A 72,089-nucleotide genomic window follows, 5' to 3' on the forward strand; every position below is an offset into this window, starting at 1 on the left:
TGTTGTTGTTAAATTCTAACTTTAAACAATGGTGATCTGATTAAATACAGGGGATTATTCCTTTTTTTGTATCTTTTAAGGTTTGCTTTGTAACGGACTATGTTAAGCAGGAGGTTATGGGGGCTGTTCTTATTTAAACTGCCACATCAATAGTCACATTGAAATTAGCAATATAAATCACAATAGTGAGATTTGTGGGGTAGAGTCCAAATTAGCAAAGAGAAAGAACTTATGAATAAAAATGGTTATATTAGACAAAATAGAAATTCATCACACTATGATTTATGCTGCAATCTCAATATCAGAGAGAGATATTGAAGGGTGCATAGACAGCCACAATTAAGTAAAAATAAGGGACTAGTAATTATCAGAGAAGAAATAAATCAGAACAAAACACAGAAAGTTGTTCCTCTATTTTAATAGAAGATGGGGAAGCATAATACAAAACACTTATGATCATTGCAATCGTGAGCAGAGCTGCTGTGATCCTTGTAACAGGACTTTGGAATAAAGAAGGATCAGAAGGATCCAGTAATAGGAAGTGTACTACTTAAAAAGAATGGTGCCAATTTTACATCTAAGAATGGGAGGCAGATAATAGAGGAATTATTATAATAATCATATACATACATGATATATAATAGAGAATTATTATAATAATCATATACATACATGAAATTTATAAATGAATTTGGTAAAATATGTTCATTTTAAATGCCATAAAATTTGCAATCATCTTCCATGAAAGACAGAAGAAAAATCCAAGACACACACAATTTTGGCAAGAGAGATTACCACAAGACATCATACAGATGTTAGAAGTGTTATTTATAATACTGTGAAGACTTTACAAGAATAAATTTGATAACTTAAATGAATTATACAAATGCATTGTTAATACATCTGCTTTGGAGAGATACATAAAAAATTAAATCACCATTTAAACATTAATAAAATGATACATTTCCTTATGATTGTATAGACAGTTAAATGTCAGCAACAATTTTATACAATCTCTTGTAGAAAATAATAAAATTGGAAATGGAAACATTTCTCATTCCATTTTATGACGGTAGCATTACTTTACTATTGAAAATGTGACAGAAAGCAGTATAGTAAAAAACAAAGTATCCACAAAACCATAATAACAAAAAAGTCTCAATGGATGTCTTTAACATGATATGAACAAACATGATTCACCAACACAGAAGCAGAATTATGTACCATAACAATTAGATTTATTGTGAGAATACAATGCTAATGCTCACCATTAAAAAGAGTGAATCTATATAAGCTGCAATATTAAACCAAGGAAGAAAAATTATTGTCACAGCTGTTAAGAAAAGTTTTGACAAAATGTGATGCCTGCTCATAATAATTTCCAGAAACTCAATAAAAGAGAACTTTCTTAACTTGATGAACAAAATTGATAAGAATCCCACAACTGATGTTATATTTACAGAAAAATGAGTCAAACAAGCAAAACTGATGTTGGAATCTAATTTTGCATAGTACTGGAAATCTTCACTTGTGCAGTTAAATAAGGAAAAGAATTCATAACATTCTAGTATAAATAGACAAATTAGCTAAACTGTTATATTTCTTGATTGTCAACTTGATGGGATTTAGAATTGCTATGGAAATAAACCTCCCTCCTTGCATGTTTATGGGAGACTTTCTAGACTGGGCTAAGTGTAATGGGAAGACCTGTTCTAACTGTAGGAGACACCATTCAATGGGCTGAAGTTGTGACTGAATCAACAAGAGAAAGGCAACTTACACTAGCATTCATTTCCCTCCCTATTTCCTGTCTATAGATACAATGTGACCACCTACATTGAGCTACTGCTACCCTGCCTCTTCTGTCATAATGGACTGTGTCCTGAAGTAATGATCCAAATAAACCAGTCCTGCCTTAAACTGTTCTTGGCATGTATTCTGTTACAATAATTATAAAAGAAACTAATACTCTTTTTCTTTTAGCTGAAAACAGAATAATGTCACGTTTCCTAGAATCCACATAAACATCTTTCTAAAATCAACATATAAATTCAGTGGGATCCCAAAATGATAAATTAAAATTCTGTTGAGTATGTAATATATTAGCAATGGAAACCAAATAGAACAATATTTGGAAACCAAATAAAACAATACTTATCATGATTCTAAAGTGAAATTAAAACTTAGGTCTAATTCACTAGTCATATAACCTAAAGATGTTGACAAAACAAAAAAATACATAAATTTAAAAGTATACAATGTTTACAAATTAAAAGATTCAATATAGTAAAAATATAATTGCCTACCAATATGATGTACATACTAAGTACAAGTTATATAAATACCATAGCAAGATAATCAGAAAGATTAATGAAGGAAAATAAAATATGTAGATAGAATTATTTGTACTACTGAAATAATTTTGATATCTACAATGTGAAAAAAGTCACTCTATCAAATTTTAAGACAACTATTGCTCCAACAGTCAAGACTATGTAGTATTGGAACAGTGATGAACTTTATGTGTCAATGCAACATTGTAGAGTTTAAAAACGATCCAACTGATCTTTGACAAACAAAGCTAAAAGATGGTTCAAGGATTGTCATTTCAAAAACAAATGCTAGAGGAATGGGATACCTAAAGTAAATAGATGAAACCTCAAGCAAACAAAACATATCTAAACTCCATATGCTTAAACTGTAGCATTGCTGTGAATATAAATACAAAGTTATAAAATTTTCAGAAAAAAATATTAAGAGAAAACATTCAGGATATAGGAATTTTTGAAGTAATTTTTGTCATGATGTCAAAAGAATGTTTTATAAAATAAAAAAATAAGTTTATCAACAACAAACAAATTCTTTCATCTCTCAAAAAACTGGAGGATGTTGAACAGAAAACCTAGTGACTGGAAGAAAATGCTAGAAAATCATTCATATAGGAAAAATTATATAGGAAGGATGCCCGAAAATCAACAGTTGGGAGGGAGATAGTTCAATTAGCAAAGGGCTTTGTCTGCAATAAGAAGGAGCTAAGTTTGTACTATAGGATTTATAAAGAATGACTCTGAAGTTGAGAGTGCTTTTTGCTCATACAGAGGATCTGGGATTTATTCCCATCACCCCCATTGTGCTTTTCATATTTGTATGTAAGCCCAGTTCAACAGGAAGCAACTTCTTCTACTGGTCTCTGGGGACACCTGAATGCACATACTACACATAAACTAATACAAACACATATGCATGCATGTATACACACATACCAGTGATAATAATAAGATAATAATTTTTTTAAATATAAAGGGGAATTAAAATATTTTTATACAAATGAAAACAAACATAGATAACTGTGGTATCCTACAATGACTAAGTTTCCATTTGGAGTACATTCTGTTTTAAAAAGTCATTTGAATTCAAGCTTGCCTGCCCTGCTTGCTCCAGTATCCTTGAGAGCTGTAAGACTGAAAAAGCATGGGATAAAACCGGACTCTCTGAACATGGCCAGCAATAAGGGTTGATGAGAAGCAAAGGACAATGGCACGGGGTTTTGATTCTACTTCATGTTCTGGATTTGTGGGAGCCTAGCCTGTTTGGATGTTCACCTTCCTAGATATGGACAGAGGGGGGAGGACCTTGCACTTTCCACAGGGGAGGGAACCCTGACTGCTCTTTGGACTGGAGAGGGAGGAGGAGAGGAGTGGGGGAGGGGGAGAAGGGTGGGAGGAGGGGGAGGGAAATGGGAGGCTGGGAGGAGGCTGAAACTTTTTTTTTCCTTTTCTCAATAAAATAATAAAAAAAGAAAGAAGAAAAAAAAGACCACAAGAAAGAGTATTTTGCTCATGAAAAGAACATAGTGTCTAGTAGAATGTATATAGATGATATCAAACTTTAGGCATATGAGATCAAAATTGAAACTTGTGAACAGCAAGTGCATGATAGACAGGAAACTGCTTTCTCAGGGAGAGGAATAGTCTTGTGGTTGGATACTGACTGATTGTCTATGCTGTGCTTTATCCTGTTTCTATAAATAAGTATGGTCTGAAATAAACTCAGGGCTGGATGATATTTACCAACAGACCTCCCATATCTATCCTGAGTTTTCAGTTTCAGTTTCTTTCAGTCTGCTATTTCCTCAACTTTCATCCCCCTTTTTGATATCCCAGCTAACTTGATTGGAGCAGATAACAAGGTATGAAATGTAATAAAAATATTCAGAAGTAAGTTTATAGGGATAATACATCTATCAAAAGAGAAGGAAAAGTTAATGGAAAAGGAAAAATCATATGTCTATATAACAAAGTATTTTTTAAGTGTAAACAAAACTAATGCTCTTTTGGCTAGACTTGGTAATCTCCAATGTTCCCCCCACTTCATCAATTCGTAACACCTTTTCTAATATTATATCACACCAACCAACTAAATGTATCCATTTAATATTGCTTTTGTGTACATGTTTAAAGGTGGACAGTGTGGGGTAGATAACATATTTGGGGTCTCATCCCTGGAGAATATGGTTTTTACCTTCCTCAGCAACCCTCAATAGAAAGAGTGGAAATGATCTAAACATAGTGTTAAAAATGTATGAAACTTTCAAAAATCAAGAAAAATGGAAAATGATAAAGAGAACTAAAACACATAATAATATCACAATAAACAGGGCACATTAAATAAATATAGAGGATTATAAGGTGCTATTATGAAAAATTCAGCTTCATAAAATGGCATGAGCTAGAAGAAATGCACGCAAACTATTTTTTATACATAACATGCCAAAACAGAATTATGTTGGGATAGAAAATGTGAATAAAAAGCAATGAATAAGGAGATTGAACTCCTAATAAAAAAGCCCCACCAAAGAAAATCTTGAGTGATAAAAATCTATCTTAATTTAAAAAGACTTCATATTAAATTCGAGCTCTGCCTCAAAATTTGAAAGAGGTGGAGTACTATCATTTTAAGTGGCCAATATACCCTAATAGTAAAGTCAAACAATGACATTAAAACTTAGGAAATCTGCAGGCTAAGATTTCTTATGAACACAGATAAAACTATTAATAGAATGCTATCAAGCAAAATTCAACAAAACATTAAAAATACTTGTGACGATTCCTATGTGTTGGGCAGTAGTGGGGAGGGGAGATAGAGGTCCCACCTCTAACTAAGAGTAATGGCAGCTGATGGCTGTTGAGGGAGGGGGAGTCAGTTGTTTTCAGGACTATGATCTGTTTGGGTTGTTCATGCCACAGTGACTGTCCTTGTACTCATATGTGTAGGGCAGTGCTAATTGAATGCTGAGGTTTATTAAACAACAACATTAAAAAGGAGGACATGAGTTTGGGAGAGAATGTAGTAGAGCAAGTTGATAGGTGCAGGGAGAGGGGATCTATAATCAAAATTCTTTGCAGACATATATGAACTTCTCAAAAATAGGTAAAGTAAAATTTAAAAATATTATTCATGATGATCAGGGGAATTGCCTGAGCTACAAGAGATTATTCAACACAATGAAAATAAATAAATGTGCTACATTAACAGAATGAAGATAAAACATGCATGATCATATCAAGATATGAAGAAAAAACCTTCGGCAAAATTTGACATTCTGCTTTTTTGTTATTATATGTCTGTAATATAATTTGAATTTTGTTAATGTAATCCTTCTACCATTGCTCTTTTTACTTAGGATTGATTGGTTATTCAGGGTCCTCTGTGGTTTCACATGAATTTTCATCTTTTGCTGCTATAACTTCTGTGAAGGGTGTCATGGGTATTTTTATTGGGATTGCATTGAATCTGTAAATTGCTTTGGGTTAGATGGTCATTTTCACAATATTATTTCTACTAATTCATGAGCAAATCCTTTTCTTGTATTATTTTTTTCATATTCTATGAAAGAGTGTTTTTAGTTCCTCTACTTCATCTTCAAATTCTGATACTATTGTCTTCTCTTTGATCTGATATTCTGATATGGCTTTCCTCCTGAGTTTTTTGAATTCCTTTAATTTTTTTCTTCAGTATTTATGTCTCCTTACACAATTCAGTTTTAAAATCCTGAATTTTCTTTGTTTTGTTCAGTAGTATGCTTCTTATGAAAGTGCAGAATTTGGTGCATGTATGTTTAACATTGCTATGTCTCCTCAGTCTATTAATCTTTGAACAGGTGATGTATCTTTTATCTCTTCTGATTCACTTTAGTTTGAAGTCAATTTTTGTCAGATATTAGGTCCCATTTTCTTGGGATAGTTTACTCCACCTTTTCCCTCTTAGGTGTTGCCCGTCTTTGAAGAAATGATGAGATTTTTGGTAGAGATGGATTTCATTTTATGATCCCTTCAACTAACCACATGTTTTGATTAGGGAGTGAAAACATTAGTTTTCAAAGTTAATTTTGAAATGTGTGTGTGTGTGTGTGTGTGTGTTTCTTGTTGTTTGTGTTCTTAGTTTTAACTAGTGCTTTCACAGTTATAGCATTATTTTCTTTCTGTACGCTCTCGGCTATACTTATTCCTCTCTTCAGTCAAAAGTATTGTTTTCAATATTTTCTGTAGGGATTGTTTGGTGTATATAAAATTTTTCAGCCTGTTTACTTCATGGAAGGTTTTTATGACTCTTTCAACTGTGAAAGATGGTTTTTATGGGTACAGTTTTCTGAGTTGACATCTGTGGTCTTTTGGAATATGGAGGACATTGCTCAAGGCTCTTCTGACTTTCAAAGTTTCCATTGGGAAATCAGTTATCATTCTGATCGGATTTTTCTTTGTTGATGGGTTTTTCCTTTGTATCTTGTCTCCCTCAACTTTCAATTTTGACTAAAATATATCACAGGAAGGTTTTTTTCTTATTCTGTCTGTTTGATGTGCTGTGTCCTTCTTGATTTTGTGTGGGTTTTGTAGGCTAAAATGGCATACTGAAGCAGTTTCCAACCAATCCTGGAAGCAAAAACCAACCAATCCCTGAGATCCTTGACTCTTAACCCAGAGCTAGTGAAAGAAACATACACTGGATCTGAGACCTGAGCCAGGAAAAGAAACACTTTATATCCCTTAACTCAGAACTAAAGAAACATGCCCTAAGTTTGAAAGCAGTGCCAATGAAACATAATTTGCCCCTAGAATAAGTCAGTGAAAGAAATATGCTTTGGTCGTTAGACTAGAGTCAAAAGGCTAAAAAGGACCAGTGGGGGGGGGGGGGAGAGTTTGGCCCTAAAATCAGAGCTATCTCTGCCTCTGACCAACAAAATAAACCAATCCCTGAGCAGGAAAAAACAACCAATCCCTCTTCTCCCTGGGAAAACTCTGCTCTTAAGAAGCTCTATATAAGCTGCTCTTCCTTTTCCATAGGAGGCTGTCTTTCATCACCCTGGCAAAGGCAGCCACTATCCTGGACCACTCCTTTCTAAATAAATCTCCTTTTCAAAGAGTCTTGGGTGAATATCTTCATTCACTGGCACAGAATTAGAAGACCCTGTCTGGTACATTCCTGAGGGGACTGAACTGAAAAACCTTGTTGAGAGTCTCCCTTAGGGGGATTGAGCAAGGCTGAGCAGAAAGAGTAACAGCTTTTCACTGGAATCAGAAGAGATTGCTATATTTTTGCAGGGCCTTCATATTAACAGAGTGTTATGAAAAGAAGTAACATATTGGGCGGGGAGAAGAAGAAGCTGATAGCTCTGCTAGCATGTTCCCTTAGAGGGACAGAATAGAACTTCAAGAGAGGAGCAGGATTACTATATCCTGTGGGGAGACCATCCCCTAACCATACCAGGTAGCCTGACTTCCTGATAAGTCAGGATACCTTTTCTTCTAGGGCTGAGCTGTGCTGGTGTGGCTCCAGTCTCCAGAGCTGTCCTATTGTGATTCTACCCCTCTGGAGCTGTCCTATTGTAGATTTACCCCTCCAGAGTTGTCCTATTTTGGCTTTAAGTATAGCCTGGCTTCCCAATAAGTCAGGATATTTTTTAAGCTCCAGAGCTGTAACATACTCCCCTACACGTTTGCATTTTTGTAATTTGGAAAAGTTCTTCTATGATCCTCTCGAAGATCTTGTCTATGCCACTGACCTTGAATCCTTCATTTTCTTCTGTCTATTGTTCTGACTAGTTTTATTTCAACTTGACACAAGCTAGAATCATCTGAAAGAAGAGAACTTTAAAAATAGAAAAAAAATTTACATAATATCCAGATGTAGGGTGTTTTCTTAATTAGTGATTGATATAGGAGGGTCCATCCTATTATAGGTGGTTCTATCCCTGGGTGGGTAGTTCTTGGTTCTATAAGAAAGACTGAAGAAGCCATGATAAGGAAGTCAGTTAAGCAGCACCCCTCCATGACCTCTGCATCAGCTCCTGCCTCCAGGTTATTGCCCAGTTTGAGTTCCTGTCCCAAATTCCTTCAGTGATGGACTATGATGTGAAACTGTAAGTCAAATAAACCCTTTCCTTCCAAACTGCCTTTAGTTTGTAGTGGTTCATTGAAGCAATAAAACACTTATAATTCATAAATTTGAGCTGTTTGTAGTACTCTAAATGTTTGAATAGTCATTTTGTCTTTCATTTTATATTTTCTTATTCTTTGCTTGTGTGGTCTAATGCCTGTTCTTTATCTTCAAGTCCTGATAATCAATTTTCTACTTGATCCATTCTATTTTTAAAAGTTTCCTCTGAGTTTTCTAAGTGGGTTATTGTTTTTCAATTCCATCTTCATTTCAGTCTGAATTGTTTTTACTATTTCTATCACCTTGCTGATTTAAGTTTTTAGATCCCAAATTGAAATTTTTCTTTCATTTAGCCATGTATTTGTGTCTTCTAGGGCTTCACACTAGAGTTAATATCTATCCTATTTAAAGTCATTGAGATTTTTGTTTTTTCTTAAAACTCCTCAAAGTATTTGATCAGGTTGATTTTTCTTTTAAATATTATACCTTGAGGTTCATCTAGATAATTGCCATTGAAGAACACTTCCATCGTAATAGTAGATTTGGGGAGGACATAGTGACTTAGTCTTTCATATTCTTCATGTTTTTGTGGCATGACCTGGTTGTGTGAAATTCATTCATTGGCTGGGTGTCTGATGTGAGATTCCAGTCTGCCTCAGTTCAGTGAAAGTTTGTTCAGTTCTGCTTATGAAGAATTGTTGGGTCAGTCCTTCCGATATGTGGTGTTGATTTTGATAGGAAGGATGGACTAATTCCAATTCAGTGATAACCAAGAAAGCATGGAAATGTGATTACTGGGTGGGTCTGTCTGTGTGTTTACGCTGAGCTCCCAGAGGTAGATCTGGGAGTGTGAGGAAACATAGGAATCTGGCTCACTTACCACACTGCTATTGTGAAGGCTGCATACTCCAACCAAAATCTGGGAGGGTGAGGCCACCGTGCTATTGAGTGAGAATCTGGGTTACTCTCCTGGTTGTCTTGTTGAACAAGCTAAAAGACCCTAACCATTCTTGGGAGTGTTAGGGCAGTGTGAAAGAGCACAGTTCTGGATCATTCACCAAGCTGGGCAGGTTTACAGGCTAAGCAACCTTAGCTAGGTCTTCTGGGAGTGTGAGGACAGCACTGGAAGGAAGGATTACAGCCACTTACCAGGATGACCTGTATAACATGAGCTAGGACTGGGAGTGTTAATCTGTTTTTTGAGATTTCCCTGTAGGTAAACAAAGTAGTACTATCATTATTAACTTCAACTCCTCCCCTATCCTCCCCAACACCCTTCTACCAATGTCATGCTTTTTCTTTGATAACACAATAAAATTAATTATCACTGCCCATATGGTCATGGGTACAGGGCCATGAACTGGAGCACAGGAAACATATCAGTTGCCACACATATACAATTTAGTTTTTTAAATTTCTTATTATTTTTATTTTATGTGTATATGTGACTTTCCTCCATGTTTGTCTATGTACCATATGTGTGCTTCATACACACATCTTCCAGAAACGGTCACGGGGTCTCCTGGGACTGCAGAGTGTTATAAACTAGCATGTAGATGTTGGGAATTGATCCCTAGCTCCTCTGGAAAAGAATCCAGTACTTTTAGCTGGTATCCTTTTGAAATTATTTAATAGCCCAAATTATCTTTTGGTGATGACAGAAAACAGCATTTTCCCTTTTAGGAGCAGTGATAAAGAGGGAAAGTATGTATCAATTATCAGGAATAGTGGAAATGTATTTTGTTTCAAGTTAGAGGGTATGTATATCCATGTGTACTTTTGTAAAACTCATTTACAAGTCATTTACCAGTACAAGATGACTCAAATATGATGGATATTTCATATCATTTGCATGGGCTTAATTAAAGCACTATAAGCTAAACATATACTTTCCCTGTACTACTTTCAATTTAGACCAGTTGAATAGATATTAGGAAATTATATGAGCCAAAAACCTTTTGTGTAGCTAAAATCTGAAACAGAATTTTAAACTAAGTTGATTTTCTCCACTAAAAATAGAAAACCAAACTGACATACCCTCATAAAAGATTACTGGAAAAAACTAAGGAACAGTCTTCAGTTTTTACTCAATCATTCTAATTTTCATGGTATCTGTAAATTTTAATTTGTAGCCATTTGTGTGCAAGGTTGATAGGGTGTGTAAAATATCGTTTAAGGGTAGACAAATATAAGATATCACTAAGAAGCATTTCAGGAAAATTTCTATTTTTTTTATTTTATTATTTCATTTGTATGGGTATTTTGCCTGTATGCATATCTGTGTACCATATGTATGACATGCCCATAGAGTCCAGAAGACAGTATTGGATCCCTTCAAATTAGAGTTAAAAGTAGTGAGGAGCTAAGCATGTACTGGGTATTGAGCTCCAGTCCTCTCTGAAAGTACATGCAATACTGTTAGCTGCCGAGCTATCTCTTCAGCCCCAGTACCTATTTTTATAAACTCTTGTGAACACTTCTTACTCTGACAAGCACATAAGAGTATATAATATACCAACAGGGCTAAAATAAATCTAAATGAAACTACCCACATCAAGAAATAGAACTTTGTAAATAGCTTGAAACTAACCTTATCTTAGGCTGTTCCCCTTTCTAGTTAAAATTTCAACCAACTCTGGAAATGACCCTTTTAACTTTTTATTTTTTGTATACCAGTTTTAACAATTCTATGAGAATTCTATGTGTATTTGTGAACCCTTAATTCTCCTATAGCTCTTTTCAGATCCACTCCTTACTGTCTCAACCCCAACTTTATGTGCCCTTTTAAAAACAATAACCCACTGTAATCTTTAATAATAATCAAAATTGTATTAACTATATGTTCATAGGTACGGGGTCATACATTGGAGTGTGGTCAACCTATCTGAAATGAATATTAACTGTAGCTTTATGATGATATTTTCTTAAATACCTTTCTACAATTAACCATCCATAAACAATGGATTGTCTTAAACTTTATAAAATTAGAATTATCTTTTGGATTATATGCCTGTGATAGGGCTTTTTTTTGCCACCTTGACACAAGCTAGATTCATCTAAGAAGAGGGGACCTCAACTGAGAAAATGCCTCCATCAGATTGGCCCTTAGGAAAGCCTGTGGGTATTTTCATGATTAAAGGTTAATGTGGGAAGCCCAGCCCACTGTGGTTGGTGCTGCCCCTAGAATGGTGGATCTCCTATTACAAGAAAGCAGGCTGAGCAAGCCAAGTGGAGAAAGTCAATAAACAACACTTTTCCATGGCCTCTGTATCAGCTCCAGCCTCCAGGCTTTCTTGTTGATTGAACTTCTCCTTCTGTTTTCCACAGTGAGGGACTCATATAGAGACATGAAAGCCAAATAAACCCTTTGCTCCCCATGGTCATGATCTTTATCACATCAATAGAAAACAAACTATGGTAATGCTTTTATATGTGTGTGCCTTTGTTTGGGTATGTGCTTGGACTTTATAAATGAGTATGCTGGTGCTATGGTAAGTACAATTTTTACACTTTCCTAAATAAAGCTACACACACACACACACACACACACAAACACACACACACACACACACACACACACCAACATAACACAAACACTTCTGTCATTATGTGAAACAAAAGGCATGTATCAAAGTATTCTGTTGAATACTTTAAATTTTAGAGTCAATTTTATTTTTAGTTATTATTTTTGCTTGTGGTGATTTGAAAAACAAAAGCTCACATGGTATATTTTCTATGATATTCCTCACCTTCTAGCCAAGGATCACAAAAAATCACATCTAGAGTTGAGAATGTTGGGTTTATAAACTCTCTTTAGCAAGGTAGCATATACAGCATAAGGAGCTGCATCCCATTTAATTCTCCACTTTTCTGAATTTACACCCTGAGATTCTTTTAAACCACTTTTCCCAACATAAACCAGTATACACACACACACACACACACACACACACACACACACACATGCATACACGAGAAGGGGGAGGAAGATGAGAGAGAGAGAGAGAGAGAGAGAGAGAGAGAGAGAGAGAGATATTTAAAATCATAGTTAATTACTTAACAAGTATATCTGATTTCAAATTCCAATATGACATTAACATTAAATCACTGAACTGGAGATTTGCAGTTTTGAAAATCAGCTTTTATTAGTAACTCAGAGATAAAATTTAAACTCTGTAAAATAAAAGGATTGTATAAAGTACATTGAGTACAGCTCAAGAAAAGATACCTCTCATTTTTTTATCAACTTCCATTATGTTTAGAATTATTAAAGTTATGTCCCTAGCCTATGCTCTGATTAGGAAATGGAGTAGGCATGGTGCATGGCCTTTAGCCAACAATAGCAGATGGTATTCTAAAAAGGGTTTTTGGACAAGGATTACATGTTGCGAAGTTGAGTTTGATTCCATGAATTATAAGACGTTGACTTTATGGTTACATACATTCCTTTGAGGTACTAAGTTGTGCCAATGGAGTGTGTGAGTATTGGAGTAGTGTTTTCTTTAAAATGGAATATTGAATAATTATCACCCATAGTAACAAATGTAATAGTAAGGTTATGAAGTTTTTGTCTTAGTTGCCAACTAACATGATTTCATTTTTGAAAATCAGGAGAGTAGCAGCCTAAATGGTATCCTATGTGAACCATAAAAAGAAGAATTTGAACAACCTTAAACACTTGTTTCAATCAATAAAGTTTCTATAGTACTGTTCTGTAAAATACGATTCACATAAATACAAAATTGACAGAAGTTTAGAGTGTTTCAATTCAAGAAAGTAACCATTCTGAAATAGGGTTGTGAATGTCTGTAATTAAAGATGGTAGAAAAATTTGAGAATTTCCTTCCCTTACCTGAAGGAAAGTTGGCAGGTGACATTGTTACATCAAGACAAGGTACTGTGAAAAATGAGGAACATAACACATATAGATTTATAAGGCAAGTGTTTCTAGTGAAAAGGCTATTATATATAGTTATTTGAATTATACCCAGTGATATGTTCTGTTCCTACTCAAATTTTATTGTTAGTTTATTACCTCACTAGAAATCACAGGGAAATCTAAAACAGTTGAAAATGTTTCTAACTGGAAAGATATAGACAACAGAAAAAAATAAAATACGTAGGAAATCATGGAGTGCTGAGAACAAAGAAAAAATAATATTACAAAATAATTAATATCCATATACAGAAAATAGAACTATGAAATTTTTCTAGAGCAAAACAAGCTATTAAAACAAGTTAGTAATTTAAAGAAATTAGTAGAAATGAGAGCACATATAATTGAGGCAAACTGTCAAAGTATAGAATAAAATGTGAATAATCAGGAATAAAGATAAGAGAAGTTAGATAATTAGTAGCTCACTTTAGGATGTGTGACAATGTAATGACGGAATTTTCTGGAAGTGTAAATGGGGTGCAAAAATGATCAAAGAAGTGACTGAAAGTTATTTTATAACTTAAAAATGTCTTCATTACATTTCTATCGCTGCAAAAAGACACCATGACCAAACCAGCTTATAAAAGAAAGCATTTCACTGAGGGCTCACAGTTCCAGAGGGTTAGAGTCCTTGACTATCATGGCAAGGATCATGGTAGCAGGAAGGCAGGCATGACACTGAGCAGAAACTGAGAGCTTACAACAGCATGGCGTTGGAAAAGTGCTAAAATCTTACATCCTGATTTGTAAATTGGAGACAAAGAAAGAGAGGGCTAACTACAAGTGTTATAGCTGAAATCTCATAGTCCACTTGCAATGCCATACCTTCTAATTCTTCCTAAATAGTTCTACCAACTGTTCAAATATATGAGCCTATGAAGGCCACTTTCTTTCAAAAATACCACAAAAGGTATGAGTTTATGAAAAAGGAAGAGCAATTTAGTGGAAGGTCAAACAAACCAAAAAGGTTCAGAAAACTAGATATTATAAACAATGTTTAAAAATTGGAGGCAAGAGATGAACCTACAAGTCATTAGAGGGAAGAAAGGTAAGGCAAAAATGAAGGCATATCAAGAGTAGGAACAGAATAAAGAGATTTCTTGGAATTAACATTTGATTGTGATTTTTGTTCCAGTTTCTTTCTTACTTGGTAGCAGGGGTATCTCTGTTAATAACTGCTATATTCCAAATAGCACACCTCTAAAGGGAAAACTGATGGGACAAAAGTCAAGTTCAGGGTAATGTGTTAGACATAAGGATATTAAGCCAAGACACAGGAAAAGAAATGTATTGCTCAGGTCTGAAGAGGTTAAAGATAGTAAAGAGGAGTTCAGAGAGTTTAACTAATAGGGAAGGAGGTAGTAGGGGAAGGATGTTGACCACTGGACTTTATCATGAAATAGCTGAGAATTTTATTGGGTTTCAAATTGGATTTCAAACAACTTTGTCAATGTCTAAAAACTGACGTTGAGGCCAGTAACTATATGAAATAAATTTATAAGATACTTTGTGGTTGAAAAGTATTAAATGTTTTGGAGGAGGAATCATTTTAAACCTTGAATTATATAAACCTTCAAACATTTAGAGATACTGATTATTCGTATATGTGTTTCTCAAATAACTTGTCACATTCTCAAATGATTATATCACATTTAAGAAAATAGTAGATCTAACTTGTCAAGAATGGAAGGCATCAAGAAGTAGGAAATCTAGAATCCAGACAAATGGGAGCAAGGAGAAATGAGAAATGAAATAAATCTTAGAGCCCAACACTGCTGGTTTGAAACAGTAGGATAGAGAGTTGCAGCAAAGATTGCTCCAATTAAGATATAAAATTAATAGGTTACTAAAAGGTTGTTATGTATTGGCAATACATTTTTGCTTCTAGGGTACTAGTTGTAAATTAATTCAAAGTACTCACAAGGTAATTTCTGAAAAATAAAATATTGTCCAAGAAATCTAGGCAATGATTGTCAATCTGTGACTCTGATGTGACTATTTAATCATATCTTTATAATTTAGTGTTGATATAACCATATTAATGCAGGTTTGTGTCAAATTTCGTAAATGATCTTACAGGAGTCTGTTATTTTAATCATTACTTTAAAAATCAATTAAAATGTAAGATGTCACCCAAGGAGTTTAGTTTAGAACTTATGGTAGGTATCCTAGTTCAGTGTGATGACAGAAGCTCATAATGGCTACACTCAGGACTTTGAAGTAGGAGAATGATCATAATTCTAGACCAGCCTGTGCTACAGGGCATGACTACAAAAATTATAGGCACACATGCACGAGGGTGAACACAAGCGCATGCACAAGTGCGTACATACGCGCACGTGCATGCATGCATGCACACACACACACACACACACACAGAGGTTTCTCCATATGAGAAACCATATTTTTTGCCATAGAGAACAAATCACTAGTCCAATATGGCTTGGCACAATTTTATCTTTTTAAATAAATATTCATGCTCTACATCTTTTCTACATAACAGATTTCTCAGTGTCTCTTTGTTTAAGGGAACAGCAGTTACCATCTAGTTTTGCCTTTGCCTTTAGTTTGTTATTTTCCCATATAGTTAATAGAATTTCGTTTAGAATACTTTGTCATTGTAATTTGATGAGATTGAATTGGAAATGCCATCAAAGAAACTGTTAAAGCATATGTAAATATAAAGTACCATTTGCATATTCAAGCACCACAAAGCCAGGATATATAAACACAGGCTCTCTCTTCAATATCAATTTCCATAAAATTAGAGCCATAGACAACCTATTTATTTACAAAGTACATAATTGGTAATCCGGGAAAAATTCTGGGTGCTTATTCTTTTATACCAGTGAAGAAATTAGTTAGGTATTCACACTTGAATTTTTATGTCAATATGTGGAAATGTGAGTTTTTATTACAGATAAACTAATTTTCTATTCTAATATTAACACAACAGACACAGAAAAGAAATAAGCCTTTTCAACTATAGGGGAAGATCAAATTACAACTGAGAATTTTCACTGACTATGGCTAGCCTCAAGGGTAGATACAGCCAACAATTTTTGTTTTTCGCTATTGATACAAAACACAGCTCTCATCAAAAAGAGAACAAGATGGTTTTTCTCTGAGCCAAAGCGGAGGCAGATACAGACTCAGATAGACCCAAATTGCCTATTTCAATAAGGAAGTAGTTACATAAACCTCTTATAGTCACAAAACAAAAGTCATTTATTGAGGTATTTCCCAAATATATTGGCAAAGACATCAGAAAAGAGGCTTATAGAAAAGCAGAGAAATCTTTCATGTAGACTTTAGATGCTATCTGATGATATCTTTAACTTGTGGGTCTGTGGAAGGTAGTGATCTTTTAAGAAAAAAGGTTTTATTGATAATTACAAGGACATTAAGTTAGATTCTGGGGAAGGCAATAAATGACTAAGAGGACTCGAATAACTCAAATTATGTGATTTGTTTTGTGACATTTGAACTCTAATCACAAAGTTCTAATCAGTCAATCCCTTGCTATGGTATCTTCAACACAGTTGTAGCAATTTTCTAGGGAACTTCCTTTCACATTACCTACTTTATGTGATTCCCCAAACGTAGCACACCAGTCTTCACCTCAGCAGCACAGGAAAAAAACTCCCACCACTAATTCAGTCATAAATGTGTTATTTTAGTTATTATATATAATTGTTTAAAGAATAATTTTGAAAGTAAGAAAGGTTTGAATATTATTTCTGGCTGTGGGTGATCTCATAAGATACATTTCATCTGACATGACATTTCTCATGTGACATTAGACTGGTAGCACAGACTGTGATAGGCTACAAGTGGCCAAGATGGATGAAAGAAACAAAGATGGTATCAAGGGAGGTGTCCTAGTTGTTAAATAAAGCACATGCCATTCAAACAAGAAGACCTAGGTTTGTAAAACCCATGTAAATGCTGCATCGGCATGGCTGCTCACCTGTGATTCCAGCCTCCAAAGTTGATCACGGGAAACTCTGGAGGAGCCTGATGACCTAAAGCAACAAAGGAAGATTTCAGTATCAATTTGGACCCTTCACATCTTCTTTTACATGCACATACAGGTTTGCCAAAACACGTAAGACCATGCTTGCACATCCTCACAGACTGCAAATATATAGACATGAAGAAAGAGAAAATAAATTCGGGGGCATGAATAATTTTGTCTGTTTTGTGACTTTTGTTTATAGCAGTATTTGATGACTCTTTCAAAGTAAAATCATAATGAAAACTGTGGCAATATACATCACAAGGCATATGCAATTATTATACAAATCTGTATCAAATAGCAACTGCCTATTAATACTATCTGGATTGTTTTAGGGTAGCTGCAAATATTTATATTGTCAATCATCAAGAAAATTCTTAAATGTGTTATATTGCTTAGGTTCTTATTCTACCATATCAGCACACACCCTGAAATCATCCTCTGACTCCTATTTATTTCCTACACCCCAAAGACACTATTTGAATGGACTAAACTTACCCTTACCACTTATTTGTAACACTTTTGTGTTTACGATGTGCTGGCTATCTAATCCAAACCTGTGTGCTAGGCAAGAACTATACTACTGAGCAACCCCCCATAACACCAGCAATGTATGCACATGCAAAACAAGCAAACAAACATATTAGTCCTAAACTAACTCCTTAAGATACTATATTGATTATTTCCATTCATAATTCAGATCCCACACATTCTTCTAGGTTCGGAGAAGTGTGATTTTTTTTTCTTTAAGGTAGGCAAAGTGGAAAATGAAGCACTTTCTGGCCTCTTGCACTGCCACCTTCAGTTATGTAAGTTCCTCCACTTCCCATGAGTCATTTGGTATGGGAAACAAATATGTGTCTCATTCTGATAGCCTCCAAAGCTATGGAAATTTGAGTTTTCAAAAATCTCATGAATTTTAATACCCTCTCCTAATTGCTCCATAAATACATTCACATCTTTAAGCTTGCTTGTTGACAATATATGTTTGGAAAACATGGCTATAATGTTCACAATGATGAATATCAAGAATATTGATTTTTCTGGCTCTCTGAACTTAAATATCTAGCAAAGTTTTAAATGTTCCTTCATTTGGATATTACTTATGATTTCCAATCATCCTACTCTACCTTTGAGGATTTCCTCTTAACCAAGAGTTTCACAGCACTTCAGGAAGGAGAGGCATAAGGATCTCTGTAAGATTAAGACTAGCCTGATCAATATAGCAAGATTCAGGACAGCCAGGGCTACATAGAGAGACCGTTTCTCAAAACAAAAGATTCTCAACTATGTCTTCTAATTGTTAATGTCTGAAAACCTCAACCTCACAGGTGGCTGTTCACTCTTTCTCTTTGCTTTTAAAAGAAGTATCTCCCCTAAGAATCATGTACTTCCTCCATCCTTTGCTTTTGTTGGATCCTGCGTAATTGTTTAGTCTCCACTTCAAACGGAGTATTGAAAACAGAGTTATGAGAGCAAAACATAGGATTATCAATTACATTTTCTCAATTGCAATATTAATTAATATTGATATAAAAACTAATTAAATTTTTATCTAAATCAAATACTACATGTATGTTACATGTTAAAATTTAAAAATTACTTGAGTTTCTAGCTTAAAATTTATATCAAACTTTCAGCTATAATAATTTTTAGACTAACTTGAATTTCTACTGAACCCAAAATTTTCTCTTTTAAATTTTTTTCTTTTTATTTTTTCTTTTCTATTTTTTCAAAATTCTCTTTTATAATTTAAACATTTTTGAAAATTTAATTCCTCTTTTTCCTCCTTCCAACTCCTCCCATGTCCTCCATTCCTTCGCATATTATTAATTAAAGTTATTTAATATAACCTTTCTATTACTTATATTCATAATATGAATATGCATACATACACTAACACACACAGAAACACACACATCCTCCTGAGTACTTAGTATTACGTACATACATACATACATACACACGCATGCACACACACATGTATACATATATATGTTTATGGTTGACTACTTGGTATTGGATAAGCAATTTAGGGGGGTTCATTCCTAGGAAGAACTGACTATCCCTCTCTCTACAGCCATTGATTAACTAGCTCTTCATCTAGGAGTGAAACCTTGTGAATTATTCTTTCTCCTCCAGGGTCTATGACCTCACCAGTAGTTGGCAAGTTTCCCGTATCAGGCATGAATTCACTTCTACTGAGCAGACCATGAGTGCATTAGAATGCTTAAACTCTTGTTTCAGCCAAAAATAGAAGTTCCACTATTGCACCATGGGGACTATTTTCCCTGACTAGTCATTATGTCATTGTGGTTCTTAGAGCTGTACCTGGGTAGGACTACTGACTGCTATTGTTTCTTGGAAGTATTCATAGCATCTTCAGATACATTTTTTTTTTAATTTTTATTTATTTCTTGAGCTCTAAATTTTCTCTGCTCCCCTCCCTGCCTCTCCCCTCCCCTTTAACCCTCTCTCAATGTCCCCATGCTCCCAATTTACTCAGGACATCTTGTCTTTTTCAGATACAATTTTAACCAAAAATATTTTTTCTTTTTTTTGTTTTGTCTTGTCTTGTTGTTTGTTTATTCAAGACATGGTTTCTCTGTGAAGCAGTGGCTTTCCTGGAATTCACTCTGTAGACCAGGCTAGCTTTGAACTCAGATTGACCTGCCTCTGCCTCCCATTTACTGGAGTTAAAGGTGTACGCCACTGTGCCTGGCAAGATAATGCCAAAATCTTTTGTTTTAATGTTTTTTGAAGTTTGTTTTTAAATTTCATTTTGCATTTCAAACAGAGTTTTCTTTCTCACCCGTCCATCCATCCTCTCTCCCCGCTTGCCTCTCTCCCAGCCCACTCCATCCACTCCTCCTGAAGGGTAAGGGTAACCCAAAATCTTATGTGACTTTCTAGAAACAAAAGTAATTTATTGGAATGTGATAATTTATATATAAAAACTATAGTAGCTGCATGGCAAAAATATTGTCTTATTCAGTATTCAGTGTTTCATCTAAATTTAAGGCATAAGTATATTTTTAGCCTGATGGTACTATTCTAAATTAAGATTGGTATAATTAAATAAAATTTAGGAAGATAGTTAATTAAAATATATGATAACATAATTAATTTTTCATTGCAGTTCACGAAGTTTCAAGTAATACTTTAATTAAAACTATATTTAATTTATATCTATGACAATTACATTTGATATTGTAGCCATTCCTGTAGTGTTTCCAAAGAGGAGAAATATTGCAATAATATATTTTAAAAGATAATTGCATTTGAATAGTTCTGGGATGATAAATGAATAAGTACTATCCATTGGCCTGGGATATTTAAATCTTAACTTGGATATTTATAAATGTCCAAGAAGTTACTAACAGGATTTTAAAGTCCTCCCTATAGATATTTTCCTATGGAAATATGAACTTGTCCCTTGCAACTTGCAGAATATCATAAAATATTTCTTTAATCTCTGCCTTAATGTGTTCCCCTAAAAGGAGTTAGGGTTGTAGAATGGAGCTCAAATTCCAGGAATAATTGAAAATTACCTGTTTGCAACTTTTTAGACATGTACATAGAAAGGAGAACTGCTTGATATAATAGCAGTTCTGGGTTTGACTTTCTTACAAACTGCCAGATTATTGTCTACAGAGGCTATACTATTTTCAATCCCCAACCAGATATGCTTTTCACCTACAGGGCTGTCAAACCTTTTGACATTGTGACATGATGCTGGGATCTATGAATGCACTGAGCTCTTTTCATAGCTATCCTGGAATGTGTGAGGACTTTAGTTCTTAAGTTGAAAATATTGCCTTAGAGTTTTAATTCTCCACATTAGTACCTCATATGTGTGTATGTATGTATGTATGTATGTATGTGTATACACACACACACATATATATGTGTATATATATGTATATATATATATATATAATTTTAATCATGATAGTGTGTAAACATTTCCTTGTTCTTTTGATTTGGATTTCCCTATATGACAAATAATTATCAACATTATTTTCATGTACTTATTGTGTACTGGTTATTTTCTTGTTTATTTTTTATTATTTTTATTTAGTATACAAAGTAATGAGTTTTATTTTATCAGACATATGTATCATTGTACTTTTTGCTCATGTTTACTTCTCCAATTCCCTTCTCTTTTGCTTCTTTCTCTCTCACTGGTGTGCATCTCCCACAATAGTTTCCTCACTGTTTTCATATTGTAAATTCTAGATTATGCATTGGAGTGAAAAAATGCCATATTCTTTATTTTCTTCTCCCAGTTATCCACTCTTATTCTTCCCTCCACTTCCTTCACACAACCCCACTTCCATGTGAAAAAAGTAGCTATATTCACATCCTCTTGCCAATGCTTATATCAAGTTTTTTGATTATCTGGTTGTTGAATTACATACTTTTCGTATATTACTTATGTCAGTTTTATCAGATAAATGATTTACAGATATCTTCTCTCATTTGCATTGTCTTTTCACTTTCTTTTTAAAGACTTGTTTTATTTATGTGTATGAGTCTATGTGAGTGTATGCCACACATGAAAGGAGTCAGAAGAGGGTGTTGGAGTTACAGGTTCTGAAAGCTGTATATGTTTTTTCTCAGATCAAGTTTTCTTACGTATCCAGTCATTTCTCTAGGCCATTGCTTTGACATTTTGAGGGTATTTTATGCATGAAGATTGTTACTTATGACAGAGTATAATTTGTCTATTTTTCTCCTTTTTTACCTTGGCTTTCAGTGTCCTATCCATGAATTTTTTGACAAATCCAGTGCGATAAAGATTTTTCTTAATTTTGTTTTGAAATAAAAAATAATGAAATATTTCCCATAATTAATTAATAAAATGAATTTAAAATATAATTATATCTTTACTCAGCAATGTTTTGTAGTTTTCAGAGTACATGTCTTTTGCTTCCTTGATTCTTTTTACATTGTTTGTGCCTACGGTATAAAATATAACTAATTTTTGTATGCTGATCTTGTATGATGGATCATTGCTGATTTCATTTGTCAGCTACAGTAGCATTGTTGTGTTCTTTGTGGATTTTCACACATACTACAGCATCTACAAATCAAGAAAAATTTAGCTCCTCCTTCCCAACTTTAGTCTGTTTTTGTATCCTTATTAAATAGATCAAGTTAGGTGTTTCAGCTAATATTAAGCAACAATAATGAAATATGGCATTTATATCTCACATTTTTTTTCTTTTTAAGTATTTATTTGTTTCATTTGTACCCAAGTGTACGTATATGTACAGTACATGAGTGTAGCAATGTGCAGGAACTAAAGGTAGAGATGTGAGCTGCCATATGGGTACTGGGAACCAACATGCATCTGATGGAAAAGAATTCAATACTCTGAACAAATGAGCCATCTCTCCAGCTCACATTTTTGTCTTAATTTTAATTTTAATATTCAAAAATTAAATAAAAATTACCGTGTTAAAGATTTTTTCCTGGATAGATAGTTTTGATACCTGCATTTAATCCCAGCACTCTCGGGGCAGAGGCAGGTTGGTCACTGTGAGTTTCAGACAAGCCTGGTCTACAAAGTGAGTTTCAGAACAGCCAAGGATACACAGAGTAACCCTGTCTCAAAAAGCTAAAATAAAAGAAAGGAAGAGAGAAAGAAAGAGAGAGGGGGGGAGGAATTATTCTTTTTGTTTTTTAATTAATTATTTATTTTTCGGTTCAATCACATTTTCCCCTCCCTTATTCCTCTTCTCCCAGACCTTCCTCCCCAACCTCCCATCTTCTTCCCTCCAGCCAAGTATCCTCATTTCTCTTCAGAAAAGGGTAGGTCTCCCATAGATACCAACCAGCCATGGCATATTGCATTGCAAAGACTGGGCACCTTCTGCCCTATTGAGGTTGAAACAGGCAACCCAGTAGGAGGAAAGGGTCCCAAAAGCAGGTAACAGAGTCAGATACAGGCCCTGCCCCCACTGTTATGAGTCCTAAAAGAAGACAAAGCTACACAATCATTGCATATATGCAGAGGACCTAGGTCAGTCCCCTGCAGGTACCCTGGTTGTTGGTTCAAACTCTGTAAGCCCCTATGAGCCCAGGTTAGTTGATTCTGGGAATATCTTGTGGCACCTCTGGCTCTCACTATCCTCAAGGTCTGACTCTCTGCCTCTGCTCTCATCAGTTGTTGGATGAAGCATCTCTATTGACAACTAGGGTTAGGCACCAATCTGTGAGTATAGCAGAATATCATCAAGAATTATTTCATTGGCTTTTTGCCATAACATAACATTTGGTTCTATCCTAAGTCTCTGGACTATTCAGCTTCTGTGTCCTGGCCCTCCAGACAGTATCAGATGTGGATTCTTTCTCATGACAAATGTCTCCTAATTTCTGAACCTTTACCCCAGCATATCTTGTAGGCAAGGAAAATTGTAGGTAAAAGTTACATGGCTGGATTGTGGAAGTCTTTTCTGGTTACAGAAGATAGCTAGTACAGTCTCCTTAGCCCAATTATTAGGAGTCTTATCTAGGATCAGTATCATAGATTCCTGGAAGTTTCCATGGTTGTAGGTTTCTACGTCAACCCATAGATGTTCTCCCATTCCAGTTGTCTTCCAAGGACTCTTCCCCCAACTTGATCTCTCCTGTTACCATGCCCGCCCCATCCAGGACACTTCCCCCATCCACCAGTGATGTCTATTCTAGTTCTCCTTCATAGTGTAGTTCTTGTTTTTATAAGTTATTTCATTCATTCCATTATTGTGACACATTATTTTAAATGATATAATAAATATAGTTTCCTGGATAAATTGTACTTGATCATTAATTAAAAAAAATACCTTTAAGTGTGAGCTACATCTGGAAATATTTTGTTTAGCATTTTGCATATTGGGTTATGGTATTCTTGTGATACATTTATCTTGCTTTTCATGGGATATTGTTCATCATGGGGTATGATAGTAAATGTTCCTTCTTTAATATCTAGGATGGATTGTAAAAGGATTAGTTAGCTGGTCCCAGTCTGATTGTCTGCTGAACTGTCTATCTCAATTCTAAGGTAATGGTCTCCTTTTCTACCTTGAATCTCTAGCAACATCAAGAACAGTCATAATTATTCTTATTTTTCATATTTTCTTATAAAAGTGGAAGGTAATAATTCCAAAGTTATTACATGTGGGCATCCCTTTTGATTGATTCCTTTTAAATTGAATTTGGAGAATTTTCTGCATATATTTTTGCCCGTTCATAATGCCATAAATTATTGAATAACAATAAATTCACAAGCTACGTTAGTTTTGTTGGCTGTAATTTGTCAAGTAGTCCTTTTCTTGATAGCTTCCTTTTGGCAAGCACAAATTCTTTTATGCCAATCTTAATTACTAATTAGAATGTTCAGATAACATACTACTTATTGCACAGTAAACACATCTATATATATGTAGGTTGCATAGTAGCTAAAATATGATTAAAGAGGCTGCATCAGAATTTAAGAGATTCCAAGAGGCCTTACTGGAGTCAGAAGCAGAGTGCACATACAAAGACAAAGAGCCAATGCAGTTGTTTGGTAAGACATTAAAATACCCAGTTGGAGAGTTGCTAGAGGTGTGCTTTTTTAAGGTTGCAGATTCCAGGACTGAACCAGACACTCAAGAGTAGGCTCAGTCTACAAAAGTAAATTATGGATGAACGAAAGGTATAGCCCTAAGATGTGGAATCACAGACAAATGGGGGATAGGCAAATGCATAGTTGGACAGAGGAACAGTAGTTATAGTAATTAGTGTCAACAGTAAGGACTGAGTTGCGCCCTGGAAAATAGTTGGGAATTTTCTGTCTTTTGATGCCTTGATTAACGCACAAACTTATGAGATGACAGGTTAGTAGAGACTGGCCATTACAATATTAGGTATTCTCATGTATGTGGGGGTTCAGAAGAAGGTGTTGCACCCTTTGTTGCCCTGATGTATTCAACGATATTTTCTTTGGTCTATGTTTTCATTTATCATTAGGAAATGCTTCATGGTTTTGCTGATGTCTAAAGGCAGAGCAACATGCACAGTCTTCTTGCCTCAGTGTACTCAATAAAAATGAAACTAAATGTTTCTCAGAAAATAGAGTCTCTTGGCAAAGGGGACAGTATGAAAGGTAGTGATTTACATAATATAGGGTACCTCAGAGCAGGGCACAGACTGATCTTCATAGTGAAGCTTCAGGGACCTCCCTGGCCTACGCAACTCATAGGCAGGTGGGTCTCCCCTGGTACTAGGATTTTTATTTAACAACCATATTGTTTCTGGTAGTGGCTTTGGGTAGCCATGCAGTATGTTTTTGTACAAATTCTTTAACTGATTTTCAAAGGTTTTAAAGGGTTTTCCAAATCTTTAATACATTTAAACTTTGAACTATATCACCAATGTAATGTTTTTATAGTGGTTGGGCAGGCTCTCTGAAGGCCCATTAAGATCCTTTCCAAGCAAGTGCTAACTATTTTCAAGAATCAGTAGCTAAGGGGATAGTAAAGAAAAATGTTGGGAGAAGGGAGCAGGAAGGCCAGGAGTTCAAGTTTACCTGGGGCTTTCTAGAAAATTTGAGGTTAGCTTAAGTGACACAATACCCTGCTTCTTGCTTCCCCTTGAAGAACATGTTTTCTAAAACACCAGAGTGTTGAAATTACACACTCCCTGCAGATACTCATGGATACAAATCTGTCCTTACTAAAAAAAATAATAATAACTCCTTGATGAAATTCTTCTCTCCCAGCTGTTGTTTATAAATCCATTTGCTAAAGAGTTTCATAAACTTCACATCTATCTATCATGTATTAATAACCATATAAAATTTGTTTCTGTCTACCTCTAATGACATCTACTATGTAATTCTGATGGCAGACCCTGAAAGAAAAAAATTCTTGGAGACATGAGGGATGGGGGATTGGGCAAACCTTGAATGAGCCTTTAAAGACTGTGGATAGCCCAGAGTGATGGTGATACTTAGGGATCTCGCTTATCTACCAAATTTGGTTATAGTGTTAATTCTGTAAATGTCTCACCCTTTTTATGACTCAATTCCAGTACTCTGAGGTTTGATGAATGATTAAGGTGTGGACATTTTTCTTCAGTGATGCTCAGCACAAACTTGGGTGGCACATACAGTTTCGTGTACTTGTTTCTAAGTAGTTTCTTTATCTTTGTCTTATGTTACCTATTCCTATCACTGTTTGCTTTCAGCTAGCCATTTTCCCCAATATCAAATACATTAATTCTATGTTAAAGTATTTTATAGTTTAATAGGCAATAATACGTAGTAACTGTCATATTGTTATGCTGAGATCTGTGCAGTCCCCCCAAAACGTGCAAGGAGACCGAGTCCCATAAGTAAAAGCAAAGAGCCTTTATTTTATACAAGTTTGCAAACTCGGTCTCTCTGCATGTCTAATGTATTGGAATAAACGGAGGGCACCAAGCTCAGTTAGAGTTGGAATTTTATAGTAGTAAAGGTAGGGGTGAGGGGTTTCTGAGGTTCAAGACCCCTGATTGGCTGACATTTGTCTAGGGGTGCCCTGGTGAGTGTGTGATGACAGGTGATCTTATCTACAATGGTTTGAATGTTAGGCAATTCCTTTGGATGGTCTGTTCTTGGGTGGTGCTCAGGTAATCTTAGTTTATGGTTCTTCCTCAAACCAGGTATTGCTTCCGGGTAAACTACTGAGGTTTAAGCCTCCATTAAACTCATGATGGCTGAGTCCTACACTGGGAGGTGATAGCTTATCATGGCAGGCTCCTACAATATTAATACCAAGTGACACTCAATACTGTACTTAGTGATGAATCACAATCAGTCTTGGGTCCACATAATTGCATTATAGACATGTTACTGACTAAGTTATCTATCGTTCCAGCGTTGGGTTTCTCTTCCGTCTGGACTTAAAACTAATGATCAAACATGCATTTGCCTTGGGGATCCACAAGAAAATTTAAAATGAAATTTGTTTTCCTTCTTCTAGGATCTCAAATAAAGCCCCAGTGTCAGGGACAGTGTCTATCATGATTGGAAAGGCACAATAGCAAGAGCTCCTTAGAGCTGTAGCAGCAAAAATTTGCTCATGTTTGGCCATATCAGGAAGCCTCTTGGTGCACGTAGACTCACAGGTCACAGGTACACATACATTGAAAACGTTTTAACATGTCTTTCTTTACTGTGTGTGTGTGTGTGTGTGTGTGTGTGTGTGTGTGTGTACATGTGTACTGCAGACACACACATGGAGCTCAGAGGAGAGTTTGTTGCAGGAGTCAGTTGTCTCCTTCTACCATGTTGGATCTGGAATTTGAACTCAGGTTGTCATACTTAGTGGCAAGCACCTTTACCTGATGAGTTCTCTCACCTGTACAGTGCTTCTATATTTCAGATTCAAATTATTTATTATTATTATTATTATTTTATTTATTTATTTATTTATTAAAAATTTCCACTTTCTCCCATCCTCCCATTTCCATCCCACTCCCCCACTCCCCTTCCCCCTCACTCTCCAGTCCTAAGAGAAGTCAGGGTGCCCTGCCCTGTGGAAAGTCCATTATTTTTTAAAAAGATTTTATTTATTATGTATACAGTGTTCTGTCTAAATGTACACCTGCAGGTCAGAAGAGGGCACCAGATCTCATAGATGGTTGTGAGCCACCATGTGGTTGCTGAGTCTTGAACTCAGGACCTCTGGAAGAGCAGACACTGCTCTTAACCTCTGAGCGATCTCTCCAGCCCCTCAAATTATTTTTCAGATACGTAATTTTCAGGCATTTCATGCCCATGACAATTTCTCTGATGCTAATAACAGGGTCTTTTGTGAAACCTATTTTTTTAATCCTCACATTAAATTAGTCACTACTTCATATTATGGATCAAGTTTTTATTTAAATTCCAACAATTATTTGCCTAGTATTAGTATATACAATTTTTAAAATATTTTTCTAGTTTTCACTTTCCTTTTGGGTATTTTGTCAGTTGCTTATAGGGTATTGAAATATGTTCAGTCACAACTGTAAATTGTTTTCTATTTCTTTCATTTTTATCAATTATGTTGTTGCTGTGAAAACCACTGTGAAAAAGGGTGATCATTAATACATACTTATGTATGTAAAATTATGGTGGAATTTTTGCTCTCTAATCAACTATACTGGCTCTTTCCTAATAAAGTGAAACAATCATTTGCTCTGTCTTACTGACTTGGAATGTGCTTCCAAGCTCACCTGCACAATGGGGACTGATGTATTCAGGGGTCCTATAGATGAGAGTTTCAGTTGCTCTGACTCCCAATGCTTGATTCTGCTTTGCTGTGCCTAGGGGTTATGGAGGTTCATATCTCTACTGGGTGTGGCTGACACTGGCAAGAGTTGAGAGAAATCTGAATGCATGCTAGCCTCTATTTGGACTAACTTATTCAGTCTTCATTTCTAGGTGAGTGTTGATGTTTAGATTGTTTCTGAACCCTGCTGATATGACATGAAGCATAGTGCTAATTACTTGACTTTACATCATTTCACTAAGTCTCTTATCTATACTGACTGGTGGCTCTATTCATTGCTGAACTTTATTGATACTATATTTGAAAAATAGAACACTGTTGCTTTCTACCAGGTAGGAAATGAAAACTCAGCTTCTTTGTCCTGTGGCTCTCACTGTGTGATAAGTGAGAATGGTGCTGCTGGTTTCTGTTCAGTTTGGTGACAGGCTGAAACATCACTACTACACATTTAATACTGTGGCATGAACCTGGGAGTAGTTTGTGGTCTCTCTTACTGCGAGTGAAGAGTTAGAGTCGTCAGTGAAATCCCACCAGTTATCTGTAGTCTGAGCTGAGATGTTCTTGTACATTGTGCTGGGAGTGGAATGAATTTCATTTTTGGGGGTATTTTTTAATCTTTTTATATTATTTGAGATTTTTTGTCATGTGTTTAGTTCATTTTTTTTCTTTTTTTATTGAGAAAAGGAAAAAAAAGTATCCGCCTCCTCCCAGCCTCCCATTTCCCTCCCCCTCCTCCCACCCTTTTCCCCCTCCCCCAAACTCCTCCCCGCTCCCTCTCCAGTCCATAGAGCAGTCAGGGTTCCCTGTCCTGTGGAAAGTCCAAGGTCCGCCCCCCTCCGTCCATGTCCGGGAAGGTGAACAACCAAACTAGCTAGGCTCCCACAAAGCCAGAACATGGAGTAGGATCGAAAACCCGTGTCATTGTCCTTGGCTTCTCATCAGCCCTCATTGTTCGCCATGTTCAGAGAGTCCGGTTTTATCCCATGCTTTTTCAGTCACAGTCCAGCTGGCCTTGGTGAGCTCCCAATAGATCAGGCCCATTGTCTCAGTGGGTGGGTGCACCCCTCGTGGTCCCGACTTCTTTGCTCATGTTCTCCCTCCTTCTGCTCCTCATTGGGACCTTGGGAGCTCAGTCCAGTGCTCCAGTGTGGGTCTCTGTCTCTATCTCCATCCATCACCAGATGAAGGTTCATAGCCAAGAGGATAACTATATGTTTTTCCTTGGGTTCACCTTCTTATTTAGCTTCTTTAGGTTCACCAATTGTAGTCTCTGTGACCCTTATTTATGGCTAGAAAACAATTATGAGTAAGTACATCCCATGTTCATCTTTTTGGGTCTGGCTTACCTCACTCAGGATAGTGTTTTCTATTTCCATCCATTTGCATGCAAAATTCGAGAAGTCAATGTTTTTTACCGCAGTGTAGTACTCTAATGTGTATATATTCCATACTTTCTTCATCCATTCTTCCATTGAAGGGCATCTAGGTTGTTTCCAGGTTCTGGCTATTACAGATAATATTGCTATGAACATAGTTGAACAAATGCTTTTGTCATATGATCAGGCATCTCTTGGGTATATTCCCAAGAGTGGTATTGCTGGGTCCAGGGGTAGGTTGATCCCGAATTTCCTGAGAAACCGAAACACTGATATCCACAGTGGTTGCAAAAGATTGCATTCCCACCAGCAATGGATGAGGGTACCCCTTCCTCCACAGCCTCTCCAGCAAAGGCTATCCTTGGTGTTTTTGACTTTAGGGATTCTGACAGGTGTAAGATGATATCTCAAAGTTGTTTTGATTTGCATTACCCATATTAATAAGGAAGTTGAGCATGACCTTAATTGTCTTTTGCCCATTTGAACTTCTTCTGTTGAGAATTCTCTGTTCAGTTCAGTGCCCCATTTTTTAATTGGGTTAATTAGCATTTTAAAGTTGAGTTTCTTGAGTTCTCTATATATTTTGGAGATCAGACCTTTGTCTGTTGCGGGGTTGGTGAAAATCTTCTCCCAGTCAGTAGGTTGCCTTTTTGTCTTAGTGACAGTGTCCTTTGCTTTACAGAAGCTTCTCAGTTATAGTAGGTCCCATTTATTCAATGTTGTCCTTAATGTCTGTGCTGCTTGGGTTATACATAGGAAGCGATCTCCTGTGCCCATCTGTTGTAGGGTGCTTCCCACTTTCTCTTCTATCAGGTTCAGTGTGTTCGGACTGATATTGAGGTCTTTAATCCATTTGGACTTGAGTTTTGTGCATGGTGATAGATATAGGTCTATTTTCACTCTTCTACAGGTTGACATCCAGTTGTGCCAGCACCATTTGTTGAAGATGCTTTCTTTCTTCCATTGTATACTTTTAGCTCCTTTATCGAAAATGAGGTGTTCATAGGTTTGTGGGTTAAAATCTAGGTCTTCTATACGATTCCATTGGTCGACTTCTCTGTTTTTATGCCAGTACCACACTGTTTTCATTACTGTAGCTCTGTAATAGAGTTTGAAGTCAGGGATGGTAATGCCTCCAGAAGATCCTTTATTGTATAGGATTGTTTTGGCTATCCTGGGTTTTTTGTTATTCCATATGAAGTTGATTATTGTCCTCTCCAGATCTGTGAAGAATTTTAATGGGATCTTGATGGGGGAATGCATTGAATCTATAAATTGCCTTTAGTAGAATTGCCATTTTTACTATGTTGATCCTCCCAATCCAAGAGCAAGGGAGTTCTATCCATTTTCTGGTATCCTCTTCAATTTCTTTCTTCAATGCCTTAAAGTTCTTGTCAAATAGATCTTTCACTTCCTTGATAAGATTTACCCCAAGATATTTTATGCTGTTTGTGGCTATTGTGAATGGTGAAGCTTCTCTGATTTCCCTCTCTGATTCCATATCCTTTGTGTATAAGAGGACAACTGATTTTTTTGGAGTTGATCTTGTATCCTGCCACATTACTAAAGCTGTTTATCACCTGTAAAAGTTCTTTGGTGGAGTTTTGGGGGTCGCTTATGTACACTATCATATCATCTACAAATAACAAAAGTTTAACTTCTTCCTTTCCAATTCGAATCCCCTTGATCCCATTATGTTGTCTTGTTGCTAGTGCTAAAACTTCAAGTACTATATTGAAGAGGTATGGCGAGAGTGGACAGCCTTGTCGTGTTCCTGAGTTTAGTGGGATGGCTTTGAGTTTCTCTCCGTTTAATTTGATGTTAGCTATCGGCTTGCTGAATATAGCTTTTATTATATTTAGGTATGACCCTTGTATCCCTAATCTCTCCAATACTTTTATCATAAAGGGATGTTGAATTTTGTCAAATGCTTTTTCAGCATCTAATGAAATGATCATATGTTTTTTTTTCTTTCAGTTTATTTCTATGATGGATTACATTGATAGATTTTCGTATGTTGAACCAGCCCTGCATCTCTGGGATGAAGCCTACTTGATCATAATGGATAATTTTTCGGATGTGTTCTTGGATTCGGTTTGCCAGTATTTTGTTGAGGATTTTTGCGTCGATGTTCATGAGTGAGATTGGCCTGTAATTCTCTTTCCTGGTTGAGTCTTTGTGTGGTTTTGATATCAGTGTAACTGTAGCTTCATAAAAGGAATTTGGTAATGACCCTTCTGTTTCTATATTGTGGAATACATTAAGGAGTATAGGTATTAGCTCTTCTTGGAAGTTCTGGTAGAATTCTGCATTGAAACCATCTGGACCTGGGCTTTTTTTGGGAGGGAGGTTTTTGATAACACTTTCTAATTCTTCGCGACTAACAGGTCTATTTAGATTGTTTACCTGGTCCTGGTTTAACTTTGGTAAATGGTATTTATCTAAAAAAGTGTCCATTTCTTTTACATTTTCCAGTTTTGTATTATGCAGGCTTTTGTAGTAAGATCTAATGATTCTCTGAATTTCCTCTGTGTCTGTGGTTATGTCCCCCTTTTCATTTCTGATCTTATTAATTTGCGTATTTCTCTCTGCCGTTTGATTAGTTTGGATAGGGGTTTATCAATCTTGTTGATTTTCTCCAGGAACCAGCTTTTTGTTTCATTGATTCTTTGGATTGTTTTCTGTGTTTCTATTTTGTTGATTTCGGCCCTCACTTTGATTATTTCCAGTCTTCTTCTCCTCCTAGGTGAGTCTGCTTCTTTTTTTTTCTAGAGCTTTCAGGTGGGCTGTTAAGTCTCCAATTTGTGCTTTCTCTGTTTTCTTTAAGTGGGCACTTAGTGCTATGAACTTTCCTCTTAGGACTGCTTTCATAGTGTCCCATAAGTTCGAATATGTTGTTTCTTTATTTTCATTGAATTCCAGGAAGACTTTAATTTCTTTCTTTATTTCTTCCTTAATCCAGGTATGGTTCAGTAGTTAACTGTTCAGTTTCCATGAGTTTGTAGGCTTTCTGGGGGTAGCTTTGTTGTTGAATTCCAACTTTAATCCATGGTGATCTGATATGACACAAGAGGTCATTAATATTTTTTTGTAACTGTGTAAGTTAGCTTTGTTACCGAGTATGTGGTCAATTTTTGAGAAGGTTCCATGAGCTGCAGAGAAGAAGGTATATTCTTTCCTCTTTGGGTGGAATAATCTATAGACGTCTGTTAAGTCCATTTGCTTCATTACCTCCATTAATTCTCTTATTTCTCTGTTAGGTTTCTGTCTGATTGACCTGTCCATTGGTGAGAGAGGAGTGTTGAAGTCTCCTACTATTAGTGTGTGCGATTTGATGGCTGTCTTGAGTTTTAGTAATGTTTCTTGTACGTGGGTGCTTTTATATTAGGGGCATAGATATTCAAGATTGAAACTTCATCCTGATGGATTGTTCCTGTTATGAGTATAAAATGTCCCTCTCCATCTCTTCTTTTTGATTTAAGTTTGAAGTCAACTTTGTTAGAAATTAGTATGGCCACACCTGCTTGTTTCTTAGGTCCATTTGCTTGATAAGCCTTTTCCCAGCCCTTTACTCTGAGTAGGTGCCTGTCTTTGTGGTTAAGGTGTGTTTCTTGTAAACAGCAGAATGTTGGATCCTGTTTTCGAATCCAATCTCTTAGCCCGTGCCTTTTTATAGGTGAGTTGAGCCCATTGACATTAAGTGATATTAATGACCAGTGGTTGTTAACTCCGGTCACTTTTTTAGTAGTAGGTTTTGTGTGTTTCCCTTCTTTGAGTTGCGCTGGTGAAGGGTCTCTAGATGTCTGAGTTATTGTGGTCATTGTTGGACTCCTTGGTTAATGATTTTCCTTCCATTATTTTCTGTAACGCTGGATTTGTGGCTACGTATTGTTTAAATTCGTTTTTATCCTAGAAAATTTTGTTTTCTCCATTTATAGTGAACAAAAGCTTGGCTTTGTATAGTAGTCTGGGCTTGCATCCATGGTCTCTTAGTTTTTGCAGTACATCTATCCAGGACCTTCTGGCTTTCATGGTTTCCATAGAGAAGGCTGGTGTATGTCTGATAGGTTTACCTTTATAAGTAACTTGATCTTTTTCCTTTGCGGCCCTTAATATTCTTTCTTTATTCTGTATGCTTTGTGTTTTGATTATTATATGGTGAGGGGTTGTTTTTTTTTTTTTTTTGATCCAGCCTATTCGGTGTTCTGTATGCTTCTTGATCCTTCATAGGTATATCTTTATTTAGGTTGGGAAAGTTTTCTTCTATAATTTTATTAAATATATTTTCGGGACCATTGAGCTGCACTTCTTCTCCTTCTTCTACTCCTATTATTCTTAGGATTGGTGTTTTTATTGTGTCCGATATTTCCTGAATGTTTTGTGATGAGAGTTTGTTGGACTTGCTGTTTTCTTTGATCAGTGTGTTTAATTTCTCTATGTTATCTTCAGAATCTGAGATTCTTTCTTCTATCTCTTGTATTCTGCTGGTTATGCTTGTTTCTGTAGTCTCTATTCGTTTACCCAGATTTTCCATGTTCAGCAGGCCCTCTGTTTGTGTTTTCTTCTTTGCCTCCATTTAAGTTTTCAAGTCTTGAACTGTTTCCATTATCTGCTTGATTGTTTTTCCTTGGTTTCCTAGGGTATCATTCACTGATTTACTCAATTCCTCGAACTTTCTGTTATACTTCTCATCCATTTCTATAAGGGCGTTTTTTATATGCTGTTTAAGGGCCTCTATCACTTTCATAAAGTCAGTTTTTTCTACTTCTTCTTGATTAAGGTGTTCATATCCTCTTGTTGTGAGGTCGCTGGGTTCTGGTGGTTTCATGTTGTTTTTCAGATTGTTGGGTGAATTCTTGCATTGGCGCCTGCCCATCTTTTCCTCCGAATACTCCCCTATGGATCTTCTTTTACAGGATCAGGTCTTCTTGCCCACTGATATATCTTCCCAGTGATGTCACTCCCCAGTGATGGTTCTCCTGGTGTCCAGATTGGATCTCTGTCCTGCTTGGGTAGCTCGCAAACCAAGGGTCCACCCTGCTTGGTGCAGGCAGGCTATGGAGACAAAGGAACTACTGCCCTCCCCTATGCCCTCGGAGCTATTGTTAATAGTTGTTCATCTATGGATGAGACTTCCTGAGCTCATCTCTCAATTTTAGGGATTTTGTCTGGTTTTGTTTTGTATGGTGTCTGCAGACATAGCCACTGTAACATAATGGGTATAATGGCACTGTCCTCTCTGTCAAATATTGTCCACTACTTCCTACTTCCTGCTATTCCAATCTTTCTTCCCCTCTCCACAAGTACCGAAAAATCTAAGTAACATCTTGCATTCTATGTGAGTACAGGGGAATAAAAACTGCATGTTAAAAGCAATAGAAACTGCAGGAAAGTACACAAGCTTCTGGAGATTAAACAACACACTACCAAGTAATAATTGAATTAAAAATGAATTAAGAAAAGTTTAAAAATTTGGTAACTGAATGAAAAGCAAAAATGCCAAAATTTTATAAGACATAATTAAAGCAATCCTAAGAAAATTAAATAAGATTAAGTGCCTATATCAAAAATTTGAGAGAGATTGAACTAATAATTTAATGATGCATCTAAAGGCCTTGGAAAAATAAGTAGCAATATCTCAAAATCAAAATCAATGAACTAGAAACAAAATATGCAGGAATCAATGAGATGAAGAGTTGTTTCCTTGAAATGATAAACAAACAAATCATAAGCCACCTAAGCAAAATAAATGGAAGTTCCTAACCAATATAATGATAGTTGAAAAGAGAGATATTAAAAAAGCATTGCATGAAATTTCCAAAGAATTAATAAAAATCAGGAAATATTAATATTAAAAATTATATTTGAAATAAAATAATAATAAATGAAACTGAAGGAAAGAATAAAAGAGCTCATAAGAACATGTTCTATGCTCCAGAGCCTTGTTAGAAAAATCCCTACATTGGGAAATTCCAGGACAAATAACAAGGAGTGGCAATTGAAAATGTGTTAAAATAATTATGCCATATTGTTGTTTTAAGCTATGTATGGCCTGGTTTGTCTGGTACTTAAAGATTTTTTAAAAGAATTTCTATAACAGCAAATTATAAAAAGTAAAAAATAAAATTAAAAAGAATCTCCCAACTGAAAACCAGACAAGATAAACTCAGCAAAGAATTCCACCAGACTTTCAAAGAAAAATTAACATTAATACTCCTCAATTTGTTCTATAAAATAAAAAAGGAACACTTACAAATTTGTTTTACAAAGTCAGCAATCCCTGAAAACAAAACCAGACAAAAACCCACCATAAAAAAGAAGTCTATAGACCAATCTCTCTAATGAACATAAACACAAAATTTCCCTTTAAAATATTTGCAAGCCAAATTCAAGAACACATCCAAAAGATAATTTGGCTTCATGCCAAAGAATCAGGAATGGTTCAATAAATATAAATCAGTATATTTAATCCACCACATAGACTCAAGGAGAGAAACCTCATGATCAATTCATTAGATGCCACAAAGGCCTTTAAGAAATTCCAACATCTCTTCAGGATAAAAGTTCCAAAGAATCTAGGGATACAGGGAACATATCTCAAGCCAATGATGGCACTATATAAGCCCACTGTCAACAGATCTGAGGCCATAGTTGTAATTAAAACAAAAATGATGTGAATGTTAAGTTTATACTTGTAAAATCTAGGTTTCTTTGAAAAACCTCTGGCTTTCCTCTTTGATAGTTAAAGAATTATACTGGCATTATAGATAGGAAAAGAACCCTGTACATGTTACAACTGGGTTAAGGAAAATGTGTTTGCAAATATGCTTTGTAAGACTACATTCACACACACACATACACACACACTAAAACAAGCCCATAACAAACATCATGCTAAATGAAGAAAAACTAAAGCAATTTTGCTAAAATAAGAGCAAGGTAAGAGTGGCCATTCTTTCTATTCTTTAATAAAGCACTTGAACACTTGAACTCCTTGGTGGAGCAACAAAACAAGTAAGAGAAAGGGGATTTATATATAGGAAAGATAGAAGTCTAATATATTTATTTGAAGATATGATTCTATAAATAAGAGACATAAGACTTTACCAAAAAACTAGAGCCAAAAATATATTTAGCAAAGTAGGAGAATACAAAATTAACAAAAAAAGTTTTCTTGTATGCAGATGAAAAACACAACAAGAAACAAGAAAAACAATCCATTCACAATAGTATCAAAATTATCTTGGAATAAATTTAATCAAGGAACTGAAATACTTTTACAATGAAAACTTTATACACTGAAGAAAGAAATGAGAATAATAGCAGAAGACAGAAAGACCTTTCATGTGCATAAACTAGTAAGATTAATACTGATAAAGTGACCATCCTACTGAAGGTAATCTACATATTCAATGCAATCCACAGAACCTAAAAAAAACCCTCAAAATTAATATAGAAATGTAGGAGGATGGCCTGCTTGTTCATCTGGGCTGCCCATATCTGAAATAATCACACAAAAACTGTATTAATTAAAACACTGTGTGAACCATTAGCTTAAGCTTCTTATTGGCTAACTCTTATAATTTAACCCATTTCTATTAATCTGTATGTCACCACGAGGTTGTGGCCTACTAGCAAAGTTTCAGCATGTCTATCTCCAGTGGATCCATGGCATCACTCTGACTCTGCCTTCTTCTCCCCAGCATTCAGTCCAGTTTTCCCTGCGTACCTAAGTTCTGCCCTATCAACAGGCCAAGGAAGTTTGTTTATTCATCAATGGTATTTACAACACACAGAGGGTATTTCTACATCACCCCCTTTCTGTTTAAATAAAAAGGAAGGTTTTAACTTTAACAGAGTAAAATTACATATACGAAAACAGTTATCAAGCAAGAATTACAGTTACCATATTTATATCTTCTTTATCTGTTATTATAACTAAGGAAAACTATAACTATAAATACTTTAACTCCATCAAAGACTCCAGAAGGATAATATATTACCTAAGTAAACAGGAAGTACATTGTAAGCAACTTGCAAAACTCTGGAATTGACAGAGACATCCTGCTGCCTGGACAGTCAAGCAAAGTTTTTCTGTACTATTGGGGCATCCATATTCAGCCTTCTGGCCCATAGTATCCAGCAGACTTTTCCACAAAGCAGGAAATTTCAAAGACAGTTCTGCCTATGTTGACAGTTTGTCAGTCATTTTCTTCTGTGCCCTGAAGAATGTCCAGCACACTCTTTCATAAGGCAGGAACCCTGAAGGATCATCTCATCTTTAGTCAAGTTCAGCAGTCATTTCTCTGCAGGTCCGGCATGTCCAGTTAAGCAGTCCAGGCAAGAGCAGTTTATTGTACAAATGGCTAACCAACTCCAGAAGGAGCCACTTCGATGCTCATCTCCCTCTAAAGTAGCTTGGTGATGCCAGGAGCAGATGTGTCTCATTGTCATGAAAAGTCCTAAGTTCTTAAAACATTTTAAATGCTGTATTCTGAAAGTCTCTGAACGATTTGAAGAATTCCTATCTAACTGAAATACATCCCTGTACATCTAGAAAACATAACTAACATGGCCACAATCTTGACTATCATAGATGACTCTCTCTTAATCTATAGTTCTTAATTATACATTATATTTTTAAATGAGCTACACAAACACAATACCTTAATCAAGATGAGAAATACATATACATATAACAAAATTCACCTTAAATTTGTATCAATAAACCAAGATCTATACCAATGCAAATTATTCATCTCTATAGCATATCCCCCTTTAAAAGTAAACAAATATTTATAGACAATATGTGGGAATATAAGTGTAGATCTTTCTCTCCAAACTGCTTCCTGCTGTTTATTGGGTGAATTAATTTTTGAAGGTATTTTTGGGGTATTAATGGTGACCTTTTAGGTGGCCTTGTTGCATCAAACCATAATGGTCTGGAAGCAATCCACAGGTTTTCATCTTCTGTGAAAACAAAGAACCTCTTTTCCAAAGTATCATATCCTTAGAGTCAAATTTTGGAATTAAGATGCCTTTATGTTGGTTTAACTTAGCAATCTATACAATGAAATGTCTCTCTGTACTTAGCTTCTTCACAGCCAAAAAAGTCAAAGAAACACAATAATATACATAATATACACTCTGTGAATTTTTCATCTTTACATAGCTTATTTTTGTTATTCTTTTTTTCTACGACTGTCTGTACACTGTCTCTTTAAAGTCTTTTTTTTTTCTTTTTTCAACTCTCTAAACTCTTTTTCTTATCTCTTCCAAGCATATGTACAGTTATCCAGCACTGTGACCCATTTAGAGGTCTTTTATGTCTAAATCTGTCCTATTGTGAATCTGTAATTCGTTACTGTCCAGGAGCACTTCTTAAAAACTTAAGTTGTGTCATTAGTAAGGTATATATGGTACTAACTGCTTGCTCCACACAGTATAAAACTCAAGCTGTGCTATTACTATGGTATTACTATTACTGTCACTTGTTGTAGTAGGCTGCTTCCCGCCACCCGGCTAGCTCTTCCCGAAATAATTACACGGAGACTACATTCTTTTAAACACTGCCTGGCCCATTAGTTCCAGCCTCTTATTGGCTAGCTCTTACATATTGATCTAACCCATTTCTAATAATCTGTGTATCCCACGAGGTGGCTTACCAGGGAAGATCATAACCTGCATCTGTGTTTGGTGGGAGAATCATGGTGACTGCCTGACTCGGCTTCTTTCTCCCAGAATTCTGTTTAGTCTACTCCGCCTACCTAATTTTCTGTCCTATCAGGGCCAAGACAGTTTCTTTATTTAACCAATGAAATCAAGACAAAACAGAAGACTCTCCCCCATCAATCACTATTACTATTACTACTCATTTTGCACAGTCCAGCATGGCAGAACCTCTTGTGGCTCTGAGCCATGCACCCTGCCCCAGTTCCAGGCACAAAGCTGGTCCACATTGCCATCAAGCAAGTTGCAACACACTGCTCATAAACCCCACTCAAATACTCTGTAGCCAAACCTCCTGCCTAAAAGAACCAGAGGTCTTGCTGGCAGCACAACCTAGAAAGCCAGAATTTCAAAAGGCATGACTTTTTACAATTATAAACACTGCAGAAGGATTACCATTCTTGGTTTCCAACTATGCAACTGAGCTATAGTAATAAAAACAGCATAGCACTGGCAGAAAAACGGATACATTGATCAATGGAATATATTAAGGACTCATACAAGCCTGTGCTCTCTTAGTCTCTTCTTCTTCTTCTTCTTCTTCTTCTTCTTCTTCTTCTTCTTCTTCTTCTTCTTCTTCTTCGTCTTCGTCTTCGTCTTCGTCTTCGTCTTCGTCTTCTTCGTCTTCTTCGTCTTCTTCGTCTTCTTCGTCTTCTTCTTTTTCTCTTTTACCTCTTTTACAAAAATTGTGAAAATACATATTGGAGAAAAGAACAGTGTTAAAAATAGTGCTGATCAACTTGGATGACTTTTGTAGAAGACAGTAATTAGATTATTTATTCTCAATTTTTAAAAAAAGTCAACATAAGACCCATCCCCTCAAATTGCTAGAAGAAAAAGCAAAAAGTACACTTAAAGTTATAAGCTTCAGGAAGAACAGGTATTTCTTTTTATAGCTACTTATTAGCATAGCCATATTTCAGAATTATATAGCATTTCATCTTTTGTATGTGAAAGGAAACACAGAGTACATACAAACACACATTCCTAAAGCCCTGATGTCCCCAGGAAGCCCATATTTTCTCTCTTTTCAAAGTTCTCCTGTTTTCTTATGTTGCTATTTCTGTGAATTTTCAAAAATATAAGTAAAGGTAGAAAAATGCAGAATTATTCTATTTTTGCAGAATTAGATAGTCTACTATATATTATTTTGTTAAAAAATATTTGCTAAGTGACTAAATGGTAGGTACTATGATGGTTTTAAAGGAATTCTGTCATTTTATAATTCCTCTAGAAAATTACAATATATTTGGCTAGCTAGATATAATTGCATTGATGCATATGCTGTATAATGCCATGACATTTATGCAATATAAAGTGTTAAAACTGTTAAAATAAAAATGGTTCAGTATGGAGTGCTGTAAACAACACAAGAATTGGTATGTTGAAAGCTAATTTATAACCAAAACTTAATGATAGTCTTTTTATTGATTTTATTGAATTATACATTTATTTTTCTCCCCTCCCCTTCAATCCTCTTCCATGGTCCCCATGCTTCCAATTTACTCAGGAGATCTTGTCTTTTTCTACTTCCATTGTAGATTAGATTCATGTATGTCTCTCTTAGGGTCCTCATTGTTGTCTAGTTCTCTGGGATTATAAGGTGTAGGCTGGTTTTCTTTGTTTTATGCTTAAAAACCACTTATGAGTGAGTACATATGATAATTGTCTTTCTGGGTCTGGGTTATTTCACTCAATATGATGTTTTCTAGATCCATTTATTTGCCTGCAAATTTCAAGATGTCATTATATTTTTTCTGCTGTGTAATACTCCATTGTGAAAATATACCACATTTTTTCTTAACCATTCTTCAACCAAGGAGAATTTACAATGTTTCCAGGTTCTGGCTATGGAGTGCAAGCTAGTACAGCCTTTTTGGATACCAGTACGGAAATTTCTCAGAAAATTAGGAAACAACATTTTTCAAGACCCAGCAATACCACTTTTGGTATACATCCAAAGGATGCTCAATCATACCACAAGGACATGTGCTCAGCTATGTCCATAGCAGCATTGTTTGTCATTGTGAGAACCTGGAAACAAGTTGCTGATAGTTTTAAAAGCTTTTGTAGTTCACCATTATTCATTAATTGGTTGTAATTTAGTGGCTTGTTTGGTTGCTTCTTGATCAGTAATTGATACTAAAGAAGGAGCAAAAGAAGTCTAGTATAGAGAAAATACTACATATTTGCATCTTAAATTTAGATTTATTCTGGAGAACATTAATACTAGCATAGCAATCTCACTTCATGCTATACTTTCCTATTCTTTGTATATTCTCTTAGGCTCCTTTCTAACTATTGCCTGCCTTTTTGTCCTCTTTTGCTTATTTCTTGCTGTATTCATTAAACAAAGATTTTCTGAGAGTTGTTTTATGTGACTGTCATATAATATGGGATGCACAATGGGTATGTGTCTCCTTTCTTGGAATTTATATTCCCAGTGAGGGAAATTAGATAAGATCACAGTTAATGAACATGAAAACATGTGTGTAAGTGTGCACTTGTGACAGACAGAGAGAGAGAGAGAGAGAGAGAGAGAGAGAGAGAGAGAGAGAGAGAGAGAGAGAGAGAGAGAGAGAAAATACATGGGTCTGTGTAAAACCCAGAGCTTTCATCTTAAAGGGAATAAAAGATAGAGATAGTTTATTCTGGAGCCATTTTGAGTGACTATGTTAGGGTTACATGCTTTAGTTTATCATAAATTCTTTGTTCCAGCATGAAAGAGGTTTTATGAAATTTTATAGTTTTACAGAAAAAGGAAGTCATGAATCAAAACAAGTTTAAAATACATTAGTGGACACATCAGAGAGGGCATGAGATAGGGGATACTTTTCTATTGGCCTCATATCCCATCTGATAATGTTTTTAGTTTTTGAGTTGGTGGGTCAGCTAAGTTAACTGATTCCAAAGGTATTTTTTCTTTTAGTCACAGGATGTTAGTCCTGATACAGAGGGGGACCAGGAATGATTGTTCTGGGGGACTAGAACTAGCCCAAGATAATGTATCTAGCCTCTTGACCCGCAATATTCCAATCTCTTCAAAGAACTAATTTCTAATCAGTCCATCCATCTCTGCAGACACAGGTTCTTTTCAGTTCTGGTTCACACACATAACAGGAAGTCTCAAGACAATTGTTATTTTCCATTTATATGTTCATAAATGTCATATATTTTACTAAGCATATATTCCACTCTCTTTTTCTTTAACACCAAACCCTATGGCCCCAGCTGCCATACCCCAACTTAAATCTGCATTTCAAATGAAGATTAGTAATCAAGCAATGCTCATAAATGCAGCCATTTGTTTAGAGAGCCAAGCTAAACATTTTTTGGAACACCACAGAATGAGGATCATGGAATAGTAAAGGCAAAGATGATCAAAACTATTTATCAAAAAAAGAAAAGAAAAAGGTGTTTCTGAGAAATAAAGTGAGACATTTTAGTCTGATCCCAAATTAATTTAAAAATTCTCATTTTATAACCGAGTCATCCAAGTATTTAAAAATGCTCCTATAAAACTTTGGTATGAAATGTTTCATTCAGCCCAGGACTGAATTTTTTCCTGTAGTTGAGAAAAAGTGAAAAGAAAAACAACAGATGTTGAATTATAGGAACAAGAATTTCAGATGATTCATTTTCTTTGGAATTCATGTAACTTTAGGACATATCCATTTATTTAAATTACATTTTACAGATGGTTTGTCTGAGAAGAGATTCCACTTGGGAGTGGAGCAAGGAGCAAAAAAAGTCAAAATGAAAATAGGAAGAGGAAAGACATCAGAGTTTGGTATTGTCTTCTGCTGTGACTCTTCACATCTTTCAGTCTGAGTCCTCTTAGGTATAGATTGTTTTCTGCAGTGTTTGCATGTACCAGCACGAAGGGCCTTCCATTCTGAGAGCACACAAATTCTCTTTGCATTGTGCAACCAAATTTTGGGTTAGCTGTGCAGTTAATTACACTGCCATTCTCCACTTACGATGATTCTTCCATGTTACATTTGTTTTAGGAAAATTACACTGCATTCTTTGTGAGCCAAACACACACACAATAAAACCTTTCATTTCCCCCATCATATGTGTAAAATGTTATTTGAAAGAGTTTTGAGAATAAGTCATTTTTCTTTTTTTTAAATTTATTGATTTATTAAAGATTTCTGCCTCCTCCCCTCTACCGCCTCCCATTTCCCTCCCCCTCCCCGATCAAGTCCCCCTCCCTCATCAGCCTGAAGAGCAATCAGGGTTCCCTGACCTGTGGGAAGTCCAAGGACCACCCACCTCCATCCAGGTCTAGTAAGGTGAGCATCCAAACTGCCTAGGCTCCCACAAAGCCAGTACGTGCAATAGGATCAAAAACCCATTGCCATTGTTCTTGAGTTCTCAGTATTCCTCATTGTCCGCTATGTTCAGCAAGTCCAGTTTTATCCCAGGCTTTTTCTGACCCAGGCCAGCTGGCCTTTGTGAGTTCCCGATAGAACATCCCCATTGTCTCAGTGTGTGGGTGCACCCCTCGTGGTCCTGAGTTCCTTGCTCATGCTCTCTCTCCTTCTGCTCCTGATTTGGACCTTGAGATTTCAGCCCGGTGCTCCAATGTGGGTCTCTGTCTCTGTCTCCTTTCATTGCCTGATGAAGGTTAATATTCAGGAGGATGTCTATATGTTTTTCTTTGGGTTCACCTTCTTATTTAGCTTCTCTAGGATCACAAATTATAGGCTCAATGTCCTTTATTTATGGCTAGAAACCAAATATGAGTGAGTACATCCCATGTTCCTCTTTTTGGGTCTGGCTTACCTCACTCAGGATAGTGTTTTCTATTTCCATCCATTTGCATGCAAAATTCAAGAAGTCCTTGTTTTTTACTGCTGAGTAGTACTCTAATATGTATATATTCCATATTTTCTTCATCCATTCTTCCATTGAAGGACATCTAGGTTGTTTCCAGGTTCTGGCTATTACAAATAATGCTACTATGAACATAGTTGAACAAATGCTTTTGTAATATGATAGGGCATTTCTTGGGTATATTCCCAAGAGTGGTATTGCTGGGTCCTGGGGTAGGTGGATCCCAAACTTCCCGAGAAATTCAACACCCCTTTATGATAAAGGTCTTGGAGAGATTAGGGATACAAGGGTCATACCTAAATATAATAAAAGCTTTTTACAGCAAGCCGACAGCTAACATTAAATTAAACGGAATAAGTCCTTTTTCAAGATGAAATTTTCTGAAGGCAATTATAAAAATGGTAGAAATGCCAACCATGGTGCTTCTTGACCATTTCTTCCTACTCTTGTTTCCTTGTTGCTATTGATATTCTTTTACTTTGACCCTTTTCTGCCTTCAACATCTGTATCACTCACTCCAAATTCCATTCCTTACAATCTCAATTCTCTCAGATCCTCATTCCTAGTCAACAATGCATGTTTCCCTATAGTAATGTTCTTTCTGTTAATAACTTTGGATTAAAAAACAACAACACAAAACTCTATTTGGCTTCTTACTTCAACTTTAAAAGCTCAGGCACTTCAATGATGAATCTAGGCTCTTCCTAACAAAAGCACAGTTTACATAAGCTGTGCTTTTCTTGAAAGGCTCAGCCACTTTCTCTTCAAAATTTAGCCTGAATCTTTATTTCTAATATGCATCTATTCATAAATTCCATTACTCCTTTTTCCTTTGTAAATGATTACACATTTGCAGCAAATTATTATACCGATTTATTAAAACATCAAATGCATTAATAAACTCACATGAGTGTATTATAAATAGTAATACAATTTTCCTGGTCAAACATATATAAACTATTCTGCAATGTGTTCAGTTTTGAAAATAGTATGATTATATAGCTCACAAAAATAACCCATGATAGAAAGTTACCGATTATCATGCTCATTTGTCAATAAAGAGTATAGAGACCCTTTACTTAACTAGCCAACCAAGTGTGAGCTAACTCCTCAAAAGGTTCTTGATAGCTAAACAGGGTAGGGTTTTGAAAGTCATAAGGCTGCAGTCCTATAACATAAGGTGCAGGTAGAGAGTTGTTTTTCCTACAAAGGACCCTTTCCCAGCAGGGAGGGAGGAGCCTTTTGATTTGTCAATCAGCATACCTGGTCTTTTCTCAGGAGGAACCATTTGTTTTTGTGGAGAGCCTCTTCCAGCAAGGGACAAGGAATTCTTTCCTTGGAAGATGGAGATACTATTTGTTTATACTTCTGATGAATTCGGGGAGAAGTTGTAGGGTTAGGTGTGGTGTTGTCACATCTGTTGACAAGTAGGATGTCACTCCAGAACTCAACCTACAGATATCTCCAACCATAGCTGATACACTAGTTGGAATTTTACTGCTTTAATAAATCAGCACACCTTTTGATATTTGGCTTATCTTACAAATATCATTTTTTTCTCTGCATGTGCCCTTAAGGGCCTTTAGAAGTAGTTCTTTTTTTTTTATGCTGGCAAAGCCAACAGTACTTTCAGGGATGAATATTGATCACTTTTACCTTCCACTAGCCATCATACTAGTCCGTTATAATAATGACATTTGCTATTGGGTAGTGAGAGTGACATAGCATCTAATCTAGAATTGTGGTTGAGACATCAGTTTGTTAGAGAATGCAAAATTAATATAACTAAATTTTAGGGCCTTCTACCTTGGCTAAGGTTTTATAGGCCCAGTGATATGGATCAAGATAGCCCTTCTAAGGCAACAGAGAGGTAGTTAGTTGTTTCTGACCCTTTCTTATAGCCAACAAATGCATAAAATACATCTGGAGCCTATTTGGATAGTGACAACAAAATAGCCCTTGTTTGAGTGTGTTGCTTTCATTCATTTGCCATATAACCTCAACAGCTGTTAGTTTTGAGTAAGGTCCAGAGCAAAACTCTGTAGAACAGGTACAGGCAGCTTAGGTGCAGACAGTTTTCTCTCTGATCTCTGAGATTTATAAATTGTTTAATGTCCAGAGGGGCAAAAAGCAGTTCTAACGGACTGGCTCATTTTCTTTTGCTTCATTTCACTTGTTGATTTTGATCAGGCAAAGCCTGGTTCAGTTGATTAGAATCCCCAACTTTTGCCTTCTTAGCTCAGCTGAACTACTTACACCTGTCTTCTTTCTACTCTCAAGAGCAGTATTCCATGTGGTATATAATCTATGTAATCATAATGATGTTTGAGTCAGCTATAGATAAAGTAAAAAAGAGGCAGGGAAGCAGACAAACTTGATCTCAAAGACTGAGGCAGTTTTATTGGAACAATGATAGGCCACAATATTTTCTAAGGAATGAAAGTCAAATGTGTTCGGAGGGGTTGAGAGACTTGCAAATATACATAGAACACTGCCAGAAGTATACAGCATTTTTTGTGGTTTAACTGGAAGCAGCATATGTAGTTATCATACCTGTTGCCAGAGTTGTATTCTCCAATAGAACATGACTCAATTCCTCATGATCTGAGGCTATTATGCAACAATTGAAGAGAAAAAACTGAAGTTATTTATAGGAAAATAGATGGAGATAAAGATTATTATTCTATGTAAAATATTTCTGACTCAGAAAGAAAAACAGCAAGTGGTCTCATATGGAGACTCTCATATACACATCTTGAAAGTAAATGCAGGACATTTGGCAGGAAGAAATGAGTCCATGGGAGAGAAAAAAGAAGAGTGTGATGGGGTGAATATGATATAGATAGATGTGTGACAATGCCATAAATAAACACAATTTTAAATTAGTATTATTTTATGTATATGAGTGAGTACATCAGCTTGTCTGTCTCTGCACTATGTCTATGCAGTACTCAGATGCCAGAAGAGGGTGATGGATATTCTAGGACAGGGTATACTAATGATTGTGAGCAACCATGCAGGTGCTTTTGACCTCTGAGCCACCTCTCTAGCCCCTAGACCATTTTAAAAGCTATATATCTAAAGGACAAAATAAAAAATACCTCATTGTTCTTGAGAACACTTTCTACGTTTTACCAGCAATTGGCTCCCAATGTTTATAGGTTGACAAATGCAGAAAGGGAACATGCATGTTGGATTATCTTAAACTGCTTGATTCCCTCTTTGAGATCTTGACCGCACAGGTTCTTGCTTTTCTGGCAATTCCACAGTATATTCAAACATATCTCTTCTTCTTCTTCTTTTTTTTTTGCATTTTCTTTTTTTTACATTTTTTTTTAATTTTTACTTAAAAATTTCCACCTCCTCCCATTTCCCTCCCTCTCCCCCAACCCCCTCCCCATCCCTTCCTTCTCACTTTTTTCTCCCCATCTCCCCTTACCCCCACCCCACCCCCAAGTTTCCAATTTTTGCCTGGCAATCTTGTCTCTTTCCAATATGCCAAAAGACACTTAAAGTCATGCTCAAACACATCTCTTCTTAATTTAGCTTTAATATCTTATTTTCTGTGAAAAATTTTGTCAGATAAAAATGCTAGTCAGTCATAATTGGAATTCCTCATACCTAATGTAATAAAATCTTTGTTATAATTTCCAGGAGGATCTATATTTGTTTTTCTTTGTGTTCACCTCATTACCTAGCTTCTCTAGGACCACAAACTACAGTCTCAATGTCCTTTATTTATGGATAGTATCCACTAATTAGTGAGTACATACCATATTCATATTTTTGGGTCTTGCTTATCTCACTCAGGATAGTGTTTTCTATTTCCATCCATTTGCATGCAAAATTCAAGATGTCATTGTTTTTTACCGCTGAATAGTACTCTAATATGTATATATTCCATACTTTCTTTATCCATTCTTCCATTAAAGGGCATCTAGGTTGTTTCCAGGTTCTGGCTATTGTAAATAATACTGCTATGAACATAGTTGAACAAATGTTTTTGTAGTATGATTAGGCATCCCTTGGGTATATTCTCATAAGTGGTATTGCTGGATCCTGTGGTAGGCTGACTCCCAGTTTTCTGAGAAACCGCCACACTGATTTCCAAAGTGGTTGCACAAGTTTGCATTGCCACCAGCAAGGGATTGGAAGGCATTGGCAGACAAAATCGCCAGGCAAAAGTTGGGAGCATAGGGGTAGGGGAAATGTGGGGGGAGGGGATAGGGGACAGGGGAGAAGGGTGGATTGGGGAGAACTTGGGGGAGTGAAATGGTTGAGATGGAAGAAGGACGGATATGGGAGCAGGGAAGGAGATATCTTAATTGAGGGAGCCATTTTGGGATTGGCAAGAGGCTTGGCTCTGGAGGGGTTCCAGGAGTCCACAGGGATGACCCCAGCTAGGACCCTGGGCAGTGGAGGAGAGCGTGCCTGAACTGGCCATGTCCCATAGTCACACTGATGAATATCTTGCATATCACCATTGAACCTTCATCTGGAGATGGATGGAAATAGAGACAGAGACCCACACTGGAGCACTAGACTGAGCTCCCAAGGTCCAGTTGAAGAGCAGAAGGAGAGAGAAGATGAGCAAGGAAATCAGGATCACAGGGGTTAATCCACCCACTGAGACAGTGTGCCTGAACTAATGGGAGCTCACCAAATCCAGCTGGACTGGGACTGAACAAGCTTGGGATCAAACTGGACCCGCTGAATGTGGTTGACAGTTGGAACAGACTGCGGGGCCAATGATAATGGCACTGGGATTTGTCTCTACTGCATGTACTGGATTTTGGGGATCCTATTCTCTTTGGATGCATGCCTTCCTAAGCCTGGATATAGGGGGAGGGCCTTGGACTTCCCACAGGGAAGGTTACCTTGCCTACTCTCAGAACTGGAGGGGAGGGTGGAGGGTGTGGGAGGAGCTGTAGGGAAGTGGGAGGAGGCGAGGAAGCAGAATTTGGATTGGTATTATTTATAAAGTAATTAATAATAATAATAATAAATCTTTGTTATAATAATTTTATTGCTAAGATACATTTAAACTTTTTAAAGTTTATAGACTTCACCTTTGTTAATTTTACATTATTATGTTTATTTTTAAGTTTTTCTATAAGTTGTGAAAGTGGATTTGCTTTGTACTCAAAACAAATATTTTAATTATTTTATGACCCAAAATTTGATCAAATTTCATAAATTTTTGTATGTGCTTATGAAAAATGTAGACTCACTTTGCATTTTGGGTATCAAGTTCAGCATTTTATTTGCATCCTTTAAACCTAGTTTTTTGATTATTAAGTAAATACTACATTTCTTACTGTATGATTTTTTTTTATTCATGATGTATGAATTATTGAGAGAAGGATGTTGCAATGTCACAATATGTTTACATCTATTTCAGATTCTAGTTGTACTTCTACTGGTTGTTTCATTAGTTACTTATACATAGTCTAATGAATAAAAATATTGAAAGTTTTATTCTTCTGGTGAATGAAATATTTTATAATATAACATCTGCTTTTCCTAAAGAATGCTTTCTTCACTAAAGTCGGTTGTTGGCTGCTACTATAAATATGCTATGTTCTTTGGGTTTCTACTTGTCTAGGATATTTCCATATATTTACTTTCAGCATTTCTCTGCACTCAGATGTCAAATATATATTTTATAAACAGCACAGTTATCTTTTAAAAAATCTCAACAAATAAAGTAGAAGTTTTGACAAGACATTTTAGTTCATATAAATTATTTGTGATTGTTTGCATTTTCCTTCATTTTTGTTGCCTTCGTTTTATAGTCTCTATGACTTGCTTTAGTAATTTTCTGAAAATTATAGTTGTATATATTTATTTATGGGTTACAAAGTAATTTGAAAATTATTTACCCTTTCCATTTTAAAGTTTATCTTGATTGGCTGAGTCCTTTAAATCTGTATTCTATATTATACTTTTCTTTGTTAATTTGGATAATATCTATTAATTTATTAATTTATTAATTTGGATAATAATATCTATTATTTTAGTGAGTGAGTCCTGGGAAGAATTTGGCTTTATTGTCATTCTTATTACTATTAGCATTAAAATATTTTAATTGATCTATACCTTTTTCTTTTTAAATGTATAATACAATTGCATCATTTCCCCCTTTTCTCCCTTCAAATCTGTCCTTAGCTTCTCCTTGCCCTTTTTCAAATTCATAGATTTTTTTTAAAAAATTCTGATTAATTTTTCTATTCCTTTCTGTCAATAAGTTTACATATTATTGTACTTTGCTATATGACTTCACTATGTATTTCAATATATATCTTTTCACACACACACATACACACACACACACACATACACACACACACACATACACACACACACACACATACACACACACACACACACACACACACACATATATATATATATATATATATATATATATGGATTTGGTGGCTTGTTTTTTTAAAAACAGGACCTTATTGTTTAAACCTGAATGTCCTGGAACTCTCCATGTATACCAAGTTGGCCTTAAACTCACTGAGATCCTCTTGTCTCTGTTTCTGCATGCTGGGTTAAAAGTGTGTGCTACAATGCACAGTCCCTATATATTTCCTGAGTTATCACATTTATTAGATACCAATGTCATCCAGTTGTCATTAATCAGTAACAATAAAACCACAGTCATAATAAGAAGCAGAACGTAATGTACTGTACAAAGAAATAGTTCAATGGAAACCATCCCTGAAAAAGGCTTCATAGTTAATTACTGAGAAAAAGCATTTTTTCTTTTTTTTTGAGTTTATAATAATTAGGCCATTTCTCCTTTTTCTTTCCTCCCTGCAAAGTCCTTCTTGCTTCTTACTTTATTGTTACATGTATAAATTTCTAAATATATCATGCTTGGTCTGTATAATGTTACTCATAGGTATATTTACAGGATTGTTTTGCATTGCATAACCAATTGGTTTGCTCTTCCCTGGAGAGGATCTCCTCTATCACTCCAAGCTTTACTTTGTTGCCTATAGTTCTTTATGTAGGGCTGAGCCCTTGTGGTCTTTCCCCCATCTACTTTGCCATGTCTATTAGTGTCATCCGTGGTCAGCTCATGTTTACACAGTCATGTCAGCAAGTCTTTATAGGTTTAGCTTCTGACATTACTAGGAAACAAAATCCTACAGCAAACTTCCTAATCCTCTGGTTCTTACAATCTTTCTAATACCTCTTCGACAATGTTCCTTCAGCCTTAGGTTCAGAGTTGTTTTGTAGATGTATTCATTGTGACTGATCCTCACAAGTCTGCATTTTAAAGTAACTGTGGTTTTCTGCCATTGCCTCAGCCTGTAACAAAAAGACTTTCCTTGATAAGTAGTGAAGAATACACATATTTGTGGGTATAAAGGACAAATATTTATAGATTGTTGTTAGGAGTAAAACTGTTTTAAAAAGTGGCAGTTGTAGGTTCTCCTCCAAGATCCATAATTGCATTAGCCCTGAGTCGTTGGCTGGGTTTCCAGTGCCAAGTATGGTTTCTCTTTCATTGAGGATGTCTTAAGACAAAATAGAGAACTGTTGGTTACTGCCAAGGTATACATGGTACTACTGCACCCTTAGGGTTATTGTGCTATGCTGGTCATTTTTGGGGTTCATAGGCATCATAGATAGGTAGGACTATTGGTTGATTTCTTCCTTTGGAAACTTTTATGGTGCCTTCTGGTACCATGTAAGCTAATCCCCAGAAAGGAGCTTTCAGGTTGGTTCCAGATCAGCACCTTCTGGGCCCTGTGTCTTTAATGATTGATGTTTTTAGCAGTGGGCAGTCCTTGTGGGTTTTTTTTTCTTTTTTAAAATTAATTAATTTATTTTTTAATTAAAAATTTCTGCCTCTTCCCCACCTCCCATTTCCCTTCCTCTCCTCCCACTCCCCTCCTTCTCCCTCTCCAGTCCAAAGAGCAGTCAGGGTTCCCTGCCCTGTGGGAAGTCCAAGGTCCTCCCCCCTCCATCCAGGTCTAGGAAGGTGAGCATCCAAACAGACTAGGCTCCCACAAAGCCAGTACATGCAGTAGGATCAAAACCCAGTGCCATTGTCCTTGGCTTCTCAGTCAGCCCTCCTTGTCCGCCACGTTCAGAGAGTCTGGTTTGATCACAGGTTTTATCAGTCCAGCTGGCCTTGATGAGCTCCCATTAGATCAGTCCCACTGTCTCAGTGGGTGGGTGCAACCCTCACAGTCCTGACTTCCTTGCCCATGTTCTCCCTTCTTCTGCTCCTCCTTTGAACCTTGGGAGCTCAGTCCAGTGCTCCAATGTGGGTCTCTGTCTCTAGCTTCATCCATCGCCAGATGAAGGTTCTATGGTAATATGCAAGATATTCATCAGTATGGCTATAGGATAGGGCCATTTCAGACTCCCTCTCCTCAACTGCCCAAGCAACTAGCTGGGGACATCTCCATGGACACCCGAGAACCCTTCTAGGTCCAAGTCTCTTGCCAACCCTAAGATGGCTCCCTTAATTAAGATACATACTTCCCTGTTCCCATATCCATCCTTCCTCCATCCCAACCATCCCATTCCCCCAAGTTCTCCTCATCCTCCCCTTCTCACTTTTTTCTCCCCATCTCCCCTTACCCCCATCCCATCCCCACCCCCAAGTTCCCGATTTTTGTCCAGCAATCTTGTCTACTTCCAATATCCAGGAGGATAACTATATGTTTGTCTTTGGGTTCACCTTCTTATTTAGCTTCTCTAGGATCACGCATTATAAGCTCAATGTCCTTTATTTATGGCTAGAAACCAATTATGAGTGAGTACATCCCATGTTCATCTCTTTGGGTCTGGGTGACCTCACTCAGGATAGTGTTTTCTATTTCCATCCATTTGCATGCAAAATTCAAGATGTCAATTTTTTTTACTGCTGAGTAGTACTCTAATATGTATATATTCCACACTTTCTTTATCCATTCTTCCATTGAAGGGCATCTAGGTTGTTTGTTGAAAAGACTATTATTTATTCATTAATTGATTATACTTACCTTGACAAAAATAATGCAATCTGATGTGAGAGTTAGGCTCTCGATTTTGTTCCATTGGTCTATATTTCTGTCTGTATACCAATACCATCCTATTCTGACTATCCTGTCTTTTATTAAGTTTGGAAATCTGAAATTTCAGTCCTGGATTTTGGTCTTATTTCCCAAATATAATCTTCCCTTGTCAGTATATCTAGAGATTCTGCCTGAAATTTAACTCCTGCTTTTCCTCTTCTTAGGGTGAAGTCCTACAAGGTTCCCCCCATTTTCATTGGCATATCAATTGTGTTGTCATTTCTAAAACAGAAATAGAATTCTTTGTCTTTATAATTTAGATGTCTCATTTCTTTTTTATGATTGATTGCTCTTTATACAATACCAATATCATGTTGAGTAAGAGGTGAAACCAGAAGTAAGTAGTTCATACTTGATTTAGGAAAAGAAACCACTTCTGAACATGATGCTGTTTGTTTTTCATATGCTGCCCTTATTATGGTGACTGATACTCTTTTATTTCTTATTTGTTTGTGTTTCTATTGTGAAAACATGTGACAGTTACTAACTTTGAGATTTTAGAACATACTTAACATCTTTTTAAAATATTTATTTATTTATTTATTATGTATACAATATTCTGTGTGTCTGCAGGCCAGACACACAGGCCAGAAGAGGGCATCAGATCTCATTTCAGATGGTTGTGAGCCACCAAGTGGTTACTGGGAATTGAACTCAGGACCTTTGGAAGAGCAGGAAATGCTCTCAACCGCTGAGCCATCTCTCCAGCCCCATACTTAACATCTTACTTTGACTATTATACTATGAGGGAAATTGTAACATTTGTTTCATAATTTGGGTAACAATATAAAGTAACATCATTCATGGAGAACATTCAGAGCAGTGTTTGTTATTGATTAATTGTAAAATTAATTTTAAACATTGCTAGAGCCAAAGAATAAGGACCAGTGGATACTTGGGTATGAAATGTAATGAATGAGTAGGCTTATACCCTCTTCAGCTAGACAGAGTATAAGATTTATTACACTATAGAGAAAACATAATCTTTACCTGTGCAATAGTGTGATCTCTGCAAGTAACACTGGATATGTTGTTCTGTATTTTCTTAATATATTACTGACCAATATTACCAATAGCAGTTCATTTATGCTACAGTAATATAAGTCTAAGGCATGAATAGTAGGTGTTGAAGAAAATCCATATTTGGTTATGGATTTAAATTGAGAAATTTAGTTGAAAATAAAGATAAAGAAGAATATAAAAATAGACATTGTTAAATGCTTGAAAAGGCGTTAATTCCCCCTACTCTGCCTTCCTCTGCCTTTAGAACCTTTTCTCAGTTTAGAGTTAAACTGAAAGTGCAAGAAAGTATAAAATAACAGAAATATTGTAATCCCTGTGTCTTCACTTGTTTAACATTTCTATTTCATTAGAAAACTTTTTGATCTGTGAGAAGAGAGAGAATCACAGAATCTCTAGCTCCATCTAAAAGAACACGATACTGGTTCATTTAAAAGAAAACACTACACTACAGGTACTCTCCATTCAATATTCTGTTGTGTTTTTGAGTAAAATGTTAACAATCTACACAATTCAATGATCATATTCTGAGGCAGATTATAAAGTTATTATAGGTCTCTGGAAAGAGGACACCAAAATATAATCCAGATTTGAGTTTAATAAACATTTTTATTTTATTAACATTTGCTTGCCTCACACAAATAAATCCACTTCTTGTGTAGATATACACATAATGATAAATAACTACCATGATAGAATATGAGCAAAATAGATGCGGAAGCAAATATAAACCAGATGAATAAAGAAGCAGTGAGAAACTCAGTATTAGGTCCTTAAAAACTATTTAGAATAATGTCTAGTAATAAATGATGAAATTGATGGAGGAAGGTCATTGGCTAATAAAGAAACTGCTTTGGCCCATTTTGATAGGCCATCCCTTAGGTGGTTGGAGTAGGCAGAACAGAATGCTGGGAGGAAGAGGAAGTGAGCTCAGACTCGATAGCTCTCCTCTCTGGGGCAGACACGATGAAGCTCGGACCCAGGATGGACGTAGGCTAGAATCTTCCCGGTAAGCACACCTTGGGGTGCTACACACATTAATAGAAATGGGCCAGGCAGTGTTTAAATGAATACAGTTTGTGTGTTGCTATTTCGGGGCATAAGCTAGCCAGGCATCCGGGAGCTGGGGCAGCAGGAACGCAGCCCACAACTCCTTCAACAGAATGGCTGCCCAACGTGTGGATAACTTAATCCACAGAAAGCCTGAGACAGCTTGGGAAAGAATAGAGTAAAGCATGTTTTTTTGGTAGCAGCAATTTCTAGGGTCTGCTCTGCTTGTTAGAGGCAAGCAAGTACTCTCATCTAAGAGAGGCTTCCTGACTCAGCTTTAGCTGCAAAACCCTGCAGCTCTTAAGAGGTCCTGCCACGAAACACTTAACTGATGTTGATAAAAGCCGACTGAAAGCTTGTTTGTTTTCAGCAGTAGCAGGAAAAAAAAAAAAACCTGTGTTGTTTTAAAATGCCTGCCGGCTTTGTGAGCCATCCTGCCAGGGAAAACTCTGACTGTTTAAGGCAGGAGGTCAGCTACAGAGAGAGGACTTGAGTATTGTAACTTGTTTGCTGGCAACGACCTTAAAACGCCATCGAGTTGTGGTGGTAAACATGGCTACAACTGGTACCTCAGCCATGAGGCTGGAAAGCTAAGGAATGGGCTGGATACAATCGGCAAAGCCACAGCTTTAATCCTACCCATATTTCTCAGTAATTTAAAGGCTCCTGTGGTCAGAAAAAGAGAGAGAAATATAGTAAAGAGAGATTCAAAAACAAAGAAAACCTCTAAATGATTTACAGTGTGTTAAAAATATATGCAGACTAAAAGTTAAAGTTCTTAAAGTAAAAAAAGAAAGAAAGAGAATAGTTGGGTGTGGTAGGACACACCTTTAATCCCAACACTTGGAAGGCAGAGGGAGATTGACTTCTGTGACTTCAGGAGTGGTAGCACATGCCTTTAATCCCAATTCCCCGGGAGGCAGAGACAGCCGGATTTCTGAGAGTTCAAGGACAGCCTGGTCTACAGAGTTATTCCAGGTCAAAAATACAGAGAACCTGTCTCAAAAAGCAAAAAATAAAAGTAAAAATAAACAAAATAGACGCTAAAATAAAGCACACAAAGATGGGAAATACACAGAGAATTTTGATACTGTATGCTATTATGCTCTGTTTGAATTGTTTGAATGCTGAGGAAGGAGCAACAGCTGCTAAAAGATATTTGTTTATAAATGCTGCTGAAGTAATCCAACATAGATATTTTGAAAATACCTTGACTTCAGAATTTGGATCTAAGGATATGATACTTTGGAAAAGAGATTCTTCTTTTGTTTTCACAGACGATGACACCCTGTGGATTGCTTCCATCCCAATATGGTATGATAGACCACAGCCTCCCGAAAGGTTGCTATGAACACCTTTAAAAAATTACTTTGCTCTTTATTTTCATTAAATTCAAGGAAGACTTTAATATCTTTCTTAATTTCTTCCTTGACACAGGTGTGGTTCAGTAGTTGACTGTTTAGTTTCCATGAGTTTGTCAGCTTTCTGTGGGTAGAATTGTTGTTGCCTTCTAACTTTAGTCCATGGTGATCTGATAAGACACAGGTGGACACTGATTTTTTTTTTGTATCTGTGGAGGTTTCCTTTGTTTCCGAGTATGTGGTCAATTTTCGAGAATGTTCCATGAGCTGCAGAGAAGAAGGTATATTCTTTCCTATTTGAGTGGAATGTTCTATAGATGTCTGTTAAGTCCATTTGATTCATTACCTCCAGTAGTTCTCTTAATTCTCTATTAGGATTCTGTCTGATTGACCTGTCCCTTGGAGAGAGAGGTGTGTTGAAGTCTCCTACTACTAGTGTGTGTGGTTTGATGTATGCCTTGAGTTCTAGTAATTTTTCTCTTACATAAGTGGTGCTTTTATAATAGGGGCGTAGATATTTAGTGTTGTGACGTCATCCTGATGAATTGTTCTTGTTATGAGTATAAAGTGTCTATCTCGATCTCTTCTGATTGATTTTAGTTTGAAGTGGATGTTCTATTGGGAACTCACCAAGGCCAGCTGGCCTGGGTCTGAAAAAGCCTGGGATAAAACCGTACTTGCTGAACATAGCGGACAATGAGGACTACTGAGAACTCAAGAACAATGGCAATGCAGTTTTTGATCCTACTGCACGTACTGGCTTTGGGGCAGCCTAGGCAGTTTGGATGCTCACCTTACTAGACCTGGATGGAGGTGGGCAGTCCTTGGACTTCCCACAGGTCAAGGAACCCTGATTGCTCTATGAGCTGATGAGGGAGGGGGACTTGATCGGGGAGGGGGAGGGAAATGGGAGGCAGTGGCGGGGAGCAGGCAGAACTCCTTAATAAATAAATAAATTAAAAAATGTAAGACTCTGGTGGGAAACTGAGCCTTGGATACATTTAATAATATGTCCGGATTGTTTTCATGACAAAGTTCCAGAGATGAAAAGTGTGGGTGTCTGTACAGCATCGTAAATGCACCAAATTATGTACTTGACAGTGGTCACCATTGTAGATTTATGCTATGTGTGTTCTACAAAATTTTAAAGGTGAAAAAGAAAGCCCAAAGAAACCTGTGCTCAAGTCATGTTAGATTATGGGTCCATATTATGGCCTAGAATTTGTCCTACCAGGGACTGAAGAGATAGCTCAGTGGTTAAGAGTACTTGTTGGTCTTCCAGAGACCCCACCAGAAGACATACTAAAACACCATCCCTCCAAGGAACCTGCAGCTTATTTAGGGCAGTATTCATAAATGCATAGAGTACAGAAATTGTTTAAATCCAAGTGTAATATACATAGGTAAAGTGATGGTTCATATATCCTGGATGAGCCCTGAAAAGAACGCCTTGTAAAATGAATGTGGTTGTGTGACTTCACTTAGACCAGAAATCAGATTCTCAGTGGCTCAGATCTTCCTCCTGTACCCTCCTGGGCATCACCTGTTTCCCCCAGAGATAACAACTGTCCGGATATCTATCACCATCAATTAGTTTCATCTGTCTTTGTGCTCTACATGAAAAGAACCACATGGTAAAATCCTGTGTGTCTGACTTCTTTTATTCACAATTATTTTTATATGACTCACGAATATTTTTGTGTGGAGTTAAAATAGCTCATTTTTATTGCAGCATAGTATTCAGTTAAATAAGATGACCTATTTATTCTTATGGTTAAAGGCTGTATACATTACATCCTTAGGTATAGAGTTGTTGAGCCGTCATTCATTTATGTTCTGCTATAATGCATGCCATGTGCTACTGCTCTACTTGGTGTTGTGAACCTGGGAGAGTGGTGCCTAAAATGAGGGGGACCAAAGTCACGTGCAATAGTTAACTTTATTCAGAGCACAAGACCACCAATACTCTGAGGGCTAAGGAGGATCACACGCATGCAGCGGGCAATCACAAGGACAAGTCGCACATGGCAAAGACATGTTTTTCCATGGATTCATTTGAGTAAATAACAATAGCCCACTATAGTGGATGATATGAAGTGAGTTCACCCCTGTCGGCCACACGTGGGAGGTGTGCAAAAGCACATTTAAAGAGCATCCTGAGCTTTTGAAGAAACTGAAGTCACAATGTTCTTGTCTTGCTGTCTTGGAGTTTTCTCACAAGCATTCAGAAATCTCCTCAAATGATTCCATTGCTGGACTGTGTTCTGATAGCCATGAACAGCTTTCAATCTACACTGCAAAAGTTCATTTTTCAATCATTTCTAACGTATAGAAATGCAATTGGCTTTTTTTGAACCTTGATTTATAATCTAGAGATCTTGTAAATATACTTTATACATTATTTAGGAAAAAAATAGTTTGCTGTTGAGTTAAATCATTTATGCATTTATTTGCTCATACTAATTACGTGTACTAATGTGTTTTATTATGGCATTTTACGTGCATTAAATATTTTTAACTTAAAAAAATTACTTTGCTCAACTGCTGACTGAGATGAACCTAGCAGACAGGTTATACAATGAAAGACCCGATTAGCAGCACCCCCATTCAGCAGGAAGCAGTTTGGAGAGAAATAACTGTGCCCATATTCCCAAATATTGTTTATAAACGTTCTTTTATATGTAAAGGGGGATATGAAATAGGTATGAATAATTTACATTGATAGGGATTTTGCTTTAGTTATTTAAATTTAAGGTCAATTTTGTTATATGTGTATGTATTTCTGATCTTGATTAAGGTATTGTGATTGTGTAGTTCACTTAAAAATGTAATGTATATAGGTTGTTAATGGATAATCATCAATAATAGTCAAGTTTGTAGTTATGTTAGTTAGATTTTCTATATGTACATAGATATATTTTAGATAGACATTTTTCATATCTTTCAAAGACTACAGAATATGGCATTTTTAAATGTTTTAATAACAGGGCTTCTTTTAATATTTACCCAAAATATGTTTATTCTTCATCAGAAAAATAGGCTAGAGCCCTAGCATCTTTCCACTGTATGTTACAAATGGCTGAGACTCAAAGCTAATGACCCCCACTCCAGATGGGATGTAGATGAGCTGGGACTTGTTAATACAGATGTACAATTAGATATTGCTTTGCAGCATAAACACATTCTAAGAAATACATTATGGGACAATTTCATCATTGTTTGAACATCACAGAACAACACAAACCAAGCTGGCAGTTGGTTATATAGCACATTTCCATTTATATGAAAGGGACAATGTGCTTGCATTATCTTATTTTTAATTAATTAAAATTTGAAAGTGGTTAAAAATTTTTAAATGAATGCCTCAAGTACTCTTAATTGCAAAATTTCATGGTGTAGAGCACAATCATGTAGGGTTAAGTCAGCCCCTTTAGTGCGCGGGTTTTCCTCAGGCGAATGCATACGGATAAATCGGGTGCGCGGGAGGCGGCTCATCCCTTTTTCCTGCCTCCTGTGAAACTGCTACGCGGGAACCTCGGTTCTGTAAGTTTATTTAAACATTAAAGCTGTATATATTCTTTAATATCTGCCTTGCATTTATTTACGCCTATACATTTGGCACCTGCCCTGTGGGGCTTTGCGGATACCCGCCCCAAATCGGAGGCTCCTGGGGGCGATCGCTCCCAGTGGCACCTCCCCCTGGAGGTCTCCCTGGGCGCACAAACTGAACCCTTTCAGCACTGCACCTTGCCGGTCCGACTACGGCTGCATAAGCAGCTGAGATTCTGAGCAACTCGAATTTTCCTGGTGCTTGCTAGAAAATCAAACAGGACGGGAGAACTAGCACTCCCCGGCGGTTTGGAATCGGCAGTGCATGTGTAACAGCATGATCAGTCTCAGTTCCCCTCCCACCTCTGCCAGCGCTCAGGTCACGTGACAGCGGCCCTGCGAGCCGGCTCAAAGACGCCGGCGTCCCTTTGATTTGTTCACTTTGGCGGCTTTCTCTCTGTTCCTTTTCTGGCATAATTGCTATTTATATCAGCCTGGTGTCTGCTCCAATTTTTGTTTTTGAGTCATTTATTTCAGACTTAGGCCACGTGGACTCAAGTGGACTCTTTCGCCACCACTGGCAGGAACCGGTAATTGCAGGTAAAAGAATATTTTCTTTTATAAATAAAATGTCTGAGAACGTGATTGTTTTAGATTTTAACAGCTTTTTTGAGTGTACCATGTGGGAGATTTTACAAGAGGTGTCTATCACCCCACATCTATGGATTTGTAATTTTCCTTAGCACTATATGGTTTGACAATAGAAAAATGATAAAGTCTCTTAAGGCAGAGGTTGAATGTTTAAAAACTATTGAGAATGACAACAATCTTCTCAAGAGTCACTTTGAAGTTCTCTAGGAAGAAAACGGATCTTTGTTTAACATGACTCAGTTAACTGAGCAAAATTCAGAAAAGGTACAGGCTGATGTTAAGGAGGAATTCATTACTATGGAAGAAGGAACAGCTGAATTGGATCATAAGTTCCAGCAGTCCCTTTCTGTAGGAACTGAAACATTAACTGAGAGAATCAAAACTGCTGAATGTGACAATCGGATTTTGTCTAAAGCTTATGACAGATTGGCGGAAAGATTGTCAATACAAGAAGGCACGGTTTATGCCATAAAAATTATGTCCAAAGATGAGATGTTATCTCTAATGGACAAACTTTATACTTTAGAATCCTCAGTGAAGGCTTTGGAACATAATTCTGGACAGGAGATTCAGACATTGCAGAAGGCAATGATGAATAGAATTGAAAAGATTGAGGAATTACTAAATTCTGATGAAGAAGAACAAAGGGTAGAAAGGCAAATTTTAACTACATCTGTGGATAAATCCCTCCTGGAAAATTTGCACAAAGCTCTACCTACAGCTCTACCTGCCTTTCCAGTAATAACAACAGAGAAGGTGATTGGATCCAGAAACCCTAGGGTCATCAAGGAGGATACATGGGAGCCTGTCCGTATGAATGATCTCAAGGAAATGAAATAGGCTGTCATGACTTTTTGGGATGCATGCCTCTTTTGTTAAAGAGATGCTAAAATCTTGGGCCACAACAAGCAGAGCAACCCCCTTGGACTGGCTCCAGCTGAGCTCTGCGGTCCTTGAGATTGGAGCGCAATTGAAATGGAAATGCTTATTCAGGCAAGAGGCTAGACTTTTAGAACAGCAGCAAAAGGCGAAGGGAATTGACATTTCCCTAGATAAAATTCTAGGTGAAGGGCTCTTTTCTGGCCCTCAGGAACAAGATAATTTGGATGAAAACACACTCTCCATGTATACTACAGCAGTCTTAAGGGCTTGGGACAGGGTACAAGACCCAGGACAGAGAATGGAATTATTTGTCAGAGTGAAACAGGGTCAGAGAGAACCCTTTAGTGACTTTTTACAAAGACTAACTAAGGCTGTACAAATAGGGATATCTGACCCAGAGCAAGACATATAATGATTGAGTCTTTGGCTTATGAAAATGCAAATGTGGAATGCAAAAAGATCTTGGGGCCTTTAAAGGTCAGATCAGCGCCCTTGGAAGAATGGGTCTTGCATACACTGAATGTTGACACATTTGACTATGGCACTGAAGCATGGGTAGAAGAAGCAATTTCCAATGGTAAAAGGAGACACCAGAATACCAAATGTTTTAATTGTGGCAAAATGGGTCATATGAAAAGGAATTGTAAACAAAGGATTTTCAGAAATAATAATAATGCATCTTCTAGAAATAACAGAAATAGGAGGACTCAGCCTTCAGGTTTATGTAGAAGATGTGGAAAAGGCAGACATTGGACGAATGAATGCAGGTCTACAAGAGATAGACAAGGCAACGGGATACAGACGGGAAACGTGAGAGGGGGGCCTCACAGGCCCCCGTGGCAAACATGGTTCAGTCATTTCCAGTTTCTGCTGAGAACATGCCTCGTCAGGACAACTAGAAAGCCACATGCCTACTCTTACAAGCAATAGTAATCAGAAAGATGAGTTACGTGTGTTTTGGCAAACTTCTTTTTTTTAATATTTTTTTAATATTTATTATGTATACAATATCCTGTCTGTGTGTATGCCTGCAGGCCAGAAGAGGGCCCCAGACCCCATTACAGATGGTTGTGAGCCACCATGTGGTTGCTGGGAATTGAACTCAGGACCTTTGGACGAGGAGTTAATCCTCTTAACCTCTGAGCCATCTCTCCAGCCCCCTTGGCAAACTTCTATAAATAATCAAAGACCTAAGCTGAGAGTATGTGTAAATGGCATTTTTATTACTGGCCTGCTGGATACAGGTGCTGATATACATATCATTACCCCAGAATCTTGGCGTCCATATTGGCTTCTTCAGAATGTAAATGTTCAGCTCCTGTGAATTGGAACCCTGTCTCGAGTAAGGAAGAGCACGAGATGGGTTGAATGTATAGGGCCAGAGGGACAAATAGGAAAATTAAGGCCATATGTAGCCAATATTGCAATGAATTTATGGGGTCGTGATCTATTACAACAATAGAATACCCAAATTAACATTCCTGCTACTTCTAAAGCCTATATTTCTGAGAATAATATTAAAAGATATTACAAACAAAGAAAGCCGGGCATTCGGGCTGTTCAAGAACAAGCAATTGATGTTCCTTCAGAGATACCAACACCTTTGCCTCTAAAATGGTTGACTGAGAAACCAATATGGACAAAGCAATGGCCTTTAGCTGAGGAAAAGTTACAGGCTTTAGAACAGCTGGTACAAGAGCAATTAGATGTTGGACATATAGATGAATCTACCAGCCCTTGGAATTCTCCTGTATTTGTGGTTAAGAAAAAATCAGGTAAATGGAGAATGGTGACAGATCTCAGAGCTATCAATAAGGTTATACAACCTATGGGCCCTCTGCAATCTGGAATCCCTTTGCCCTCTTTATTACCAAAAAGGATGGCCTCTCATAATTATTGATTTATAGGATTGTTTTTTCATTATACCTTTACAAAAAGAAGATAGAGAAAAATTTGCCTTCACAGTGCCTACTTATAATAATTCTCAACCTTCGAGGAGGTACCACTGGGAAATCCTCCCCCAGGGTATGTTAAATAGCCCCTCCTTGTGCCAATCTTTTGTGAATCAACCATTGCAAATGATCCGCAAAAGTTTCCCAAAACGATAATATATCATTACATGGACAACATTTTGTTATCCGATTCAAACATAGATACCTTGAACAGACTGAAGAAATACAGATACTTTTACCTAAATGGGGATTGCAAATTGCTCCTGAAAAGATTCAGAGGGAGATTCTGTTAATTATTTAGGTTATAGAATAGGTTTGCATAAAATTAAGACACTAAAGGCACAAATTCTGAGAGATCGCCTGCGGACTCTTAATGACTTTCAAAGACTGTTAGGAGACATTTCCAGTCTACGACCAGGAATCGGGATAACACCTGATCTAATAATTCATTTGAACAAAACCTTGGATGGTGATAAAGATTTAAACAGTCCCAGAGAATTAACAGCTGAAGCAGAAAAGGAACTGACAATGATTGAGGAGAAATTACAACCGGCACATGTGGACAGGGTGAATCCAGAGCTCGATTGTATTCTCGTCATATTACCATCAAAAATTTCTCCTACAGGAATTTTAATGCAGAGAGATGATATTATCTTGGAATGGATCTTTTTACCACATAAACCAAGTAAGAAACTGAGAACTTACGTGGAAAAAGTCTCTGAGTTAATTATAAAAGGCAAGCTGAGACTTCGTCAACTAGCAGGCATAGACCCAGCAGAAATTGTAGTGCCTTTCACTGCTGATGAACTAAAGAAATTATGGGAAGATAATGAACCATGGCAAAGAGCTTGTGCTAATTTTATTGGAGACATTAATAACAACTATCCAAAAAGCAAGAGGCTTAACTTCTTAAAGAGAACTTCTTGGATCCTTCCTCGAATCGTTCATGATGCTCCAATAACTGGAGCCCGTACATTCTATACTGATGCCAATAAAGCAAGGAAGGCAGGTTACAAATCAGAAGATTTGGGTAAGGTGGAACAAAGTCCTTATGATTCTGTTCAGAAGGCAGAATTATATGCCATTCTAATGGTACTAAGAGATTTTAAAGAGCCTATTAATATAGTTACTGATTCACAATTCGCAGAAAAAGTTATTTTACCTATTGAAACTGCTGAATTTATACCTGATGATACAGAACTAACCTCATTGTTTATCCAGGTTCAAGATTTGGTCAGGAACAGGCTTTGCCCTATGTACATAACACACATCTGATCCCATACGGGTCTGCCAGGTGCTCTAGCACAAGGTAATGCAGAAATTGATCAATTATTGATTGGTAGTGTACTACAAGCCTCTGAATTTCATTAAAAAAACCATCATGTTAATAGCAAAGGTTTGAAGAGTTTTCTATTACATGGCAACAAGCTAAGGAGATTGGAAAGAAATGCCCTACCTGCTCTTTCTATAACCAAACGCCACTGCCAGCAGGGGCTAATCTGAAGGGCACCCATAGGAATGAAATCTGGCAGATGGATGTGTTCCACTTTGCAGAATTTGGCAAATTGAAGTATGTTCATCACACCATTGACACTTATTCAGGCTTTCAGTGGGCAACTGCTTTAAGTTCAGAAAAAGCTGATTCAGTATTCACTCATTTATTAGAAGTCATGGCTATCATGGGTATACCTACACAAATAAAGACAGATAATGGTCCTGCTTATGTTTCTAGGAAAATGAAATGTTTTTTTGATTATTACAGAATCAAGCATGTTACAGGTATACCATGCAATCCTACAGGTCAAGCAGTCATAGAAAGATCAAATCGAACTATAAAGGATATGTTGAACAAACAGAAAGGGGTGGAAAACACCCCCAGAAATAGGTTACATAATGCTTTGTTAACCTTGAATTTTCTCAACGCTAATGAGAAGGGAACAACGGCTGCAGAAAGACATTGGATAATGGAAAAGTCTACTGAACTAAATCAACCAGTTTATTTCAAGGATGTGCTGACCTCACAATGGAAGCCAGGAGATATGCTGCGTTGGGGAAGGGGTTTTGCTCTCATCTCCACAGGTGAGGAAAAATTATGGATACCGTCAAAATTATTAAAGGTTCGATTTGAAGAAGAGAAGTCACTTGGAAAAGATAAATAACAATTCATTCACAAGGATGATGGGCATTCTGATGGTAAGGATTACAGATAGGTTGGGGGCAGGGTTCTTTTCTTATCTCCACAGGAAAATACTCATCTTCAAAGAATATAAGGGACCCTGAATATTTAATTACTGATGGATGGAAAATAGTTACGACCCACTAAGTATCAACAATATAATTTTATACATTCTGTAATATTGATTATATATATATATATATTTATTTATATGTTTTATTGAACACTTCTTTATAAATGTGTAGAGCTGGTTTTGGAGTTGGACTATGGCTCAGTCCCTCTTCAATTCCAAGCCTGTTGATAAGAGATATTTCAGAGTTTCTGTCTCAGGTCAGGAGCCATGAAATGGGACAGAATAAGAATAATTTTATACTTGATATACTTTCTTTGCCTTTCCTCATATCTGTGTCTTTCTTTATATGTCAGTATATGTCCTTGTTGTTAATGTTTAAATTTCCCATAACAAGCAACATATTTTCCTACAGTAATCTTTGAAGTTTCCAGGATGAAGATGGGGCCCCACAACATCAACTCAATCTGGTTTTTATGACGTCATGAATTTTTTTTTAAGCGCTAATATTAGACCTGTTTTTTGGTACCAACTGCAGGAGACAATTTCGAATGATGCACATTTTTGACAACACTCTGGCCGGACCTTATCAAAACTCTTAGAGACTAGTTATAATTTTCTTAGGTCAAAGGTTAATTTGGGAATTTTACCATCATTTGCTTTCACAGGGGGCCCTAAGAAGAACGTCACCCCCATGTCACCTAGAAGCAATCTAAGAGGACGACGTCCCCTCTCCCAACAGAGTTTGTCCAAAGGGTTAGGGACATCTTTTAGTGGTTGGTTTATGGTTGAGGGGATGGGGAGATATTGTATGGAATTAGGGGTATATTCAAAAAAAGGGGGGGATTCACTAGTTTGATGGGATGATTGGTATTTGTGACTTATTGTTTTTAGAAAATTATATTGGTACTGTTTCTTGTATATTGATATATTGAATATTGAATGTGAGTGTTCCTACCTCTATTTTTCTATAAGAGTATGCTTATATTGTATGGATACATCTATCATATCACAATGTACATTTCTACCTCTGATACTATTTATGTAATAACATTATTTACATTTGATATGTAATGACATTGTTTAAAGATGAAGATCATTGTCTTCATATATTGCACAGTTGTTTATTCTCTTAGTTTTCAAATTAGATAGGTATTGAGAATTATATGTTTGTCATATTTATTTTTAGGTTAATCAGGTCTTTTAGATACATAGAGATTATATTTAGTATAGATAGTATAATCTTCAGCCTCTTTGAAGAGCTGTAGAAAATGGCCTTTAATTTAACCTAGAATTCTGTGCCAACGAGACACAATTACTCCTGGCAACACCACTCTACTCCCGAGAGAACGTTGAGCACCAAAGAAACTCCACTGGGAGTTTGTCTTCTTGGCAGAACTGGCCTTTGGGTTAAGAAAAACCCATACCTCAACTACTGACTAAGATATGAAACAGGATTGTCTTATCTTGCCAAGACAGTGTAGGATAATTCTAAGAAAGTCCCTTGCATTTGATAATGGTATGTCAGTTATGTTAGGCCTTAGCCAAAGTTGGGTGACTCATCATTGCAAACGAGACTTTGGGTGATTGCCCAGGTAGTCTGTAGTCTCTGTCATTTGTTGCACATTTTGGATATCTCTCATTTGTTAAGTAATATTTATTCCCTTCTCAGATCTTTGATGGAGTTGAAGATTATTTAATTGTAGTTACTCTCTACATTATTTAGACTCCTTGAGATAGAATGTCTAGCAAAACTTTTGTTCTCAATATTGTTTGTTATATTTATCATTTGTTATTATTGTTTATAGTTATATTTGGTTTAGTTCTGTCTTATTTAGACAAAAGGGGGAGATGTAGCATTAAGGCAGCCCCTTTAGGGGGCAGGTTTGCCTCGGGTGAATACATACAGATAAATCGGGCACGCAGGAGGTGGCTCGTCCCTTTTTCCTGCCTCCTGTAAAACGGCTACGCAGGAACCTCGGTTCTGTAAGTTTATTTAAACATTAAAGCTGTATTTATTCTTTAATATCTGCCTTGCATTTATTTACGCTGATACACAATAGTGTATACAGCAACCTTTTGTTCAGCAACATACCATGGGCTTGGCATATTTATACCTTCCAGCCTGAATTGTCTGCTATGGTGTGTACCAGGTCTATATAACTTAGGGCTTTTCATGATAATGAGACACTCTGCTCCCAGCAGCACCAATCTACTTCAAGAGGAAGATGGGGATCGAAGAGGATCCTTATGGAGTTTGATAGCCATTTGGGCAAGAAACTGCTCTTGCCTGGACAATTGCATAAACTGGACACAGAGAACCCTCAGAGAGGACTACTGAATATGCCTAAAGGTGAGATGATCTTTGGGGTTTCCTAATTCATGAAAGAGTCTGCGAGACATTCTGCAGGACACAGCAGATAGTGACTGAACTGTCTTTGAAATTTCCTGCTTCATTGAAATGTCTGCTGGGTACTATGGGCCTATTGGCCGAAGATGGATGCCCCAACAGTACAGAGAAACTTTGGGTGACTGTCCGGGCAGTGAGATGTCTCTGTCATTTCTAGAGTTTGAAAGTTGCTTATTTCTTGTTTAATTATGTAATATTATATCCTTCTGGAGTCTTTGATGGAGTCAAAGAATAGATAGATAGTTATAATTTTCCTTAGTTATGATAAAAGATAAAGTAGATGAAAATATTGTAACTGTCATTCTTGCTTATAACTGTTTTGTTATATGTAGTTTTGCTATGTTAAAATGAAAGCCTTTCCTTTTTGTTTAAACAGAAAATGGGGAAATGATGTAGGAAGGTCATTGGCTAATAAAGAAACTGCCTTGGCCCATTTTGATAGACCATCCCTTAGGTGGTTGGAGTAGGCAGAACAGAATGCTGGAAAGAAGAGGAAGTGAGCTCAGACTCGATAACTCTCCTCTCTGGGGCAGACGCGATGAAGCTCTGACCCAGGAGGAACGTAGGCTAGAATCTTCCCAGTAAGCGCACCTTGGGGTGCTACACACATTAATAGAAATGGGCCAGGCAGTGTTTAAATGAATACAGTTTGTGTGTTGTTATTTTGGCACATAAGCTTGCCAGGAATCCGGGAGCTGGGCAGTAGGAATGCAGCCCTCAGCTCCTTCAACATGAAATAATTCTTATTGAGGCTGGACATGGGAAGATGCCCATTTGGCAACTGAAACATCTAAGAGCCTAATATCTATTTCAAGAATTTTTGGAGACAATAGATATTTCACTCCAGAGTAGGCTCTTCCTTTTTCTTCTTATCATGGAGTCATCTACAGAGGCAAGGACTTGATGGACAATATCAATTCTCACTCCTCTTTTCTATCCATTTATTTAGTAGATATCAGTTTTAGTGTTAAAATTGTCATATAGAAATGGGGCTGATTAAATGACTTTCCACACATGGAGATTTTCTGGGCTTCAACTAAAATGCCTAATTTCTTTTTTTTAACAGTTTATTCTTACAAGAGAATATTCCAGAAATGTATTAGGGATAAACAAGTATCCTTTACGTATTCCAATTTCAATAAGGTTTATTGAGAAAAATGAATAGAATTAAATACCTTCAACCTCCAGGAAAGGCATGTCCTAGTTACAAATTTATGCAGACACTGAATGGTGCTGTTAAAATGCAAATATGTTGCCTAAGAGTAACGCAATAAATCAGATTCAACTAGCACTGTGCTGGCAAAATTTATTAGACCCTTACAAGATCAAAATTCCAGAATGGACAAGGAATGGGAGCCTGAAGCCCCACCTCTAGCTATTAGCAGTTAATGACTGCTTCCTGGAGGAAGAATCAGGTTTCTTTAGGAATGCTGCCTCTGAAGAGCCATTTATGCTCCAGAAGAAGTTTTACACATACACACACACAGACACACACACACACACACACACACACACACACAAACACACACACACACACGTGCACAAATACAGCCATCACTAGGTAGACCTAATAGGTCTTTTTTAAAAGAGCTCATGAAATTAGGAAAAAGTGGTAGTTGGGTACCTGATAGAAGAGTAAATGGAGAGGAAGGAATTGGTCTGTATTTGATTAAAATAAATAATATGCATATATGAAATTTTAAACAATAAAAACAGACAATAAAAATCTTCCAAGTTTAGTTTATAGGAGATAATTTCTGATAGAATATGAAATCAGAAATGAGATAATTGTAGAGTAGAAAAACCTACATGAGTAGACAGGGTTCTAGGGAAGATGTTTGGAAGAGAGCAAGAAAGAACAACTTGTGTATGAAACTGCCATCTTAAAACTCATTAGCTTGAATGCTAATTCAAAAAACCAATTTAAAATAATAAACATTCCTTATAAGCCTATTTAGCAATTTGCTTATTGGTTTGTGCCACCATGGATGGCTGTATAAGCCTAATGTACAAATTAGAAGTATATTTCAAAATATTCTGCTATATATTTGTGATTTCTGAAGAAGGTATACCTCAAGTATTCTAATAATACACCTCAATTATGTGAGTTTATGTACATAAGTTTGATTGCTGTAAATATTGCATAATGTATAAATAAGACTTATGTATATATTAGATACAAAATTTCATTATCAGCTATTTCTCAATGAAACTTGGCAAAGACTCAAACATCCTTAGTTATTTCATTTGAAATTTTTATTGACGCCAAACTGAGAGTTGGGGGTGTTTGAACATATATACAACTCTAGCATGTGGGAAGTGAAGAAAGAGAAGCTTGCATTTGAAGGCAGCCAGGGCTATATAGTAAGCTTCAGGACAGCTTTATGAGGAGACATATTTTTTAAAAATCTAGAAGAAAATGAAAAACAAAAATAGAATGAAAAGGAGGAGGAGAGTAAGAAACCAAATTTATTATAATTGTATGCATTGCTAAATTTATTATATCTATCTATATTTCTATCTTTATGTCATATTCATATCCTCAATATTACCATTATTTCATATTAAATACATAATGGATGAACCACAACTTTTCTTAAAGTTTTATTCTTCATTACATTTTCTAGTTTTAAGACTTTATTTGGGATAGCTGTTTCTTTAGGACTCTGTGTGTGTATGTGTGTGTTTTTTCCTTATTATAAGGTGCAGAGTTTTTATGACTGTCAAATATTATATCTCTTCATGCTTTATATGAGGTCCTATTAAAAGGAGACTTCTATCTGCTTACTATTCTCTTTTGTATTCATATGTACTTACAGTCCTATATTTGGTGTTCATGCTATAGTGTTCACAATGCATTATTCCTTCTTTCAAAAATAATGCTCACTATTTCTTCCATTCCTCCTACTCCCCACAACTTCTCCGTACTCAATTCCCCATCCACTCCTCAGAGTGGGTAAGACTTCCCATGGGGAGTTAACAAAGTCTGACACATCACTTTTATGCAGGACCAAGGTCCACCCCTTGTATCTAGTCTGAGCAAGGTTTCCCACAAAGAGAATGGGTTTGAAAAAGGCAATAAAAATAGCAGGAATAACTCATGGACTCACTGCTAGTGGCCCCACAGTCTGCCCAGGATATACAACTGTCACTAACATTAAGAATGCCTAGTTTGGTTCTACGCATGTTCCCCAGCTGTTAGTCCGGAATCAGTGAGCTTCTACTAGCTCAGGTCAGCAGTCTCTGTGAGTCATCCCATCATA

The sequence above is a fragment of the Microtus oregoni genome, unplaced genomic scaffold (assembly GCF_018167655.1).
Source record: "Microtus oregoni isolate MIOR12 unplaced genomic scaffold, Mior012 000080F_ref0000499, whole genome shotgun sequence".
In the NCBI taxonomy this organism is placed as follows: domain Eukaryota; kingdom Metazoa; phylum Chordata; class Mammalia; order Rodentia; family Cricetidae; genus Microtus; species Microtus oregoni.